We start from the raw sequence: 72,089 nt of genomic DNA on the forward strand, positions 1-72,089 counted from the left end.
AGCACTGTCCAAACCCTTGGGAGAGTCCACAGAACCATCCCCTGCCCACAACGAGCCGACAGTCTAGAAGGGGAGATGGACATGAACAGAAATAAAGAAATGACAGAGATGGACATCAGTGGTGTGGGCCTGGAAGCGGGGATGAAGAAAGGGAGATAATAATAATAATGGCATTTATTAAGCACTTACTACGTGCAAAGCACTTTTCTAAATGCTGGGGAGGTTACAAGGTAATTAGGTTGTCCCATGGGGGGCTCACAGTCCTAATCCCCATTTTACAGATGAGGCAACAGATGCACAGAGAAGTAAAGTGACTTGCCCACAGTCACAGAGCTGACGATTGGCGGAGCCGGGATTTGAACCCATGGCCTCTGACTCCAAAGCCCCTGCTCTTTCGACTGAGCCACGCTGCTTTAAGAAATCAAGTGGCCTTGAACTTGTCTAAGGGGGAGAGAGGAGGTAGGAGGGGGAGAAGAAGATGAGGACTGGGTGGAAAGTGAGATCCGAAAGCAGAAAGAGCTGGAAAGAAACAAAATGTTCCTCCCCCAGCCTGCCAGATGTCTCCTTTACACCATCTCTTCCAAGTCCTTCTGTTCCCCCCATCCCTCTTTCCCACCCCCAAGGACTCTCCTGCAGCTCAAATCCCCCCACATCCATGCGGAGATGAGGGAAGAGGCTTCAGATCATCATCATCATCAATCGTATTTAGTGAGCGCTTACTGTGTGCAGAGCACTGGACTAAGCGCTTGGGAAGTCCAAGTTGGCAACATATAGAGACGGTCCCTACCCGACAGTGGGCTCACAGTTTAAAAGGGGGAGACAGAGAACAAAACCAAACATACTAACAAAATAAAATAAATAGAATAGGTATGTACAAGTAAAATAAATAAATAAATAGAGTAATAAATATGTACATACATATATACATATATACAGGTGCTGTGGGGAAGGGAAGGAGGTAAGATGGGGGGGATGGAGAGGGGGGCGAGGGGGAGAGGAAGGAAGGGGCTTAAAGATCCCCCTTTAATAGTAATAATAATAATGGTGGTATTTGTTAAGCACTTACTATGTGCCAAGCACTGTTCTAAGCCCTGGGGTAGATATAAAGTAATCAGGTTGCCCCACATGGGGCTCACAGTCTTAATCCCCATTTTACAGATGAGGGAACTGAGGCACAGAGAAGTGAAGTGACTTGCCCACGGTCACAAAGCAGACAAGTGGCAGAGCCGGGATTAGAACCCACGACCTCTGACTCCCAAGCCCGGGCTCTTTCCACTGAGCCACGCTGCTTCTCTAATCTGTAACCTCCCTTTTCTAGTCTGTAAACTCCCCCTATAAGCAGCGTGGCTCAGTGGAAAGAGCCCGGGCTTCGGAGTCAGAGGTCAGGGGTTCGAATCCTGGCTCTGCCACATGTCTGCTGTGTGACCTTGGGCAAGTCACTTAAGTTCTCTGAGACTCAGTTGCCTCATCTGTAAAATGGGGATTGACTGTGAGCCCCACGTGGGACAACTTAATCAGCTTGTATCCTCCCCAGCGCTTAGAACAGTGCTTTGCACATAGTAAGCACTTAACAAATGCCATCATCATTATTATTATTATAAAAAATCTAGTCTGTAGAGAAGCAGCGTGGCTTAGCAGAAAGACCACGAGCTTGGGAGTCGGAGGACGTGGGTTCTAATCCTGGCTCTGCCGCTTGTCTGCTGTGTGATCGTGGGGAAATCACTTCCCTCTTTCATTTATTCCACTGTATTTGTTGAGTGTTTACTCTGCAGATCACTCCTCTGGGCCTCAGTTCATTCATTCATTCATTCAATCATTTATTGAGCGTTTACTGTGTGCAGAGCACTGTACTAAGCGCTTGGGAAGTACAAGTTTGCAACATATAGAGACGCTCCCTACCCAACAGCGGGCTCACAGTCTACAAGTTACCTCATCTGGAAAATGGGGATTAAGATTGTGAGCCCCACGTGAGACACAATCTACCCCAGCGCTTAGAACAGTGCTCGGCACATAGTGAATGCTTAACAAATACCATTATTATTATTATTATTAATTAACTCCCCTCTATAGTCTGTAAATTTCACCTTCTGGTCTATAAATTCTCCCTCTAGTCTGTAAACTTCCCCTCTGGTCTGTAAACTCCTCTATTAATCTGTAAACTCTCCCTTTATTCATTTTTATTAATGATGTGTATATATCCATAATTCTTTTTTATTTATAATGATGCTACTGATGCCTGTTTAATTCTTTTGATGCCTCTCTTCCCCCTTCTAGACTGTGAGCCCGTTGTGGGCAGGGATTGTCTCTATTCTCTGCTGAATTGTACTTCCCAAGCGCTTAGTACATTGCTCGGCACACAGTAAGAGTTCAATAAATATCATTGAATGAATAAATCAATAAATACGACTGAATAAAGAAATTAAGGAATGATGAATGGCGGAGTTGGGATTAGAACGCAGGTCCTTCTGATTCCCAGGTCCGGGCTCTATTCATTCATTCATTCAATCGTATTTATTGAGCGCTTCTTGTGTGCAGAGCACTGTACTAAGCACTTGGGACGTACAAGTTGGCAACATATAGAGACGGTCCCTACCCAACAGTGGACTCACAGTCTAGAAGGGGGAGACAGAGAACAAAACAAAACATATTAACAAAATAAAATAAATAGAATAAATATGTACAAATAAAATAGAGTAATAAATACATACAAACATATATACATATATGGGGAAGCAGCATGGCTCCGTGGAAAGAGCCCGGGCTTTGGAGTCAGAGGTCATGGGTTCAAATCCCGGCCCCGCCACATGTCTGCTGTGTGACCTTGGGCAAGTCACTTACCTTCTCTGAGCCTCAGTTCCCTCATCTGTAAAATGGGGATTAAGACCGTGAGCCCCACGTGGGACAACCTGATCACCTTGTATCCACCCCAGCGCTTAGGACAGTGCTTTGCACATAGTAAGCGCTTAATAAATGCCATTATTATTATTATTATTATTATTATTATACAAGCGCTGTGGGGAGGGGAAGGAGGTAAGGCGGGGAGGATGGAGAGGGGGAGGCTACCCACTAAGCCACGCCACTGTCCACGCCGCTATATATAAGCCCGTTGTTGGGTAGGGATTGTCTCTATCTGTGGCCGAACTGTACTTTCCAAGCGTTTAGTACAGTGCTCTGCACACAGTCAGCACTTAATAAATACGAATGAATGTGGCCATTATTATACTGAACATAATAACAGCGAACGCCAACTCCAAACTAGGACCAGTCGCCAAAGCAGAAAGGCCTAGAAAATCAATGGACCGATGACACCGTCCCCAACTGTAGAGAATTGTTCGCCGCCCACGCTAAGCTGAACCCCGGGGGATTCGCTTTTTCTTTTTTTCTTCCACATTTCCTGACACAAAGACTTGTTGTTCCCACACGGGAGGACAAAATGTCTTTTCCGCCAGTGAGGTTTTCCAGACAGCTAATTCCTCGGCAAACAGACGTTTTGTGGAGCGCAAGCAGAGAAAAAGGGAGAGAAAGCAAACTACGGCGTATATCATCAATCGTATTTATTGAGCGCTTACTAGGTGCAGAGCACTGTACTAAGCGCTTTGAATTCAATATGAATTCATGAATATGAATTGGAAATGTTCTCTGATGTCCTGAGAGACACAGGAGACCAAACAACAGCCTGCAACAAACCAAATGGAAGATAATAATCTCCACCAATATCAGTCTGTGACCTTAAACAAGCCACTTCACTTCTCTGTGCCTCAGTTACCTCATCTGTCAAATGGGGATTAAGACTGTGAGCCTCACGTGGGACAATCTGATTATGCTGCATCTACCGCCGCGCTTAGAACAGTCCTAGGCACATAGTAAGCGCTTAAGAAAAGCGATGTGGCTTAGTGGAAAAGCCCAGGTTCGGAGTCAGAGGTTGTGGGTTCCAATTCCGACTCCGCCACTTATCAGCTGCGTGACTTTGGACTCTGCGCCTCAGTTACCTCATCTGGAAAATGGGAATTAAGATTGTGAGCCCCAATGTGGGACAACCTACTTATCTTGTATCTCCCCCCGTGCTTAGAACAGTGCTTGGCACATAATAAGCACTCAACAAATTCATTCATTCATTCAATCGTATTTATTCATTCATTCCTTCATTCAATCGTATTTATTGAATTTTTATTCACCTCCTCCAGGAGGCCTTCCCAGACTGAGCCCCTTCCTTCCTCTCCCCCTTGTCTCCCTCTCCATCCCCCCCATCTTACCTCCTTCCCTTCCCCACAGCACCTGTATATATGTATATATGTCGTACATATTTATTACTCTATTTATTTATTTATTTTACTTGTACATATCTATTTTATTTATTTTATTTTGTTAGTATGTTTGGTTTTGTTCTCTGTCTCCCCCTTTTAGACTGTGAGCCCACTGTTGTGTAGGGACTGTCTCTATGTGTTGCCAATTTGTACTTCCCAAGTGCTTAGTACAGTGCTCTGCACATAGTAAGCGCTCAATAAATGCAATTGATGATGATGATTTATTGAGCACTTACTATGTGCAGAGCACTGAACTAAGCGCTTGGGAAGTACAAGTCGGCAACACATAGAGACGGTCCCTACCCAACAACGGGCTCACAGTCTAGAAGGGGGAGACAGACGACAAAACAAAACATGTGGACAAGTGTCAAGTCGTCAGAACAAATAGACTTAAAGCTAAATGCACATTATTAACAAAATAAATAGAATAGTAAATATGTACCAGTAAAATAAATTTATTGAGCGCTTACTGTGTGCAGAGCACTGTTGGAAAGTACAACTGGGCAACCAACAGAAACAATCCCTACCCATCATCATCATCATCATCAATCCCAACTTTAAAAAGAGGCGCAAAGAAGTGAAGTGACTTCCCCAAGGTCACACAGCAGGCTAGTGACGGAGCCAGGATAAGAATTCATGATTTTGTGACTCCCGAGCCTGTGCTCTATCCATTATGCCATGCTGCTTCTCAATTGCTGTTCTCATAGTAAAGCACTTAACAAGTATCATTAAAAAAGAAAAAAAAAAACTAAAGAAACTTGTTCCAAATCCCCCAGGAAGCCAGAAGCAGAGCTGGGACAGTGCTTGGCACATAATAAGTGCTAAACAAATACCATTATTATCATCATTATTATTATTATATTATAATAATCCTTCCTCTCCCCCTCGTCCCCCCTCCATCCCCCCGTCTTATCTCCTTCCCTTCCCCACAGCACCTGTATATATGTATATATGATTGTACATATTTATTACTCTATTTATTTATTCATTTATTTTACTTGTACATATCTATTCTATTTATTTTATTTTGTTAATATGTTTGGTTTTGTTCTCTGTCTCCCCCTTCTAGACTGTGAGCCCACTGTTGGGTAGGGACCGTCTCTATATGTTGCCAACTTGGACTTCCCAAGCGCTTAGTACAGTGCTATGAACACAGTAAGCACTCAATAAATACGATTGATTGATTGATATTATTATATTATAATAATCCTTCCTCTCCCCCTCGTTCCCCTCTCCATCCCCCCATCTTACCTTCTTCCCTTCCCCACAGCACCTGTATAAATGTATATATGATTGTACATATTTATTACTCTATTTATTTATTTTACTTGTACGTATCTATTCTATTTATTTCATTTTGTTAATATGTTTGGTTTTGTTCTCTGTCTCCCCCTTCTAGACTGTGAGCCCACTGTTGGGTAGGGACTGTCTCTATATGTTGCAAGCTTGTACTTCCCAAGCGCTTAGTACAGTGCTCTGCACACAGTAAGCGCTCAATAAATATGATTGATTGATTGATTATTATTAGACCCAGCTCCCCTAACTTCCATTCTGGAGCTCCTTCCTAACAGGCCGTGCTGCCTCTCATGGGAAGAATTATTTTATTCCCTTTCGGCTAAAAGAAGCAAGAGACAAAGCACTTCTACAGAATCAATCGAGATGGGCCTAGTGGAAATAATAATAATAATAATAATAATGGAATTTATTATGTACTTACTACGTGCAAAGCACTGTTCTAAGCACTGGGAGTCGGAGGACGTGGGTTCTAATCCTGGCTCGGCCATATGTCTGCTGCGTGACCTTGGACAAGTCACTTGGCTTCTCTGGGCTTCAGTTGCCTCATCTGGAAAATGGGGATGAAGACTGTGAGCACCATGTGGAAACAGGGACTGGGTTCCACCTGATTACCTCGTATAAACCCCAGCGCTTACAGCAGTGTTTGGCACATAGTAAGCGCTTAACAAATCCCATCTGCTGCGTATAGTGGATAGAGCACAGGCCTGAGAGTCCGAAGGTCATGGGTTCTAATTCCCACTCCACCACTTATCTGCTGAGTGACCTTGGGCAAGTCACTTCACTTCCCTGGGCCTCGGTTATCTCACCTGTGAAATGGGGGTTGAGACTGTGAGCCCCATATGGGACAGGGACTGTGTCCAACCCAATATGCTTGTATCCACCCCAGCGTTTAGTACAGTGCCTGATATGTTGCAAGAGCTTAACAAATACCATCATCATTTTTATGAAGTACCACAATTATTATTACAGGTATAAAAAACGATTGCCAGCCCTTTGCCAGTTCTTCGACAGTGTTCTTCAACAGTTCTTCAACAGTCAGAGAAGCAGCGTGGCTCAGTGGAAAGAACACGGGCTTTGGAGTCAGAAGTCATGGGTTCAAATCCCGGCTCCGCCAATTGTTAGCTTTGTGACTTTGGGCAAGTCACTTCACTTCTCTGTGCCTCAGTTAACTCATCTGTAAAAGGGGGATTAAGACTGTGAGCCCCCCATGGGACAACCTGATCACCTTGTAACCTCCCCAGCGCTCAGAACAGTGCTTTGCACATAGTAAGTGCTTAATAAATGCCATCATCATTATTATTATTAGTGTTTTGCACACAGTTCAGGGCTCAATAAATACGACGGAATGAACACTGCCTCAGTAGATCTGTCAGGTGATTTCTCCGCATTTTCATCTCCCTGCTAAAATAACCCACTGGATAAAACCCCAGGGATCTTTAAGCTGGTTTTAAGAGAAGCAGCGTGGCTCAGTGGAAAGAGCCCAGGCTTTGGAGTCAGAGGTCATAGGTTCAAATCCCGGCTCTGCCAATTGTCAGCTGTGTGACTTTGGGCAATTTTACTTGCACAAATTTACCATTCTATTATTTTGTCAATGATGTGCATCTAGCTTTAATTCTATTTGTTCTGACTTGACACCTGTCCACGTGTTTTGTTTTGTCGTCTGTCTCCCCCTTCTAGACTGTGAGCCCGTTGTTGGGTAGGGACCATCTCTATACGTTGCCAACTTGTATTTCCCAAGCGCTTAGTACAGTGCTCTGCACACAGTAAGCGCTCAATAAATCTGATTGAATGAATGAATGAAAGTCACTTAACTTCTCTGTGCCTCAGTTACCTCATCTGTAAAATGGGGATTAAGACTGTAAGCCCCCCATGGGGCAACCTGCTTGTAATCTCACCAGTGCTTAGAACAGTGCTTTGCACATAGTAAGCGCTTAATAAATGCCATCATTATTATTATTATTATTATTATGGCTTTGAAACCACAAGGAGAATTTCATCAGGAACTATTAAATCTCCTGATGTTGCGTTTAAAAAAAAAAAGAAAAAAAAAGGATTTATCTTGGCTGAAAGAAAATTCCCTGGATCCACTACCAGAACTGTTGTCCACTAGCGGACTTGACATGACTGACTCCATTTTGTGTATGCTGACAGTAACCCTCCATTTTGTGCAGGCCGAGAGAACAACTCCTTTTTGTATTTTATGCAAGGCTCAGCAACAGATGTCTTCAAGGCCAGAAACAAGTAACAAAAGTATCTATGCAAGGCCATAGGGCAGATAACAACCTGCACAAGGCAGTGAGAACAGAGAATAATGAGAATTTGTAACATCTTGTCGGTCCTAATTGGATTCCTGAAATTCCCAGTTGCTCCGCTCCCATGTTGCTGTAACTGAATAAAAGACACAGTGAGAATGGGATCGGGGCTGCTTGTCACTCGTCCCTCTCCCGGGAGGTGAACGGGCAGGTAGCCACTTTCCTTCTTTACTACAAGAACCCTGCGGCCGATTTACACCGATTAACCTATTTTGCACCCTACTTGTCGATAACAGAACGATCGCAGGTGGAGAGCGGGGCGTTCTGGGAGAGATTTGCTCCGCGCATGGATCTCAAAAACTTATTTGTTTTGTTTTGTTGGGTAAGGATTGTCTCTATCTGTCACCGAATTGTAGTTTCCAAGCGCTTAGTATAGTGCTCTGCACACAGAAAGCGCTCAATAAATACGATTGAATGAATGAAAAACAATGCCAAGAAGCGCAAACAACACAAGGTGCGGATGTTTTGCGTGCCTTATGTAGCTGGAAATCTGGGTCCTTTTCAATCGTGCACACATTCATAGGTAACGACTTAATAGATCGAACCTGGGCCCTGGGAGTCAGAAGGTCATGGGTTCTAATCCCGGCTCCCCCGCTTGTCCTCTGGGTGACTTTGGGTAAGTCACTTCACTTCTCTGGGCCTCGGTTCCCTCATCTGGAAAATGGGAGTTGAGACTGTGAGCCCCTTGTGGGACAGGAACCGTGTCCAACCTGATTTTCTCAGATCCACCCCAGCTCACCGTCTCTCACAATCTTAATCCCCATTTTCCAGATGAGGGGACCGAGGCCCAGAGAAGTGAAGTGACCTCCTCCAGGAGGCCTTCCGAGACTGAGCCCCTTCCTTCCTCTCCCCCTCGTCCCCCTCTCCAACCCCTCCATTTTACCTCCTTCCCTTCCCCACAGCACCTGTATATATGGATATATGTTTGTACATATTTATTACTCTATTTATTTATTTATTTATCTTGTACATATCTATTCTATTTATCTTATTTTGCTAGTGTGTTTGGTTTTGTTCTCTGTCTCCCCCTTCTAGACTGTGAGCCCGCTGTTGGGTAGGGACTGTCTCTATGTGTTGCCGACTTGTACTTCCCAAGCGCTTAGTACAGTGCTCTGCACACAGTAAGCGCTCAATAAATACGATTGATTGATTGATTGATTGAAGTGACTCGCCCAAAGTCACGCATCGGGCAGGTGGCGGAGCCGGGATTCGAACCCTAATCCCTTCCCAGGCTTAAACTCTCTTGATGAGGCTATTCTGTTTTTCCTTCGAACAGTCCCAAAAGAGTTACTTCAAGATTAGCTGTCTCCTTTCAGACATCCTCCTAACCACAAATATTAAAAACCCGAGTTGTTCTTTCTGTCGCCTAAAAAAAGAAACCCTATTTTTATTGGGGGATTTTTGTGAGAATTTATAAATAATTCCGTACAATTGGGCCTTCATAACTGTGTGCCCCTGCCTTACCTCCTTCCCTTCCCTACAGCACCTGTATATATGTATAGATGTTTGTACATATTTAGTACTCTATTTATTTTACTTGTACATATCTATTCTATGTATTTTATTTTGTTAATCAATCAATCAATCAATCAATCGTATTTATTGAGCGCTTACTATGTGCAGAGCACTGTACTAAGCGCTTGGGAAGTACAAATTGGCAACACATAGAGACAGTCCCTACCCAACAGTGGGCTCACAGTCTAAAAGGGGGAGACAGAGAACAGAACCAAACATACCAACAAAATAAAATAAATAGGATAGAAATGTACAAGTAAAATAAATAAATAAATAAATAGATAGAGTAATAAATATGTACAACCATAAATGTTAGTATGTTAATATGTTAATAAATGTTAAATGTTAGCCATAAATTGTTAATATGTTTGGTTTTGTTCTCTGTCTCCCCCTTCTAGACTGTGAGCCCACTCTTGGGTAGGGACCGTCTCTATGTGTTGCCAACTTGTGCTTCCCAAGTGCTTAGTACAGTGCTCTGCATAAAGCGCTCAATAAATATGATTGATTGATTGATTGCCATGTGACCAGTCGAAACTGTGGATAAATACTCACTATCTTGTCTAATCTTATACCGTCAAGTTGTATCCGACCCATAGCGACTCCATGGACGCATCTCTCCCAGAAGGCCCCACTTCCCATCTGCAATCGTTTCAGTAGTGGATCCATGGAGTTTTCTTGGGAAAAATCGGGAAGCGGTTTACTACTGCCTCCTTCCACGCGGCAAACTCGAGTCGTCGCCCTCGACTCTCTCCCGGGCCGCTGCCGCCCAGCACGGGGGAGTTTTGACTTGTAGCCCATGGCCTGCACCTCGCTAGCCACTGGCCAAACTGGGAATGGACTGGACAGGCCCCTGCTTCACACTCCCTCCCATAGCCGAGACTGGTAGAGGACTGGAAACTCTTCAGCTGCCACGCTGAAAGGTGAAATTATCACTATAACCCGCCTAAATTGTCAATAAACAGACTGTGAGCCCGTTGTTGGGTAGGGACCGTCTCTATATGTTGCCCACTTGTACTTCCCAAGCGCTCAGTACAGTGCTCTGCACACAGTAAGCGCTCAATACGATTGAATGAATGAATAATGACCAGCCTAAACCATCGTCGATCCCTTTGGCCATCCTGAAAGCAGCGTGGCGTAGTGGATAGAGCCCGGCCTGAGAGTCAGGAGGGCCTGGGTTCTAATCCCAGCTCTGCCGCTTGTCTGCTGTGTGACCCTGGGCAAGTCACTTCACTTCTCTGTGTCTCAGTTCCCTCATCCGTAAAATGGGAATTGGGACTGTGAGCCCCATTGTTGGGTAGGGACCATCTCTATATGTTGCCAACTTGTACTTCCCAAGCACTTAGTACAGTGCTCTGCACACAGTTAGCGCTCAATAAATACGATTGAATGAATGAATTAATTAATGAATGACAGGGACTGTGTCCATCTGTATTTGCTTGTATCCATTTCAGCACTTAGTACAGTGCCTGGCATATAGTAAGTGCTAACAAATACCATCACTATCCCTTCTAGATAAGGGAAGATAAGAGAATAAGATAAGAGAAGATAAGAGAAGCAGCGCGGCTCAGTGGAAAGAGCCCAGGCTTTGGAGTCAGAGGTCATGGGTTCAAATCCCGGCTCCGCCACTTGTCAGCTGTGTGACTTTGGGCAAGTCACTTAACTTCTCTGTGCCTCAGTGACCTCATCTGTAATATGGGGATTAAAACTGTGAGCCCCCCTTGGGACTACAAGATCGCTTGTAACCTCCCCAGCGCTTAGAACAGTGCTTTGCACATAGTAAGCACTTAATAAATGCCATTATTATTATTATTATTCTAGGCCGTGGGCCTATTGTCGGGTAGGGATTGTCTCTATTTGTTGCCGAATTGTACTTTCCAAGCGCTTAGTACAGTGTTCTAAACACAGTAAACGCTCAATAAATACAACTGAATGAATGAATGAAAGAATGAATAAAAATGACATTTTGGCCGGCCTAAACTGTCTGTAATTAGTCACTATAACCAGGCTAAGCTGTCAATCAACAGACACTATGACCAGCCGAAACTGTACATAAACAGATACTTTGATCAGTGATAAGCTACCACCGTTCACCACCACCAGCCTAAACTGTCGATAATAATTCTGGTATTTAATAATAATAATGGCATTTATTAAGCACTTACTATGTGCAAGCACTGTTCTAAGCGCTGGGGAGGCTACAAGGTGATCAGGTTGTCCCACGGGGGGCTCACAGTCTTCATTCCCATTTTACAGACGAGTTAACTGAGGCCCAGAGAAGTTAAGTGACTAGCCCAAAGTCACACAGCTGACAATTGGCGGAGCCGGGATTTGAACTCATGACCTCTGACTCCAAAGCCCGGGCTCTTTCCACTGAGCCACGCGGCTTCTCTATTTGTTAAGCACTTACTTTGTGCCAGGCACTAAGCGCTGGGGTGGATGCAAGCAAATCAGGTTGGATGCAGTCCCTGTCCCACGTGGGGCTCAAAGTCTCAATCCCCATTTTCATGATGCAGGAACTGAGGCCCAGAGAAGTGAAGTGACTTGCCTAAGGTCACACAACAGAGAAACGGCAGAGCCAGGACTAGAACCCATGACCTGCTTACTCCTAGGCCCGGGCTCTTCCCAGTAAGCCGTGCTGCTTCCCTTAGATAACTAATCAATCAATCAATCAATCGTATTTATTGAGCGCTTACTGTGTGCAGAGCACTGTACTAAGCGCTTGGGAAGTACAAGTTGGCAACCAGCCTAAAGTGTCAACTCTCTGATAATAATAATAATAATAATGGCATTTATTAAGCGCTTACTTTGTGCAAAGCACTGTTCTAAGCACTGGGGAGGTTACAAGGTGATCAGATTGTCCCATGGTGGGGCTCACAGTCTTAATCCCCATTTTATAGATGAGGTAACTGAGACACAGAGAAGTGAAGTGACTCGCCCAAAGTCACCCAGCTGATAATTGGCGGAGCCAGGATTTGAACCCATGACCTCTGACTCCAAAGCCCGTGCTCTTTCCGCTGAGCCGTGCTGCTTCTCCGATGAAACCGTGACCAGCCTAAACCGACCATAAATAATCACCACAACCAGTCTAAGCTGCCAATTAACGAACACCATTCATTCAATCATATTTATTGAGCACTTGCTGTGTGCAGAGCACTGTACTAAGCACTTGGGAGAGGACAATCCAACAGTGAGCAGACACATCGCCGACCGGAACTGTCGCCAATCACTATGACCAACCAAAACATTCACCAATCGATATGATCAGCCTAAATTAACAAACAGGCACTATGACCAGCCTAAACTGGTACTAATCATTATAAAAATAATAATAATAATGGCATTTATTCAGTGCTTACTATGTGCAAACCACTGTTCTAAGCACTGGGGAGGTTATAAGGTGATCAGATTGTTCCACGGTGGGGCTCACAGTCTTAATCCCCATTTTACAGATGAGGGAACTGAGACACAGAGAAGTGAAGTGACTCACCCAAAGTCACCCAGCTGATAATTGGCGGAGCCAGGATTTGAACCCATGACCTCTGACTCCAAAGCCCGTGCTCTTTCCGCTGAGCCGTGCTGTTTCTCCGATGAAACCGTGACCAGCCTAAACCGACCATAAATAATCACCACAACCAGTCTAAGCTGCCAATTAACGAACACCATTCCTTCAATCATATTTATTGAGCACTTGCTGTGTGCAGAGCACTGTACTAAGCGCTTGGGAGAGGACAATCCAACAGTGAGCAGACACATTGCCCGCCGGAACTGTCGCCAATCACTATGACCAACCAAAACTCTCACCAATCGATATGATCAGCCTAAATTAACAAACGGACACTATGACCAGCCTAAACTGGCACTAATCATAATAAAAATAATAATAATAATGGCATTTATTCAGCGCTTACTATGTGCAAAGCACTGTTCTAAGCGCTGGGGAGGTTACAAGGTTGTCCCATGGGGTTTTTGCACATAGTAAGCGCTTAATAAATGCCATTATTATTATTATTATTATTATTATTATTATTATTAAGTGCCTTGCTCAAGGTATCTACTCCAGAGCTTAGAACAGTGACACAGCTCACTGTGTGTCACACAGCAGACATCATAATAATAATAATAATGATAATAATAATAATACATTGTCTGGCACATAGTAAGTGCTTAACAAATAATAATAATAATGGCATTTGTTAAGCGCTTACTACGTGCAAAGCACTGTTCTAAGGGCTGGGGTAGATACAAGGTGATCAGATTGTCCCATGGTGGGGCTCACAGTCTTAATCCCCATTTTACAGATGAGGTAATTGAGGCCCAGAGAAGTTAAGTGACTTGCCCAAAGTCACATAGCTGACAATTGGCAGAGGCAGGATTTGAACCCATGACCTCTGACTCCAAAGTCCGTGCTCTTTCCACTGAGCCACGCTGCTTCTCTATTATAAACTGCATTGCATGTCTAAACACTATGACCAACCTAAATTGTGACCAATCCTCATGAACGGCCTAAAGCATCCGTAAATAAATACTATGAGCAACCTAAATTGTCGCCAATCCTTATGACCCGCCTAAATTCCCAGCTCCATCACTTGTCTGCTGTGTGGCCTTGGGCAAGCCGCTTAACTTCCCTGTGCCTCAGTTCCCTCATCTGGAAAATGAGGATTAAGACTGTGAGCCCCACGTGGGACAGCCCGATTGCCTTGTATCTACCCCAGAGCTTAGAACAGTGCTTGGCACATAGTAAGCACTTAACAAATACCATAATTATTACTATCATTATTATTAAATAACATCATCAGCATTATTATTATATACAAACAACATGACTAGCCTAAACTGTCACCAGTCATGATGAGAAACTGCGTGGCTTTGTGGCAAGAGTCTAGGCTTGGGAGTCAGAGGTTGTGGGTTCTAATCCCAGCTTCACCATTTGTCAACTGGATGACTTTGGGCAAGTCACTTAGCTTCTCTGTGCCTCAGTTACCTCATCTGGAAAATGGGGATTTATACTGTGAGCCCCATGTGGGACAACCTGATGATCTTGTATCTACCCCAGTGCTTAGAACAGTGCCTGGCACATAGTAAGAGCTTAACAAATATCCGCATTATTATTACTATCATTATTACTAACAAATGTCATTATTATTAAACTCTCACCAGACGCTATGACCAGCCAAAACTTTCCATAAACAGAAACTATGACCAGTCTCAGCTTACTCATCCTTGACTCCTACTCATCCTCGACTCCGCTCTCTCCTTCACCCCTCACATCCAATCCGTCACCAAAACCTGCCGGTCTCACCTCCGCAACATCGCCAAGATCCGCCCTTTCCTCTCCATCCAAATCAATCAATCAATCAATCGTATTTATTGAGCGCTTACTATGTGCAGAGCACTGTACTAAGCGCTTGGGAAGTACAAATTGGCAACACATAGAGACAGTCCCTACCCAACAGTGGGCTCACAGTCTAAAAACCTCTACCTTGCTGGTTCGATCTCTCATCCTATCCCGACTGGATTACTGCATCAGCCTCTTTTCCGATCTCATTCATTCAGTCGTATTTATTGAGCGCTTACTGTGTGCAGAGCACTGGACTAAGCGCTTGGGAAGTACAAGTCGGCAACATATAGAGACGGTCCCTACCCAACAACAGGGTCGCAGTCTAGAAGGGGGAGATGGACAACAAAACAAAACAAATAGAGGGGTGTCAAAACCGTCAGAATAAATAGAATTATAGCTAGATGCACATCATTAAGAAAATAAATTGAGTAGTAAATATGTACAAGTAAAATAAATAGAGTGGTAAATATGTACAAATATATACAAGTGCTGTGGGGAGGGGAAGGAGGTAGCGCAGAGGGAGGGAGGGGGACGATGGGGAGGGGAGGAGGAGAGGAAAAAGGGGGCTCAGTGTGGGAAGGCCTCCTGATCTCCCATCCTCCTGTCTTTCCCTGCTTTAGTCTGTACTTCACTCTGCTGCCCTGATTATCTTTGATGCTCTGGGCACGTCACTCCCCTCCTCAAAAATCTCCAGTGGTTGCCTATCAGCCTTTTCATGAAGCAAATCTCCTCACCCTTGGCTTCAAAACCGTCCATCCCTTCGACCCCTCCTACCTCACCTCCTTTCTCTCCTTCTCCATCCCAGCCCGCACACTCCGCTCCTCTGCTGCCGCTAACCTTCTCCCTGGGCCTCGTTCTCGCCTGTCCCACCATCAACCCCTGGCCCGCGTCCTACCTTCGGCCTGGAATGCCCTCCCTCCTCAAATCCGCCAAAATAGCTCTCTTCCTCTCTTCAAAGTCCTACTGCGAGCTCACCTCCTCCAGGAGGCCTTCCCACACTGAGCCCCCCCTTTTCCTTTCCTCCTCCTCCTCCCCTCCCCATCACCCCTCCTCCCTCCCTCTGCCCTACCCCCTTCCCCTCCCCACAGCACTTGTGTATATTTGTACATATTTATTACTCTATTTATTTTATTAATGATGTGTACATATCTATAATTCTATTTATCTATGTTGATGGTCTTGACAACTGTCTTGACATATGTCTTGACATATGTTGCCAATTTGTACTTCCCAAGCGCTTAGTACAGTGCTCTGCACATAGTAAGCGCTCAATAAATACGATGGATGATGATGATGATGTCTACTTGCTTTGTTTTTTTAATAGCATTTATTAAGCACTTACTATGTGCTATGTAATATGTGCAAAGCACTGTTCTAAGCTCTGGGGAGGTTACTAGGTTATCAGGTTGTCCCGCATGGGGCTCACAGTCTTAATCCCCATTTTACAGATGAGGTAACTGAGGCGCAGAGAAGTTAAGTGACTTGCCCAAAGTCACCCAGCTGACAAGTGGGGGAGCCGGGATTTGAACCCACGACCTCTGACTCCAAAGCCCAGGCTCTTTCCACTGAGCCCCGCTGCTCGTTCTGTTGTCTGTCTCCCCCTTCTTGACCGTGAGCCCACTGTTGGATAGGAATTGTCTCTATCTGTTGCCGAATTGTACTTTCCAAGTGCTTAGTCCAGTGCTCTGCACCCAGTAAGCGCTCAATATATACGATTGAATGAATGAATATCCACTTAGAACAGTGTTTGATGCATCAAAAGCGCTAAACAAGCACCATGAAACAAAGGATAACCAGGCTAAACTGGCAATAAACCTAAGACCAGCCTAAGCTGTTCCCAGTCACTAAAACAAAGAGAAATGGTCACCAATTATTCTGAACCAGCTTGTCTGAAAAGGGGACAGGAGGGGGAAGAGACTGGGGAGAGGCAGTGGAGATTTTAGGGAGATCAAACCAGATAGTGTCCATTTTCTTAATTGAGAAGGTGGCCAGCTCACTGGAAACAAAATCTGGCAGAGGAGAGGAGACAGGGAATATGAGGAGGGAATTAATCCCTCTGACCAGCCTAAACTGTCCATAAACAGTTATTCATAAACATTCAGTTTGAGGAGCCTAAAATGGCCATAAACAACCGCTTTCACCAAGCTAAACCATCCGTAGTCAGTCAATCATATTTATTGAGCGACTATTGAGCACTTATGGCCTAGTGGATAGAGCACGGCCTTGGGAGGCAGAAGGACCTGGGTTCTAATCCCGGCTCTGCCACATGTCTGCTGGGTGACCTTGGGCTAGTCACTTCACTTTTCTGGGCCTCAGTTCCCTCATCTGTCAAATGGGGGTGGAGACTGTGAGCCCCACGTGGGACAGGGACTGTGTCCAACCTGATTTGCTTGTATCTACCCGGCGCTTAGTATAGTGCCTGGCATGTAGTAAGTGCTTAACAAATACCATCATTATTATTATCATCATTCACATTTCTGGGCCTCAGTTCCCTCATCTATCAAAAGGGGATGGAGACTGTGAGCCCCACGTGGGACAGGGACTGTGTCCAACCCGATTTGCCTGTATCCACCCCAGCGCTTAGTACAGCGTTGGGCACATAGTAAGCGCTTAGCAAGTACCACAATTATCATTATTACTGCTTGGGTGTCAGAGGTCGTGGGTTCTAATCCCAGCTCCGCCACTTCACTCATTCATTCATTCAATCGTATTTATTGAGCGCCTACTGTGTGCAGAGCACTGTACTAAGTGCTTGGGAAGTCCAAGCTGGCAACATATAGAGATGGTCCCTACCCAACAGCGGGTTCACAGTCTAGAAGGGGGAGACAGACAGCAAAACAAAACATATTAACAAAATAAAATAAAATAAAATAAAACAAAATAAAATAGACGCTTGTCAGCTGTGTGCTTTCGGCAAGTCACTTGACTTCTCTGGGCCTCAGTTCCCTCATCTGTAAAATGGGGATGAAGACTGTGAGCCCCAAGTGGGACAACCTGGTCACCTTGCATCCTCCCCAGTGCTTAGAACAGTGCTTTGCACATAGTAAGCGCTCAATAAGCACAATATGTTTTGTTTTGTTGTCTGTCTCCCCCTTCTAGACTGCGAGCCTGCTGTTGGGTAGGGACCATCTCTAGATGTTGCCGACTTGTACTTCCCAAGTGCTTAGGACAGTACTCTGCACACAGTAAGCGCTCAATAAATACGATTGAACTGAATGAATGAATGAATGATAGAGCCTTGGGGTCAGAAGGACCTGGGTTCTAATCCTGGCTCCACCGCTTGTCTGCTGTGTGACCTTGGGAAAGTCACTTTATTCTCTGTGCATCTGTAAAATGGGGATTAATGTATGAGTTAGACTGTGTCCAGCCTGATTAGCTTGTATCTACCCCAGTGCTTAGTACAGTGTCTGGCACATAATAAGCATTTAAGCGCTTAGTACAGTGCTCTGGATGGCCCCATGGTGTAATGGTTAGCACTATGGACTCTGAATCCAGAGATCTGAGTTCAAATCTCTGTGGGACCTTAAGTTTTTCTTCTCCATAAAGCTCTCCCCCTTCTAGACTGTGAGCCCGCTGTTGAGTAGGGACCATCTGTATATGTTGCCAACGTGTACTTCCCAAGCGCTTAGTACAGTGCTCTGCACACAGTAAGCGCTCAATAAATACGATTGAATGAATGAATGAATGAATGAATAAGAAGGAAGGAAGGAAGGAAGGAAGGAACGAAGGAACGAAGGAACGAAGGAACAAAGGAACAAATGCCATCATTATTATTACTGTGAGCTTATTGTGGACAGGGATTGTCACTCTTTATTGCTGCATTGTACCTTCTCCAAGCACTTCCTCTATGTATTTATTTATTTTATTTGTACATATTTGTACAAATTTGTATATTTGTGCATATTTGTACATAAATGTACATACATATTTGTACATATTGAGAAGCAGCGTGGCTCAGTGGAAAGAGCTCGGGCTTTGGAGTCAGAGGTCAGGGGTTCAAATCCCGGCTCCGCCACTTGTCAGCTGTGTGACTTTGGGCACGTCACTTCACTTCTCTGGGCCTCAGTTCCCTCATGTGTAAAATGGGGATTAAGACTGTGAGCCCCACGTGGGGCAACCTGATCACCTTGTGAACTCCCCAGCGCTTAGAACAGTGCTTTGCACATAGTAATCGCTTAATAAATGCCATCATCATATTTATTCTATTTATTTTATTTTGTTAATATGTTTTGTTTTGTTCTCTGTCTCCCCCTTCTAGACTGTGAGCCCACTGTTGGGTAGGGACCGTCTCTAGATGTTGCCAACTTGTACTTCGCGAGTGCTTAGTCCAGTGCTCTGCACACAGTAAGCGCTCAATAAATACGATTGAGTGAATGAATGAACTTAGCAATAATAATAATGATGGTGACATCATTTGGCAATAATAATGATGATGATGGGCTCACAGTCTAATCTTCTAGACTGTGAGCCCACTGTTGGGTAGGGACCGTCTCTACATGTGGCCAACTTGTACTTCCCAAGTGCTTAGTACAGCACTCTGCACACAGTAAGCGCTCAATAAATACGATTGATTGATTGATTGATGAGGGCATTTGTTAAGCGCTTACTACATGCCAAGCACTGTTCTAAACGCTGGGGTAGATACAAGGTGATCAGCTTGTCCCCCATGGGGTGCAGAGTCTTCATCCCCATTGGACCGTCTCTATATGTTGCCAACTTGGACTTCCCAAGCGCTTAGTACAGTACTCTGCACACAGTAAGCGCTCAATAAATATGATTGATTGATTGACTGATTGATTGACAGATGAGGGAACTGAGGCCCAGAGGAGTGAGGTGGCCACACAGCTGATAAGTGGAAGAGCCAGGATTAGAACCCACGACCTCTGACTCCCAAGCCCGGGCTCTTTCCACTGAACCACACTGCTTCTCTGCACAGCGTTGTGCACACAGTGGGCGCTTAAAAAATCCCATTAATTGAATGGATTCTAGATCCGGCTCTATAGGCCCGAATCCCTCCGCGTCTCGCCTCAGAGACGCATCACCTCAGAGACGCATCACCTCAGAGACGCATCCTTCCGCCCCCCGCTTTGCGCACGCGCACCCGCACCGCCCCCGTTTCTCCACATAAGTCCCAAGCCCTCGATCACGTGACCCGGCTCCTCCGCACACACACACACCCCTCCCGGAGGGGCGGTGATGTCAAAATCTATTTGCATAACATATGCAAATGAATCGGGCGGCCGGCCAATCCCGCGAGGCGGCCGGGCCGCGCTGCCCTCTGATTGGAGAAGACGCGGAGGCCAAGCCCCGCCCCTCTGCAGCAGCTTCTCCCTCCTCCCTCCTCCTTCCCCCTCCCTCCTCCTCCTACGCATTTAGGAGCTGCAAGGAGCTGGGAAGGACTGGATAATTCCTCCCTTTTCCCGAAGGAATCACCGCCCTGATTCCCAGGTAAACATCATTTTTCCTCTTTGGGAAGACCTCTGCGGGGGGGGTTGGGGACTAGAAACTGACAGCTGATTGGGGGGAATGACTCAGGAAAGTCACTGGAGCTAACCAAGGCCTGAAAAACAGGATGGGGAGAAAGGAAAAATCACAGGGATGGAGCCCTGTGTTAATGATGTGTAGAGATCGATAATCCTATTTATTTATATTGACGTTTGGGTATCTATAATCCTATTTATAATCCCTTCAAAGCCCTACTGAGAGCTCACCTCCTCCAGGAGGCCTTCCCAGTCTGAGCCCCCTCTTCCTTTTCCCCTCCTCCCCCTCCCCACAGCACCTGTATATATGTATAAATGTTTGTACATATTTATTACTCTATTTTATTTGTACATATTTATTCTATTTATTTTATTTTGTTAATATGTTTTGTTTTGTTGTCTGTGTCCCCCTTCTAGACTGTGAGCCCACCGTTGGGTAGGAACCATCCCTATATGTTGCCAACTTGTAGTTCCCAAGCGCTTAGTACAGTGCTCTGCACACAGTAAGCGCTCAATAAATACGATTGAGTGAATGAATGAATGAATGAATGAATGAATGAATGACAGCTGACTGGGGGGAATTACTTAGGAAAGGCATTGGAGCTAACCAAGCCCGGAAAAACAGGATGGGGAGAAAGGAAAAATCACAGGGGTGGAGCCCTGTGTTAATGATGTGTAGAGATCGATAATCCTATTTATTTATATTGACGTTTGGTTATCTATATTCCTATTTATAATCCCTTCAAAGCTCTACTGAGAGCTCACCTCCTCCAGGAGGCCTTCCCAGACTGAACCCCCTCCTTCCTCTTCCCCTCCTCCCCCTCCCCACAGCACCTGTATATATGTATAAATGTTTGTACATATTTATTACTCTATTTTATTTGTACATATTTATTCTATTTATTTTATTTTGTTAATATGTTTTGTTTTGTTGTCTGTGTCCCCCTTCTAGACTGTGAGCCCACCGTTGGGTAGGAACCATCCCTATATGTTGCCAACTTGTAGTTCCCAAGCGCTTAGTACAGTGCTCTGCACACAGTAAGCGCTCAATAAATACGATTGAGTGAATGAATGAATGAATAAATGAATGAATGAATGAATGAATGACAGCTGACTGGGGGGAATTACTTAGGAAAGGCATTGGAGCTAACCAAGCCCGGAAAAACAGGATGGGGAGAAAGGAAAAATCACAGGGGTGGAGCCCTGTGTTAATGATGTGTAGAGATCGATAATCCTATTTATTTATATTGACGTTTGGTTATCTATATTCCTATTTATAATCCCTTCAAAGCCCTACTGAGAGCTCACCTCCTCCAGGAGGCCTTCCCAGACTGAGCCCCCTCCTTCCTCTTCCCCTCCTCCCCCTCCCCACAGCACCTGTATATATGTATAAATGTTTGTACATATTTATTACTCTATTTTATTTGTACATATTTATTCTATTTATTTTATTTTGTTAATATGTTTTGTTTTGTTGTCTGTGTCCCCCTTCTAGACTGTGAGCCCGCTGTTGGGTAGGGACCGTCTCTATATGTTGCCAACTTGGACTTCCCAAGCGCTTAGTACAGTGCTCTGCACACAGTAAGCGCTCAATAAATACGATTGAATGAATGAATGAATGAATGAATGACAGCTGACTCGGGGGAATTACTCAGGAAAGGCATTGGAGCTAGCCAAGGCCTGAAAAACAGGATGGGGAGAAAGGAAAAATCACAGGGATGGAGCCCTGTGTTAATGATGTGTAGAGATCGATAATTCTATTTATTTATATTGACGTTTGGATATCTATAATCCTATTTATAATCCCTTCAAAGGCCTCCTGAGAGCTCACCTCCTCCAGGAGGCCTTCCCAGACTGAGCCCCCTCCTTCCTCTTCCCTCCTCCCCCTCCCCACAGCACCTATATATATGTATATATGTTTGTACATATTTATTGCTCTATTTGTTTTACATGTACATATTTATTCTATTTATTTTATTTTGTTAATATGTTTCATTTTGTCATCTGTCTCCCCCTTCTAGACCGTGAGCCCACTATTAGGTAGGGACCATCTCTATATGTTGCCAACTTGTAGTTCCCAAGCGCTTAGTACGGTGCTCTGCACACAATAAGCGCTCAGTAAATACGATTGAATGAATGAATGATATTTATATTGATTGATTCATTCAGTCATATTTATTGAGCGCTCACTGTGTGCAGAGCACTGGACTATGCTCTTGGAAAGTCCAACTGGGCCACAGAGAGAGACATTCCCTACCCAACAGCAGGCTTGTTTTGTTGTCTATCTCCCCCCTTCTAGACTGTGAGCCCACTGTTGGGTAGGGACTGTCTCTAGATGTTGCCAACTTGGATTTCCCAAGCGCTTAGTACAGTGCTCTGCACATAGTAAGCGCTCAATAAATACGATTGAATGAATGACCGAGTGAGAGCCTCCTATTTTATGTCAACAGGCCCGGGAAAGACTGCAATAGGGGGGAATCAGTGGAGCCAGGGGGATGTCAGCTGGATTTTTGTAATAATAATCATGGATAAGCCCTTATCATCATCATCATCATCAATCGTATTTATTGAGCGCTTACTATGTGCAGAGCACTGTACTAAGCGCTTGGGAAGTACAAATTGGCAACACATAGAGACAGTCCCTACCCAACAGTGGGCTCACAGTCTAAACGGGGGAGACAGAGAACGAAACCAAACATACTAACGAAATAAAATAAATTTTATTCATTCAGTCATATTTATTGAGTGCTTACAGTATGCAGAGCACTTGACTGAGCGCTTGGAAAGGACAGTTCAGCAACAGAGACAGTCCCTACCCAACAACGGGCTCATAGTCTAGAAGGGGGGAGACAGGCAACAAAACAAGCAGACAGGCATCAATGGCATCAAAATAAATAGAATTATAGATAAATGCACATCATTAATAAAATAGAGTGATAGATATGTACAAATATACACAAGTGCTGTGGGGGGGACGGGGGTAGAGCAGCGGGAAGGAGTCGGGGCGATGGGGAGGGGAGGAGGAGGAGCAGAGGAAAAGGGGGGCTCAGTCTGGGAAGGCCTCCTGGAAGAGGTGACCTCTACAAGCCCTTATTATGGGCCTAGTGCTTGGGGGAAAGTGGAAGATCTGAGCAGATAATAATAATAATAATGGTATTTGTTAAGCGCTTACTATGTGCAAACCTCTTTTCTAAGCACTGGGGGCTAGCTGAATGAGGAACAACGGAAAGCAGGTTTACAGATGGGGAAACCGAGGCACAGAACAGTTAAGTGACGTAACCTCCTCCCTCGGCAGCCAGGAGTTGCATGACACAGCCAGGAGTAGAATCCAGGATTTCGAAAACCCCCGAGTCCTGTTCTCTTCCCACTCGGCCGTGCTGAGTCTTTAATAATGATAATAATAATAATTGTGGCATCTGTTAAGCACTTAATTATGTGCCAAGCACTGTACTAAGCACTCTGGGTGGATACATAGCAATCAGATTGCACATTCTTAATCCCCGTTTTCCAGATGAGGCGATTGAGGCATAGAGAAGTGAATTAGGCAAGTGGAGGAATGGGGATTAGAACCCAGGTCCGCTTAAGCCCAGGCCCGTGCGCTTTTCACTAGGCCACACTTCTTCCCTTTTTTACTTAATAAGAATAATAATGACAACTGTGGTATTTGTTAAGCGCTTACTGTGTGTACTAAGCACTGGGTTGAATACGAGCGAATTGGGTTGGACACAATCTCTTTTATTAATAATAATAATAATGACAACTGTGGTATTTGTTAAGCGCTTACTGTGTGTACTAAGCACTGGGGTGGATACGAGCAAATTGGGTTGGACACAATCTCTTTTATTATTAATAATAATAAGGACAACTGTGGTATTTGTTAAGCGCTGACTGTGTGTACTAAGCACTGGGGTGGATACGAGCGAATTGGGTTGGACACAATCTCTTTTATTAATAATAATAATAATGACAACTGTGGTATTTGTTAAGCGCTTACTGTGTGTACTAAGCACTGGGGTGGATACGAGCGAATTGAGTTGGACACAATCTCTTTTATTAATAATAATAATAATGACAACTGTGGTATTTGTTAAGCACTGACTGTGTGTACTAAGCACTGGGGTGGATACGAGCGAATTGGGTTGGACACAATCTCTTTTATTAATAATAATAATAATGACAACTGTGGTATTTGTTAAGCGCTTAGTGTGTGTACTAAGCACTGGGATGGATACGAGCGAATTGGGTTGGACGCAATCTCTTTTATTAATAATAATAATAATGACAATTATGGTATTTGTTAAGCACTTACTGTGTGTACTAAGCACTGGGGTGGATACGAGCGAATTGGGTTGGACACAATCTCTTTTATTCATAATAATAATAATGACAACTGTGGTATTTGTTAAGCGCTGACTGTGTGTACTAAGCACTGGGGTGGATACGAGCGAATTGGGTTGGACACAATCTCTTTTATTAATAATAATAATAATGACAACTATGGTATTTGTTAAGCGCTTACTGTGTGTACTAAGCACTGGGGTGGATACGAGCGAATTGGGTTGGACACAATCTCTTTTATTAATAATGATAATAATGACAACTGTGGTATTTGTTAAGCGCTTACTGTGTGTACTAAGCACTGGGTTGGATACGAGCGAATTGGGTTGGACACAATCTTTTTTATTAATAATAATAATAATGACAACTGTGGTATTTGTTAAGCGCTGACTGTGTGTACTAAGCACTGGGGTGGATACGAGCGAATTGGGTTGGACACAATCTCTTTTATTAATAATGATAATAATGACAACTGTGGTATTTGTTAAGCGCTGACTGTGTGTACTAAGCACTGGGGTGGATACGAGCGAATTGGGTTGGACACAATCTCTTTTATTAATAATAATAATAATGACAACTATGGTATTTGTTAAGCGCTTACTGTGTGTACTAAGCACGGGGTGGATACGAGCGAATTGGGTTGGACACAATCTCTTTTATTAATAATAATAATAATGACAACTGTGGTATTTGTTAAGCGCTGACTGTGTGTACTAAGCACTGGGGTGGATACGAGCGAATTGGGTTGGACACAATCTCTTTTATTAATAATAATAATAATGACAACTATGGTATTTGTTAAGCGCTTACTGTGTGTACTAAGCACTGGGGTGGATACGAGCGAATTGGGTTGGACACAATCTCTTTTATGAATAATAATAATAATGACAACTGTGGTATTTGTTAAGCGCTTACTGTGTGTACTAAGCACTGGGTTGGATACGAGCGAATTGGGTTGGACACAATCTTTTTTATTAATAATAATAATGACAACTGTGGTATTTGTTAAGCGCTTACTGTGTGTACTAAGCACTGGGGTGGATACGAGCGAATTGGGTTGGACACAATCTCTTTTATTAATAATAATAATAATGACAACTGTGGTATTTGTTACGCGCTCACTGTGTGTACTAAGCACTGGGGTGGATACGAGCGAATTGGGTTGGACACAATCTCTTTTATTAATAATAATAATAATGACAACTGTGGTATTTGTTAAGCGCTGACTGTGTGTACTAAGCACTGGGGTGGATACGAGCGAATTGGGTTGGACACAATCTCTTTTATTAATAATAATAATAATGACAACTGTGGTATTTGTTAAGCGCTGACTGTGTGTACTAAGCACTGGGGTGGATACGAGCGAATTGGGTTGGACACAATCTCTTTTATTAATAATAATAATAATGACAACTATGGTATTTGTTAAGCTCTTACTGTGTGTACTAAGCACTGGGGTGGATACGAGCGAATTGGGTTGGACACAATCTCTTTTATTAATAATAATAATAATAATGACAGCTGTGGTATTTGTTAAGCGCTGACTGTGTGTACTAAGCACTGGGGTGGATACGAGCGAATTGGGTTGGACACAATCTCTTTTATTAATAATAATAATGATGACAACTATGGTATTTGTTAAGCGCTTACTGTGTGTACTAAGCACTGGGGTGGATACGAGCGAATTGGGTTGGACACAATCTCTTTTATTAATAATGGTAATAATGACAACTGTGGTATTTGTTAAGCGCTTACTGTGTGTACTAAGCACTGGGTTGGATACGAGCGAATTGGGTTGGACACAATCTCTTTTATTAATAATAATAATAATGACAACTATGGTATTTGTTATGTGCTTACTGTGTGTACTAAGCACTGGGGTGGATACGAGCGAATTGGGTTGGACACAATCTCTTTTATTAATAATGATAATAATGACAACTGTGGTATTTGTTAAGCGCTTACTGTGTGTACTAAGCACTGGGTTGGATACGAGCGAATTGGGTTGGACACAATCTTTTTTATTAATAATAATAATAATGACAACTGTGGTATTTGTTAAGCGCTGACTGTGTGTACTAAGCACTGGGGTGGATACGAGCGAATTGGGTTGGACACAATCTCTTTTATTAATAATAATAATAATAATGACAACTGTGGTATTTGTTACGCGCTGACTGTGTGTACTAAGCACTGGGGTGGATACGAGCGAATTGGGTTGGACACAATCTCTTTTATTATTAATAATAATAATAATTGTGGTATTGGTTAAGCGCTTAACTAGGTTCCAGGCACTGTGCTAAGCACTGGGGTGGATACAAGTAAATGGGGTTGTGCATAGTCCCTGTCCCATGTGGGGCTCACGCTCTTAATCCTCATTTTACAGATGAGGGAAATGAGGCCCAGAGAAATGAAGTGACAAAATAAAAATGGTATTTGTTAAGCGCTTACTATGCGCCGAGCACTGTTCAAAGTGCTGAATAATAGTGATATTTGTTAAGCGCTTACGATGTGCCAGGCACTGCACTAAGCGCTGGGGTGGGTACAAGCAAATCAGGTAGGACACAGTCCCTGTCCCCCATGGGCCTCGCAGTCTCCATCCCCATTTTCCAGATGAGGGAACTGAGGCCCAGAGAAGCAAAGAGACTTGCCCCAGGTCACCCAGCAGACGAGTGGCAGAGGCAGGATTTGAACTCAGGTCCTCTGACACGCAAGCCCGGGCTCTTTCCACTAGGCCATGGATGTCTAGTTGTTTTATTTTGTTGTCTGTCTCCCCCCTTCTAGACTGTGACCCCGTTGTTGGGCAGGGACCGTTTCTGTTGCCAAATTGTGCTTTCCAGTCGCTTAGTACAGTGCTCTGCACACACTGGGCGCTCAATAAGTACGACGGAATGAACGAATGGCTTGTCCAAGTTCACCCGACGAGGCCTGAGAGGAAGGAGGAGGAGGGTGAGGTGTTGCTGGTGTCTTTCCCCTGGTTTTTCTGAAGTAAGGTTGGGTTGAGTCATTCATTCATTCAGTCGTACTTATTGAGCGCTTACTGGGTGCTGTAGTGGACGTGGAGTGGGTGGTTTTTTTTTTATTGCACCACAGCAGCGAGACTCATCCGTGCGGGCAGTCGCTAGAGAGAAGATTGTTGACGTAGGTAAGGCAGGGCTGGGATGGAACATTGATTCATTAAATCATATTTAATAATAACAATGACGGTATTTGTTAAGCGCTTACTATGTGCCGAGCACTGTTCTAAGCGCTGGGGAGGTTACAAGGTGATCAGGTTGTCCCACGTGGGGCTCACGGTCTTCATCCCCAGTTTACAGATGAGGTCACTGAGGCCCAGAGAAGTGACTTAATAATAATAAAAATAATAATAATAATGGTATTTGTTAAGCGCTTACTATGTGCCGAGCACTGTTCTAAGCGCTGGGGAGGTTACAAGGTGATCAGGTTGTCCCACGTGGGGCTCACGGTCTTCATTCCCAGTTTACAGATGAGGTCACTGAGGCCCAGAGAAGTGACTTAATAATAATAAAAATAATAATAATAATGGTATTTGTTAAGCGCTTACTATGTGCCGAGCACTGTTCTAAGCGCTGGGGAGGTTACAGGGTGATCAGGTGTCCCACGTGGGGCTCACGGTCTTCATCCCCAGTTTACAGATGAGGTCACTGAGGCCCAGAGAAGTGAAGTGACTTAATAATAATAAAAATAATAATAATAATGGTATTTGTTAAGCGCTTACTATGTGCAGAGCACTGTTCTAAGCGCTGGGGAGGTTACAGGGTGATCAGGTGTCCCACGTGGGGCTCACAGTCTTCATCCCCAGTTTACAGATGAGGTCACTGAGGCCCAGAGAAGTGAAGTGACTTAATAATAATAAAAATAATAATAATAATGGTATTTGTTAAGCGCTTACTATGTGCCGAGCACTGTTCTAAGTGCTGGGAAGGTTACAAGGTGATCAGGTTGTCCCACGGGGGGCTTACGGTCTTCATCCCCAGTTTACAGATGAGGTCACTGAGGCCCAGAGAAGTGAAGTGACTTAATAATAATAAAAATAATAGTAATAATGGTATTTGTTAAGCGCTTACTATGTGCAAAGCACTGTTCTAAGCGCTGGGGAGGTTACAAGGTGATCAGGTTGTCCCACGTGGGGCTCACAGTCTTCATCCCCAGTTTACAGATGAGGTCACTGAGGCCCAGAGAAGTGAAGTGACTTAATAATAATAAAAATAATAATAATAATGGTATTTGTTAAGTGCTTACTATGTGCAGAGCACTGTTCTAAGCGCTGGGGAGGTTACAGGGTGATCAGGTGTCCCACGTGGGGCTCACAGTCTTCATCCCCAGTTTACAGATGAGGTCACTGAGGCCCAGAGAAGTGAAGTGACAATAATAATAATAATAATAATAATAATAATAATGGTATTTGTTAAGCGCTTACTATGTGCAAAGCACTGTTCTAAGTGCTGAGGGGGAATACAAGGTGATCAGGTGTCCCACGGGGGGCTTACAGTTTTAATCCCCATTTTTACAGGTGAGGTAACCAAGGCCCAAAGAATAATAATAATAATGATGGTATTTGTTATAATAATGGCATTTGTTAAGCGCTTACTATGTGCAGAGCACTGTTCTAAGCGCTGAGGGGGAATACGAGGTGATCAAGTTGTCCCACGTGGGGCTCACAGTCTTAATCCCCATTTTACAGATGAGGGAACTGAGGCTCAGAGAAGTTAAGTGACTTGCCCAAGGTCACACGCGGCAGACACATGGCCGAGTCGGGATTCGAACCCACGACCTCTGACTCCAAAGCCCGGGCTCTTTCCGCTGAGCCACGCTGCTTCTCAGAAGGTTGTGGGTTCTAATTCCAGCTCCGCCATTTGTCTGCTTCATGACCTTGGCCAAGTCCCTTCACTTCTCTAATAATGATGGTGTTTGTTAAGCACTTATTATGTGCCGAGCACTGTTCTAAGCGCTGGGGGAGATACAAGGTTATCAGGTTGTCCCACGTGGGGTTCACAGTCTTAATCATGAGCTTGTCCCACATGGGGCTCACGGTCTTCATCCCCATTTGACAGATGAGGTAACTGAGGCCCAGCGAATAATAATAATGATGATGGCGTTTATTAAGCACTTACTATGTGCCAAGCACTGTTCTAAGCACTGGGGAGGTTACAAGGTGATCAGGTTGTCCCACGGGGGGCTCACAGTCTTCATCCCCATTTGACAGATGAGGGAACTGAGGCCCCGAGAAGTGAAGTGACTTGCCCAAAGTCACACAGCTGACAAGTGGCGGAGTCGGGATTTGAACCCACGACCTCTGACTCCCAAGCGCGGGCTCTTTCCACGGAGCCACACTGCTTCTCTTGTCTGCTGTGTGGCCTGGGGAAAGTCGCTTTACTTCTCTGGGCCTCAGTTCCCTCCTCTGGAAAATGGGGATGAAGACTGTGAGCCCCATGTGGGACAGGGACTGAGGCCAACCCGATTTGGTTGTATCCACCCCAGCGCTTAGTACAGTGTCTGGCACATAGTAAGCACTTAACGGAAACCGCAATTATTATTTCTATTAGTGTCTGTCTCCCCCTGTAGACTGTGAGCTCGTTGTGGGCAGGGAATGTGTCTGATGATCTATTGTAATAATAATAATGATGATGATGATGGGATTTGTTAAGCGCTTACTATGTGCCAAGCACTGTTCTAAGCGCTGGGGGAGATACAAGGTGATCAGGTTGTCCCCGGGGGGGCTCACAGTCTTCGTCCCCATTTTCCAGATGAGGTCACTGAGGCCCAGAGAAGTGAAGTGGCTTGCCCCAGGTCACACAGCAGACAAGTGGCGGAGCCGGGATTAGAACCCACGTCCTCTGACTCCCAAGCCCCTGTTCTTTGATGATGATGATGATGATGATGGCATTTATTAAGCGCTTACTGTGTGCAAAGCACTGTTCTAAGCGCTGGGGAGATTACAAGGTGATCAGGTTGTCCCAGGGAGGGGCTCAGTCTTCATCCCCATTTTACAGATGAGGAAACTGAGGCCCAGAGAAGTTGTGACTTGCCCAAAGTCAGTACAGCGCTGTGCACACAGTAAGCGCTCAATAAATACGATTGATTGACAGTTGGCGGAGCCGGGATTTGAACCCATGACCTCTGACGCCAAAGCCCAGGCTCTTTCCATTAAGCCACGCTGATTCTCTTCTCTCCCAAGCACTTAGAAGAGTGAGAAGCCCAGGCTTGGGAGTCACAGGTTGTGGGTTCTAATCCCGCCTCCGCCGCTTGTCAGCTGTGTGACTTTGGGCAAGTCGCTTCACTTCTCTGGGCCTCGGTTCCCTCATCTGGAAAATGGGAATGAAGACTGTGAACCCCACGTGGGACAACCTGATGACCTTGGATCTCCCCGAGTGCTTAGAGCAGTGCTTGGCACATAGTAAGCTCTCTATACACGTATATAATAAATCCAGTGGAACAAATGAATATGTCAGAAATATTTCCTCACTATTGGCATTTTTAGACTGTGAGCCCACTGTTGGGTAGGGACTGTCTCTATGTGTTGCCAATTTGTACTTCCCAAGCGCTTAGTACAGTGCTCTGCACATAGTAAGCGCTCAATAAATACGATTGATGATGATGATTTCCTGCCTACAACAAGCGTTGCTGGGAGAGAGGTTTATAAGACGTGGTGAGCGAATAAAGGGGCGCTGGGTCTTTTAGGGGGTACGTTCTGCAAACCGTTGTGGTTAGGGGGGCTTGGGGGAGAGTGGTTGGTAGTACAGTGCTCTGCACACAGTAAGAGCTCAATAAATACGATTGATTGATTCATCAATCATCAATCGTATTTATTGAGCACTTACTGTGTGCAGAGCACTGTACTAAGCGCTTGGGAAGTACAAGTTGGCAACATATAGAGACGGTCCCTACCCAACAGCGGGCTCACAGTCTAGAAGGGGGAGACAGAGAACAAAACCAACATACTAACAAAATAAAATAAATAGAATAGATATGTACAAGATAAATAAATAAATAGAGTAATAAATATGTACAAACATATATACATATATTGATTGGTTGGTATAGTTTGAGAAGCAGCATGTTGTCATGGCTAGACCCCAAGCCTGGGAGCCCAAAGGTCGTGGGTTCTAATCCCGGTTCCACTTAATAATAATAATAATGGCATTTATTAAGCACTTACTATGTGCAAAGCACTGTTCTAAGTGCCGGGGAGGCTACAAGGTGATCAGGTTGTCCCACGGGGGGCTCACAGTCTTAATCCTCATTTTCCAGATGAGGAAACTGAGGCCCGGAGAAGCGAAGTTTCTAGACTGTGAGCCCACTGTTGGGTAGGGACCGTCTCTATATGTTGCCAACTTGTACTTCCCAAGCGCTTAGTACAGTGCTCCGCACTCAGTAAGCGCTCAATAAATATGGTTGAATGAATGAATGAAGTGACTTGCCCCAAGTCACACAGCTGACAATTGGTAGAGTTGGGATTTGAACCCATGACCTCTGATTCCAAAGCCCGGGCTCTTTCCACTGAGCCACACTGTTTCTTGATTAAGCGCTTGTCCCACGGGGGGCTCACAGTCTTCATCCCCATTTTACAGATGAGGGAACTGAGGCCCAGTGAAGTGACTTGCCCAAAGGCACACAACTGACAATTGGCAAAGTCAAGATTTGAACCCATGACCCCTGACTCCAAAGCTTGGGCTCTTTCCACTGAGCCACACTGCTTCTTTATTAAGCGCTTACTATGTGCAAAGCACTGTTTTAAGCACTGGGGAAGTTACAGGGTGATCACGTTGTCCCACAGGGGGCTCACAGTCTTCATCCCCATTTTAGAGATGAGGTAACTGAGGCCCAGAGAAGTGAAGTGACTTGCCCAGAGGCACACAACTGACAATTGGCAAAGTCAAGATTTGAACCCATGACCCCTGACTCCAAAGCTTGGGCTCTTTCCACTGAGCCACACTGCTTCTTGATTAAGCGCTTACTATGTGCAAAGCACTGTCTTAAGCGCTGGGGAAGTTACAGGGTGATCAGGTTGTCCCACAGGGGGCTCACAGTCTTCATCCCCATTTTACAGATGAGGAAACTGAGGCCCAGAGAAGTGAAGTGACTTGCCCAAAGTCACACAGCTGACAATTGGCAGAGTCAGGATTTGAACCCATGACTTCTGACTCCAAAGCCCGGGCTCTTTTCCACTGAGCCACGCTGCTTATCTGCTGCGTGACCTTGGACAAGTCACTTCCCTTCTCTGTGCCTCAGTTCCCTCATCTGTAAAATGTGGATGGAGACTGTGAGCCCCACGGGGGACGGTGTCCGACCTGAATTGCTTGTATCCACCCCAGCGCTCAGTACAGTGCCTGGCCCATAGTAAGCGCTTAACAAATGCCACAATTTATTATTATTATTATTATTTGGGGGGCCGGGGGCTTCTGCTCTTTGAGCAGCCCAACAATATTCAAGTCTTAGACGCTCCGAATTCAGGTGGATGGATCCGACTTTACATACTGCACACAGGGTCTGCCCAAGTTCACTCATTCAGTCGTATTTATTGAGCGCTTACTGTGTGCAGAGCACTGTACTAAGCGCTTGGTAAGTACAATACAGAGACATCACAAGAAACAGAGAGACAGATACAGAGACACAGCAAGAGACCGACAGAGACATGGCAAGAAACAGACTGACAGATACAGAGACATAGCAAGAGACGGACAGAGATGCATCAAGAGATAACAGACAGAGACACAGCAAGAGACAGAGAGACAGATACAGAGACACAGCAAGAGACAGAGATAGATACAGAGACACAGCTAGAGACAAATACAGAGACACAGCGAGAGACAGAGACAGATACAGAGACACAGCAGGAGACAGATACAGAGACACAGCAAGAGACAGAGACACAGCGAGAGACAGATACAGAGACACAGCAAGAGACAGACAGATACAGAGAGACAGATCCAGAGACAGAGACAGATCCAGAGACACACCAAGAGACAGATCCAGAGACACAGCAAGAGACAGAGATAGATCCAGAGACACAGCAAGAGACAGATACAGAGACACAGCAAGAGACAGAGACACAGCGAGAGACAGATACAGAGACACAGCAAGAGACAGACAGATACAGAGAGACAGATCCAGAGACAGAGACAGATCCAGAGACACACCAAGAGACAGATCCAGAGACACAGCAAGAGACAGAGATAGATACAGAGACACAGCAAGAGACAGAGACAGATACAGAGACACAGCAAGAGACAGATACAGAGACACAGCAAGAGACAGAGACAGAGACACAGCGAGAGACAGAGGCAGATACAGAGACACAGCAAGAGACAGATACAGAGACACAGCGAGAGACAGAGACAGATGCAGAGACACAGCAAGAAACAGACAGATCCAGAGAGACAGATCCAGAGACAGAGACAGATACAGAGACACACCAAGAGACAGATACAGAGACACAGCAAGAGACAGAGACAGATCCAGAGAGATCCAGAGACACAACAAGAGACAGAGACAGATCCAGAGACACAGCGAGACAGAGACAGAGACACAGCAAGAGGCAGAGAGACAGATACAGAGACACAGCAAGAGACAGAGACAGATACAGAGACACAGCAAGAGACAGATACAGAGATACAAGAGACAGAGACAGATACAGAGACACAGCAAGAGACAGACAGAAAGACAGATACAGAGACACAGCAAGAGGCTGAGAGACAGATACAGAGACACAGCAAGAGACAGAGACAGATACAGAGACACAGCAAGAGGCAGAGAGACAGATACAGAGACACAGCAAGAGACAGAGACAGATACAGAGATACAGCAAGAGGCAGATACAGAGACACAACAAGAGACAGAGACAGATACAGAGACAAAGCAAGAGACAGACAGAAAGACAGATACAGAGACACAGCAAGAGGCAGAAAGAGACAGATACAGAGACACAAGAGACAGAGACAGATACAGAGACACAGCAAGAGACAGACAGAAAGACAGATACAGAGACACAGCAAGAGGCAGACAGATACAGAGACACAGCAAGAGACAGAGACAGATACAGACACACAGCAAGAGACAGAGACAGATACAGAGACACAGCAAGAGACAGAGACAGATACAGAGATACAGCAAGAGACAGATACAGAGAGACAGATCCAGAGACACAACAAGAGACAGAGACTGATACAGAGACACAGCAAGAGACAGACAGAAAGACAGATACAGAGACACAGCAAGAGGCAGACAGGCAGAGACAGAGACATGGCAAGAGATAGATGGAGACAGATACAGAGACATGGCAAGAGACAGAGACAGAGGCACAGCAAGAGATAACACAGATACAGAGACACGGCAAGAGGCAGACAGAGAGACAGACAGAGACACAGCAGGAGACAGATACAGAGACACAGTAAGAGGCAGACAGAGACGCAGCAAGAGACAGAGAGGCAGATACAGAAACAGGGCGAGAGACAGAGAAACAGATACAGAGACACAGTAAGAGTCAGAGAGACAGAAACAGGGCAAGAGACAGAGAAACAGATCCAGAGATGTGGCGTGAGACAGAGATAGAGAAACAGCAAGAGGCAGAAAGACAGACACAGAGACACGGCCAGAGACAAACAGATCCAGAGACACAGCAAGAGGCAGACCAAGAGACAGATCCAGAGACACAGCAAGAGACAGACAGTGAGGCACATGCAGAGACATGGCAAGAGATGGACAGACAGAGATGCAGCAAGAGACAACAGACAGATCCAGAGACACAGCAAGAAACAGACAGAGAGACAGATCCAGAGACATGGCAGGAGACAGAGACAGATACAGAGACATGGCAAGAGACAGAGAGGCAGAGAAACAGCAAGAGGCAGAGAGACAGATACAGAGACACAGCAAGAGACAGAAAGACAGATCCAGAGACAGAGAGATAGATACAGAGGCATAGCAAGAGACAGAGACAGATCCAGAGACACAGCAAGAGACAGACACAGAGATGCAGATCCAGAGACACCGCAAGATACAGAGAGACAGATACAGAGACAGAGCAAGAGACAGACAGACAGATCCAGAGACACAGCAAGACACAGCAGAGAGGCAGATACAGAGACATGGCAGGAGACAGAGACAGATACAGAGACATGGCAAGAGACAGAGAGACAGAGAAACAGCAAGAGGCAGAGAGACAAATACAGAGACACAGCAAGAGATAGAGAAACAGGTACAGAGACATGGCAAGAGACAGATACAGAGATGCAGCAAGAGATAACACAGATACAGAGACACAGCAAGAGACAAATACAGAGACATGGCAATCAATCAATCGTATTTATTGAGCGCTTACTGTGTGCAGAGCACTGTACGAAGCGCTTGGGAAGTACAAGTTGGCAACATATAGAGACAGTCCCTACCCAACAGTGGGCTCACAGTCTAAAAACAGTGGGCTCACAGTCTAAGGCAAGAGACAGACAGATACAGAGACGTGGCAAGAGAGATAGAGACAGATCCAGAGACACAGCAAGGGGCAGACAGAGAGACAGAGACAGAGACACAGCAAGAGACAGACAGAGAGGCAGATACAGAAACATGGCAAGAGACAGAGAAACAGATCCAGAGACACAGTAAGAGGCAGACAGAGAGGAAGAAACAGAGCAAGAGATGGAGAGACAGATCCAGAGATGTGGTGAGAGACAGACAGAGAGACAGATACAGAGACATGGCAAGAGACAGATACAGAGATGTGGCGAGAGTCAGAGACACAGCAAGAGGTAGACAGAGAGACAGATACAGAGACAAAGCAAGAGAGAGACAGAGATGCAGTAAGAGGCAGACAGAGAAACAGATCCAGAGACATACAGAGACAGAGCAAGAGACAGATACAGAAACATGGTGAGAGACAGGTAGAGACAGATGAGGCAGTCAGACAGGTACAGAGACACAGCAAGAGGCAGATACGGAGACATAGCAAGAGACAGAAAGAGAGACAGATCCAGAGACACAGCAAGAGGCAGACAGAGAGACAGACACAGAGACACAGAAAGAGACAGACAGACATGCAGCAAGAGACAGAGGCAGATATAGAGACACAGTAAGTGCTCAATAAATACAATTGAATGAATGAATACAGAGACATGAGTCAGAGACACACAGCAAGAGGCACACAGAGACAGAGACAAAGCAAGAGAGAGACAGAGACACAGAGACACAGTATGAGGTGGAGAGACAGACACAGAGACACAGCGAGAGAGACAGAGATACAGTAAGAGGCAGAGAGAGACACAGAGACAGTAAGAGAGAGACAGAGAGAGACACAGTAAGAGGCAGAGAGACAGACACAGAGACACAGCAAGAGAGAGACAGAGAGACAGAGAAAGTAAGAGGCAGACAGACACAGAGACACAGCGAGAGACAGAGAGACAGAGACACAGTAAGAGGTAGAGAGACAGGCACAGAGACACAGCAAAAGAGAGACAGAGACACAGCAAGAGAGACAGAGAGGCAGCAAGAGACAGAGAGACAGACACAGAGACACAGCAAGAGAGAGACAGAGAGACAGAGATACAGTAAGAGGCAGAGAGACAGACACAGAGACACAGGAAGAGAGACAAAGAGGCAGAGACACAGTAAGAGGCAGAGAGACAGACACAGAGACACAGCAAAAGAGAGACAGAGACACAGCAAGAGAGACAGAGAGACAGTAAGAGACAGAGAGACAGACACAGAGACACAGCAAGAGAGAGACAGAGAGACAGAGATACAGTAAGAGGCAGAGAGACAGACACAGAGACACAGGAAGAGAGACAAAGAGGCAGAGACACAGTAAGAGGCAGAGAGACAGACACAGACACAGCAAGAGAGAGACAGAGATACAGTAAGAGACAGAGAGACAGACACAGAGACACAGCAAGAGAGAGACAGAGAGACAGAGATACAGTAAGAGGCAGAGAGACAGACACAGAGACACAGGAAGAGAGACAAAGAGGCAGAGACACAGTAAGAGGCAGAGAGACAGACACAGACACAGCAAGAGAGAGACAGAGATACAGTAAGAGACAGAGAGACAGACAGAGACACAGCAAGAGAGAGACAGAGATACAGTAAGAGGCAGAGAGACAGACACAGAGACACAGGAAGAGAGACAAAGAGACAGAGACAGTAAGAGGCAGAGAGACAGACAGACACAGCAAGAGAGAGACAGAGATACAGTAAGAGACAGAGACAGAGACACAGCAAGAGAGAGACAGAGATACAGTAAGAGGCAGAGAGACAGACACAGAGACACAGCAAGAGACCGAGAAACAGATCCAGAGACACAGTAAGAGGCAGACAGAGAGACAGATCCAGAGACACCACAAGAGACAGATCCAGAGACACAGCAAGAGGCAGAGACAGAGTAAGAGACAAAGAGAGAGACTGATGCAGAGACACAAGAAGAGACAGAAGCGGAGCCAGAGGCAAATCAGCTAGCTAGAGAGCGGGGTGGGTAGGGAGAGAGGAGAATAATAATAATAATGATGGCCTTTATTAAGCGCTTACTATGTGCAAAGCACTGTTCTAAGCACTGGAGGTGGGCCCTTCTTCCTTCAGCCCCTGTCTTGGGGGCGGCCGGCTGAAATCCCCCCTACGCTCCATCAGCCCCTCTGCCCAGACGCTCTTTAAATAGCAGGATTGCAACAGGCAGGAAAAATCCACACGTCGCCTCCTCCCTTCTGAGCCATCTAGATAATAATAAATAATGGCATTTGTTAAGCGCTTCCTATGTGCCCAGCACTGTTCTAAACACTGGGGAAGATACAACCTGATCACCTTGTTACCTCCCTAGCGCTTAGAACAGTGCTTTGCACATAGTAAGCGCTTAATAAACGCCATCATCATTATTATTATTATTATTACAAGGTGATCAGGTCCCCCTTTTAGACTGTGAGCCCACTATTGGGTAGGGACTGTCTCTATATGTTGCCAATCTGTACTTCCCAAGCGCTTAGTACAGTGCTCTGCACATAGTAAGCGCTCAATAAATACGATTGATGATGATGATGATGATCAGGTTGTCCCACATGGGGCTCACAGTCTTCATCCCCATTTTACAGATGAGGGAGCTGAGGCCCTGAGAAGTGAAGTGACTTGCCCAAGGTCGCACAGCTGACAATTGGCGGAGCCGGGATTTGAACCCATGACCTCTGACTCCCAAGCCTGGGCTCTTTCCATTAAGCCACGCACTCTCTAAGGAGAAACCCTAGAACAGTGCCTGGCACATAGTAAGCGCTTAACAAATGCCATCATTATTATCATTCAACTTTTCTTTTTACAGGAGGGTTAGTTTGTTCCAGCACTTAGTACAGTGCCTGGCACATAGTAAGCGCTTAACAAATGCCATCATTATTATTATTCAACTTTCCTTTTCTCTGGAGGGTTAGTTTGTTCCGGCGCTTATGGCACATAGTAAGCGCTTAACAAATACCATAATTATTATTCAGCTTCTCATTTTTCAGGAGGATTCGTTTGTTCCAGCTCTTAGTACAGTGCCTGGCATATAGTAAGTGCCTAACAAATACCATGATTATTATTATTCAACTTGTTTTTCTGGAGGGTTAATTTGTTCCAGCGCTTAGTACAGTGCCTGGCACATAGTAAGCGCTTAACAAATACCATCATTATTATTATTCAGCTTCTCTTTTTTTGGGAGGGTTAGTTTTTTCCAGCACTTAGTACAGTGCCTGGCACATAGTAAGCGCTTAACAAATACCATCATTATTATTATTCAACTTCTCTTTTTTTGGGAGGGTTAGTTTTTTCCAGCGCTTAGTACAGTGCCTGGCACATAGTAAGCGCTTAACAAATACCATCATTATTATTATTCAACTTCTCTTTTTGTGGGAGGGTTAGTTTTTTCCAGTGCCAAGTACAGTGCCTGGCACATAGTAAGCGCTTAACAAAAACCATGGTTATTATTATTCAACTTCTCTTTTTTTGGGAGGGTTAGTTTTTTCCAGCGCTTAGTACAGTGCCTGGCACATAGTAAGCGCTTAACAAATACCATCATTATTATTATTCAACTTCTCTTTTTGTGGGAGGGTTAGTTTTTTCCAGTGCCTAGTACAGTGCCTGGCACATAGTAAGCGCTTAACAAAAACCATGATTATTATTATTCAACTTCTCTTTTTTCGGGAGGGTTAGTTTTTTCCAGTGCCTAGTACAGTGCCTGGCACATAGTAAGCGCTTAACAAAAACCATGCTTATTATTATTCAACTTCTCTTTTTTCGGGAGGGTTTGTTTTTTCCAGTGCCTAGTACAGTGCCTGGCACATACTAAGCGCTTAACAAATACCATGATTATTACTATACACCTTTTTTTTTTCAGGAGGGTTAGTTTGTTCCCTTCATTCATTCATTCAGTCGTATTTATTGAGCGCTTACTGTGTGCAGAGCACTGTACTAAGCGCTTGGGAAGTACAAGTTGGCAACATATAAGTTCCAGCACTTAGTACAATGCCTGGCACATAATAAGCACTTAACAAGTGCCCTAATTGTTGTTATTCTGACATTTATTGTTTCCTGTGGACGGTGGGGAAGTCAATCAATCAATCAATCAATCAATCGTATTTATTGAGCGCTTACTATGTGCAGAGCACTGTACTAAGCGCTTGGGAAGTACAAATTGGCATCACAGTAGGGAAGTAGGGGTTGAAGGGAGAGTGATGGTGTGTGGGATTTGAGGAGGGAAAGAATTCCAGGCCAAAGGCAGGATGTGGGGCAGGGATCGGCGGCGAGATAATAATGGCATTTATTAAGCGCTTACTATGTGCAAAGCACTGTTCTAAGCGCTGGGGAGGTTACAAGGTGATCTTTTGGACTGTGAGCCCACTGTTGGGTAGGGACTGTCTCTAGATGTTGCCAATTTGTACTTCCCAAGCGCTTAGTACAGTGCTCTGCACATAGTAAGCGCTCAGTAAATACGATTGATGATGATGAAGGTGATCAGGTTGTCCCACGGGGGGCTCCCAGTCTTAATCCCCATTTTACAGTGAGCTCGCAGCCTAGAGAGGGAGACAGACGTTAGTAGTACAGATTTATTTCTCTATTTATTTTACTTGTACATATTTACTATTCTATTTATTTTATTTTGTTAATATGTTTTGTTGTCTGTCTCCCCCTTCTAGACTGTGAGCCCGCTGTTGGGTAGGGACCGTCTCTAGATGTTGCCAACTTGGACTTCCCAAGTGCTTAGTACAGTGCTCTGCACGCAGTAAGCGCTCAATAAATATGATTGACTGAATGACTATATATATATAAATCAATCAATCAATCGTATTTATTGAGCGCATACGTATATATGTTGGTTTCTATTTTACTTGTACATATTTATTCTATTTATTTTATTTTGTTAATATGTTTTGTTTTGTTGTCTGTCTCCCCCTTCTAGACTGTGAGCCCGTTGTTGGGTAGGGACCGTCTCTATATGTTGCCAACTTGGACTTCCCAAGCGCTTAGTACAGTGCTCTGCACACAGTAAGCGCTCAATAAATATGATTGACTGAATGACTATATATATATAAATCAATCAATCAATCGTATTTATTTAGCGCATACGTATATATGTTGTTTTCTATTTTACTTGCACATATTTATTCTATTTATTTTATTTTGTTAATACGTTTTGTTTTGTTGTCTGTCTCCCCCTTCTAGACTGTGAGCCCGTTGTTGGGTAGGGACCGTCTCTCTATGCTGCCAACTTGGACTTCCCAAGTGCTTAGTACAGTGCTCTGCATGCAGTAAGCGCTCAATAAATATGATTGACTGAATGACTATATATATATATCAATCAATCGTATTTATTGAGCGTATATGTATATATGTTGGTCTCTATTTTGCTTGTACATTTTTATTCTATTTATTTTATTTTGTTAATACGTTTTGTTTTGTTGTCCGTCTCCCCCTTCTAGACTGTGAGCCCGTTGTTGGGTAGGGTCCGTCTCTATGTGTTGCCAACTTGGACTTCCCAAGCGCTTAGTACAGTGCTCTGCACACAGTAAGCGCTCAATAAATATGATTGACTGAATGACTCTATATATATATATCAATCAATCAATCGTATTTATTGAGCGCATATGTATATATGTTGGTCTCTATTTTACTTGTACATATTTATTCTATTTATTTTATTTTGTTAATACGTTTTGTTTTGTTGTCTGTCTCCCCCTTCTAGACTGTGAGCCCGTTGTTGGGTAGGGACCGTCTCTATATGTTGCCAACTTGGACTTCCCAAGCGCTTAGTACAGTGCTCTGCACACAGTAAGCGCTCAATAAATATGATTGACTGAATGACTATATATATATCAATCAATCAATCGTATTTATTGAGCGCATATGTATATATGTTGGTCTCTATTTTACTTGTACATATTTATTCTATTTATTATATTTTGTTAATACATTTTGTTTTGTTGTCTGTCTCCCCCTTCTAGACTGTGAGCCCGTTGTTGGGTAGGGTCCATCTCTATATGTTGCCAACTTGTACTTCCCAAGCGCTTAGTACAGTGCTCTGCACACAGTAAGCGCTCAATAAATACGATTGAATGAATGAATGAATGAGATAGACGATCAACAACGTGGCCTAATGGAAAGAGCCCGGGCTTGGGAGCCAGAGGACCTGGGTTCTCACCCCAGCTCCACCAGTTTATAATAATAAAAATAATAATGATGGCATTTGTTAAGCGCTTACTATGTGCCAAGCACTGTTCTAAGTGCAGGGGTAGATACAAAGTAATCAGGTTGTCCCACATGGGGCTCACAGTCTTCATCCCCATTTCACAGATGAGGTAATTGAGGCACAGAGAATAATAATAGTAATAATAATGGCATTTGTTAAGCGCTTAATATATGCCAAACACTGTTCTAAGCACTGGGATAGATACAGAGTGATCAGGATGTCCCACATGGGGCTCACAGTCTTCATCCCCATTTTACAGATGAGGGAACTGAGGCCCAGAGAAGTTAAGTGACTTGCCCAGCGTCACACAGCAGGCAAGCAGCAGAGCCAGGATTAGAACCCATGACCTTCCGACTCCCAAGCCCCGGCTCTTTAATAATAATAATAATGTTGGTATTTGTTAAACGCTTACTATGTGCCAAGCACTGTTCTAAGCACTGCGGAGGGCGGGTGGGGGGGAATACAGGGTGATCAGGTTGTCCCACGTGGGGCTCCCAGTCTTCATCCCCATTTTCCAGATGAGGGAACTAAGGCCCAGAGAAGTGAAGTGACTCACCCAAGGTCACACAGTAGACAAGCGGCGGAGCCGGGATTAGAACCCAAGAACTTCCGACTCCCAAGCCCGGGCTCTTTCCACTCAGCCACGCTGCAGTTGCTTGCCGTGTGACCTTGGGCAAATCGCTTCACTTCTCTGGGCCTCAGTTTCCTCAGCCGTAAAAGGGGGATTACATTCTCCTCCCTCCTACTTATTCATTCAATCAATCGTATTTATTGAGCGCTTACTGTGTGCAGAGCACTGTACTAAGGGCTTTAGACCGCGAGCCCCATATGAGAAGCAGCGTGCCTCAGTGGAAAGAGCCCAGGCTCGGGAGCCAGAGGTTATGGGTTCTAATCCTGGCTCCACCACTGGTCGGCTGTGTGACTTTGGGTAGGTCACTTCACTTCTCTGGGCCTCAGTTACCTCATCTGTAAAATGGGGATTAAAAAACTGTGAGCCCCACGTGGGACAACCTGATCACCTTGTATCTCCCCCCAGCACTTAGAACAGTGCTTCGCACATAGTAATAATAATAATAATAATGGCATTTATTAAGCGCTTACTATGTGCAAAGCACTGTTCTAAGCGCTGGGGAGGTTACAAAGTGATCAGGTTGTCCCACCAGGAGGCTCACAGTCTTAATCCCCATTTTACAGATGAGGTAACTGAAGCCCAGAGAATAATAATAATAATAATGGCACTTGTTAAGCACTTACTATGTGCAAAGCACTGTTTTAAGCGCTGGGGGGATAGAAGGTGATCAGGTTGTCCCACATGGGGCTCACAGTCATAATCCCCATTTTCCAGATGAGGTAACTGAGGCTCGGAGAAGTTAAGTGACTTGCCCAAGGTCACACAGCTGACAAGTGGTGGAGCTGGGCTTTGGACCCATGACCTCTGACTCCAAAGTCCGGGCTCTTTCCATTGAGCCACAAATGCTATTATTATTATTATTATTATTATTATTATTATTATTATTATTTTATGGCACAGGGACTCTGCCCTGATTATCTTCTCTCTATCCCAGTGTTTAGAACAGCAGTTGGCACCTAGTAAGCGCTTAACAGATGGCATCAGACAAACAAACGCTAGGCCCTGCCTGGAAATCACCGGTTTTCTCCCAAACGGGAAGACATTCCATGGAGAAAGGGCGGATGCTCTTCTAGGCCGCAGGTCCCGACATGCCTGTCACGTCATTCCTTATCCTGCCCTTCTTAGGCAGCTGGAATTCGCATTTTCTCCTGGAATGATTATGGGTTATATAAGTTTAGAGCGGCGGTTATTAAAAAAAAAAAACCAACACCCTCGTGCATTCAATTGTATTTATTCATTCATTCATACAAGTTGTTGCCAACTTGGACTTCCCAAGCGCTTAGTACAGTGCTCTGCACACAGTAAGCACTCAATAAATACGATTGATGATGATTGATGATTCATTCATTCACTCCTCTGGGCCTCAGTTTCCTCAGCCGTAAAAGGGGGGTTACATTCTCCTCCCTCCTACTTATTCATTCATTCAATCGTATTTATTGAGCACTTACTGGGCTTTTATCATCATCAATCGTATTTATTGAGTGCTTACTATGTGCAGAGCACTGTACTAAGTGCTTGGGAAGTACAGATTGGCAACATAGAGAGACAGTCCCTACCCAACAGTGGGCTCACAGTCTAAAAGACTGTCTCTATATGTTGCCAACTTGTACTTCCCAAGCGCTTAGTACAGTGTTCTGCACACAGTAAGCACTCAATAAATACGATTGATTGATTGATTGATTGACTAAGCGCTTGGGAAGTACTAATTGGTAACAGAGAGAGACAGTCCCTACCCAACAGGAAGACAATGGGCTCACAGTCTAGAAGTCAGTCGTATTTTATGAGCGCTTACTGTGTGCAGAGCACTGTACTAAGCGCTTGGAAAGTCCGATTTGGCCACAGATAGAGACAATCCCTACCCAACAACAGGCTCACATTCATTCATTCATTCAATCGTATTTATTGAGCGCCTAGTGAGTGCAGAGCACTGTACTAAGCGCTTGGAAAGTCCAATTTGGCAACAGAGACAGTCCCTACCCAACAACAGGCTCACGTTCATTCATTCATTCAATCGTATTTATTGAGCGCTTAGTGAGTGCAGAGCACTGTATTAAGCGCTTGGAAAGTCCAATTTGGCAACAGATAGAGACAGTCCCTACCCAACAACGGGCTCACTGTCTAGAGGGGGGAGTCAGACAACAAAATAAGTAGACAGTTGTCAATACCATCAAAATTAATAAATAGAATTATAGATTATACTACTTTATTCAGAGCACTGTACTAAACGCTTGGAAAGTACAAATCGGCAACAAATAGAGACAGTCCCTGCCCAACAGCAGACACTCCCGTAACAGAAAGGTTTATACCTTTTTTAAGAGGTTCAGAAAAGCAGTGTGGCTCAGTGGAAAGAGCCTAGGCTCCCTTCCCCACAACACACATATACATATATATATATATATATATATATATATATGTATATACATTTGTACATATTTGTTACTCTATATATATATAGAGAGAGAGAAACAAATATGTACAAATATATATATATATACATTTGTACATATTTGTTACTCTATTTATTTATTTATTTATTTTACTTGTACATATCTATTCTATTTATTTTATTTTGTTAATATGTTTGGTTTTGTTCTCTGTCTCCCCCTTTTAGACTGTGAGCCCACTGTTGGGTAGGGACCGTCTCTAGATGTTGCCACCTTGTACTTCCCAAGCGCTTAGTACAGTGCTCTGCACACAGTAAGTGCTCAATAAATATGATTGATGGTGATGATGATGATGGGAGTCAGAGGTCATAGGGTCGAATCCCAGCTCCATCGCTTGTCAACTGTGTGACTTCGGGCAAGTCACTCCACTTCTCTGGGCCTCAGTTCCCTCATCTGTCAAATGGGGATGAAGACTGTGAGCCCCACGTGAGACCACCTGATCACCTTGTATCTCCCAAGCGCTTACTAAAACTAATGCCATCATTATTAGTATTATTATTAGTCTCTGTGCCTCAGTTACCTCATCTGGAAAATGGGGATGAAGACTGTGAGCCCCATGTGGGGCAACATGATCATCTTGTATCGTCCCAAGTGCTTAGAGCAGTGCTTGGCACATAGTAAATGCCTAACAAATACCATCATCATCATTATTATTATTATTGAGAAGCAGCGTGGCTCAGTGGAAAGAGCCTGGGCTTTGGAGTCAGAGGTCATGGGTTCAAATCCCAACTCGGCCACTTGTCAGCTGTGTGACTTTGGGCAAGTCACTTAACTTCTCTGGGCCTCAGTTCCCTCATCTGGAAAATGGGGATTAAGACTGTGAGCCCCCCCATGGGACAACCTGATCACCTTGTAACCTCCCCAGCACTTAGAATAGTGCTTTGCACATAGTAAGTGCTTAATAAATGCTATTATTATTATTATTATTATTATTATTATTATTATTATTCCCCTGACCCATGAAAATCCTCTAGGCCCAATGCACACTTCACTTCTCCCCTCTCTTCTCTGTACTGAGCGCTTGGGAGAGGACAGTATTCCCTAGTGGGCAGGCACATTCCCTCCCAACTCCATTGCAGAATTCCATGGATCTCTTCAAACGTCATTCATTCATTCAGTTCATTCAGTCATATTTATTGAGCCCTTACTGTGTGCAGAGCAATGTACTAAGCACTCAGAAAGTACAATTCAGCAACAGAGACAATCCCTACCCTTCTAAACTAATAAACTCATTATTAACCCCATGATCATCTTGTATCGTCCCAAGTGCTTAGAACAGTGCTTGGCACATAGTAAATGCCTAACAAATACCATTATCATTATTATTATTATTATTATTATTATTATTACCCTGACCCGTGAAAATCCTCTAGGCCCAATGCAAACTTCGCTTCTCCCCTCTCTTCTCTGTACTGAGCGCTCGGGAGAGGACAGTATTCCCTAGTGGGCAGGCACATTCCCTCCCAACTCCATTGCAGAATTCCATGGATCTCCTCAAACGTCATTCATTCATTCAGTTCATTCAATCATTTATTGAGCCCTTACTGTGTGCAGAGCACTGTACTAAGCACTCAGAAAGTACAATTCAGCAACAAAGAGAGACAATACCTACCCCTCTAAACTGATAAACTCATTATTAATGAGAATAATTGTGATATTTGTTAGGCGCTTAGTATGTGCCAAGCACCATAATAATAATAACGATAATGACGGCATTTGTTAAGCGCTTACTATTTACCAAGCACTGTTCTAAGCGCTGGCGTAAAAGCAGGGTTGTCCCACGGGGGGCTCGCAGTCTTAATCCGCATTTTGCAGATGAGGGAACTGACGCACAGAGAAGTGAAGTGACTTGGCCAAAGTCACACAGCTGACAAGCGGCAGTACCAGGATTAGAACCCACGTCCTCTGACGCCCAAGCCCGGGCTCTTTCCACTAAGCCAAACTGTTCCTCTCTCATCTAGCAGGGATGATCACCAGTTACATTTATAATTCATTGGTTCGTTGTCGTATTTATTGAGCGCTTTCCGCGTGCAGAGCACTGTACTGAGCGGTTGAGAGAGCCCAGTATAGCAGAGTCGGTAGACACTTTCCCTGCCTGCCATGAGCATACAGTCTAAAGGCGGAGAATCTCCCAAGCGTTCAGTACAGACGAGAAGCAGCGTGGCTCAGTGGGAAGAGCCCGGGCTTGGGAGTCAGAGGTCATGGGTTCTAATCCCGGCTCCGCCACTTGTCAGCTGTGTGACCTTGGACAAGTCACTTCACTTCTCCTTGCTTCAGTTCCCTCATCTGTAAAATGGGGATGAAGACTGTGAGCCCCAAGTGGGACAACCCGATTACCTTGTATCTATCCCAGTGCATAGAACAGTGCTTGGCACATAGTAAGCGCTTAACAAATACCAATATTATTGTTCATTCACTCATTCAATCGTGTTTATTGAGCACTTACTGTGTGCAGAGCACTGTACTAAGCGCTTGGGAAGTCCAAGTCTCAGTGGCTTTGGAGTCAGAGGTCGTGGGTTCCCATCCTAGCTCCGCCACTTGTCAGCTGTGTGACCTTGGGCAAGTCACTTCACTCCTCTGGGCCTCAGTTCCCTCATCTGTAAAATGGGGATGAAGACTGTGAGCCCCAAGTGGGACAACCCGATTACCTTGTATCTATCCCAGTGCATAGAACAGTGCTTGGCACATAGTAAGCGCTTAACAAATACCAATATTATTGTTCATTCACTCATTCAATCGTGTTTATTGAGCGCTTACTGTGTGCAGGACACTGTACTAAGCGCTTGGGAAGTCCAAGTCTCAGTGGCTTTGGAGTCAGAGGTCATGGGTTCTCATCCTAGCTCCGCCACCTGTCAGCTGTGTGACCTTGGGCAAGTCACTTCACTTCTCTGGGCCTCAGTTCCCTCATCTGTAAAATGAGGATGAAGACCGTGAGCCCCAAGTGGGACAACCCGATTACCTTGTATCTATCCCAGTGCATAGAACAGTGCTTGGCACATAGTAAGCGCTTCACTGTTTTAGAGAAGCAGTGTGGCTCAGTGGAAAGAGCCCGGGCTTTGGAGTCACAGGTCACGGGTTCGAATTCTGACTCCGCCACGTCTGCTTTGTGACCTTGGGCAAGTCACTTAACTTCTCTGAGCCTCAGTTCCCTCATCTGTAAAATGGGGATTAAGACTGTGAGCCCCACGGGGGACAACTTGATCACCTTGTATCCCCCCCCCACCAGCGCTTAGAACAGTGCTCTGCTCATAGTAAGCGCTTAACAAATGCCAGCATTATTATTATTATTATTAACAAATACCAATATTATTATTCATTCATTCATTCAATCGTGTTTATTGAGCGCTTACTGTGTGCAGAACACTGTACTAAGCGCTTGGGAAGTCCAAGTTGGCAACATCTAGAGACGGTCCCTACCCAACAACAGGTTCACGGTCTAGAAGGGGGAGATAGACAACAAAACAAAACACGTGGACGGGTGTCAAGTCGTCAGAACAAATAGAATTAAAGCTAGATGCACATCATTAACCAAATAAATAGAATAATAAATATTATTATTATTATTACAATGCTCTGCACTTAGTAGGCGTTCATTTGATAATAATAACGATGGTACTTGTTAAGCGCTTACTCTGTGCCAAGCACTGTTCTAAGCGCTGATACTATTGATTGATTCCTTTTTCCCCTTCTGTGGTAACGGAAAAAGCGTTTGATATATGAGCCGCTCTACATTAATGATTCCGTGTCTGTGGATATGTCCAAATCACCGGCAGCAAAAGAGCAGTGATAATTCTCATCTCATTCATTCAGTCGTATTTATTGAGCGCTTGCTGTGTGCAGAGCACTGTACTAAGCGCTTGGGAAGTACAATTTGGCAACAAGCAGAGACAATCCCTGCACAATCACGCACTCACTACCAGTCCTTGCATTTAATATGTGTGGTATTTAAGCGCTTCCTGTAATAATAATAATAATAATGGTATTTGTTAAGTGCTTACTATGTGCAAAGCACTGTTCTAAGCGCTGGGGAGGTTACAAGGTGATCAGGTTGTCCCACGGGGGGCTCACAATTTTAATTCCCATTTTCCAGATGAGGGAACTGAGGCCCAGAGAAGTGAAGCGACTTGCCCAAAGTCACACAGCTGACAGTTGGCGGAGCCAGGATTAGAACCCATGACCTCTGACTCCAAAGCCCGGGCTCTTTCCACTGAGCCACGCTGCTTCTCCTGTGTGTCAAGCACTGTACTAAGCGTCGGGTTGGATACAAGCAAATTGAATTAAACCTGATCCCAGGCCCATGTGTGGCTCACAGTCTCAATCCCCGTTCATTCATTCATTCAGTCGTATTTATTGAGCGCTTACTATGTGCAGAGCACTGGACTAAGCGCTTGGGAAGTACAAGTCGGCAAGATATAGAGACGGTCCCTACTCAACATTCATTCATTCGTATTTATTGAGCACTGACTGTGTGCAGAGCACTGTACTAAGCGCCTGGAAGAGGACAATACAAGAAGTAGTGTGGCTTAGTGGAAAGAGCCCAGGCTTCGGAGTCAGAGGTCATGGATTCTAATCTCAGTTCCACCACTTGTCTGCTGAATGATCTTGGGCTAGTCACTTCATTTGTCTGTGCCTCAGTTCCCTCATCTGTAAAATGGGGATGAAGACTATGAGCCCCACGTGGGGCAACCTGGTTACCTTGTATCTACCCCAGCGCTTAGAACAGGGCTTGGCACATAGTAAGTGCATAACAAATACTATTATTATTATTATTATTATTATTATTATTATTATTATTATTATTACCACCTTTTATCTTCCCCAGCACTTAGAACAGGGCTTGGCACATAGTAAGTGCATAACAAATACCACTCCTTCCCATCCCCACAGCATCTGTATATATGTATATATGTTTGTACATATTTATTACTCTATTTATTTATCTTGTACATATCAATTCTATTTATTTTATTTTGTTAGTGTTTGGTTTTGTTCTGTCTCCCCCTTCTAGACTGTGAGCCCACTGTTGGGTAGGGACTGTCTCTATATGTTGCCAACTTGTACTTCCCAAGCGCTTAGTACAGTGCTCTGCACACAGTAAGTGCTCAATAAATACGATTGATTGATTATTATTATTATTATTCATTCAATCGTATTTATTGAGCACTTACTGTGTGCAGAGCACTGTACTAAGCGCTTGGGAAGTACAAGTTGGCAACATATAGAGATGGTCTCTACCCAACAGTGGACCCCAGCACTTAGAACAGGGTTTGGCACATAGTAAGCGCATAACAAATACCATCATTATTATTATTATTACCTTGTATCTACCCCAGCGCTTAGAACAGGGCTTGGCACATAGTAAGCGCATAACAAATACCATCATTATTATTAGTATTACCTTGTATCTACCCCGGCGCTTAGAACAGGGCTTGGCACATAGTGAGCACATAACAAATACCATTATTATTATTGTTATTATTATTATCATTATTACCTTGTATCTACCCCAGCGCTTAGAACAGGGCTTGGCACATAGTAAGGACATAACAAATACCATTATTATTATTGTTATTATTATTATCATTATTATTATTACCTTGTATCTACCCCAGCGCTTAGAACAGGGCTTGGCACATAGTAAGCGGTTAACAAATCCCATCATTATTATTATCATTATCATTATAATAAACAGACACATTTCCTGCCCACAAGGAGCTTACAGTCTAGATGGGGGGAGGCAGACATGAATACACATAAATTAATAATAATAATGGTATTTGTTAAACGCTTACTATGTGCAAAGCACTAAGCGCTGATAAAATGACAGCTGTGGACATAAGTGGTGTGGGGCTGAGAGGGGGGAAGAGTAAAGTGAGCCAGTCGGGGTGACGCAGAAGGGAGTGGGAGAAGAGGAAAAGTAAACTGAGGCCCAGAGAATAATAATAATAATAATAATAATAATAATAATAATAATAATAACAACAATAATAATACTAATGGCATTTATTAAGCGCTTACTATGTGCAAAGCCCTGTTCTAAGCACTGGGGAGGTTACAAGCTGTCAAGTTGTCCCATGGGGGGCTCACAGTCCTCATCCCCATTTTACAGATGAGGGAACTGAGGCCCAGAGAAGTGAAGCGACTTGCCCGAAGTCACACAGCTGACAGTTGGCGGAGCTGGGATTTGAACCCATGACCTCTGGCTCCAAAGCCCGGGCTCTTTCCACTGGGCCACGCTGAGAAGTGAAGTGACTGGCTCAAGGTCACCCAGCGGACGCGTCGTGGAGCCGGGTGCAGGGGGATTTGGGGTAATGAGCCTTGCTGGCTGATGAAGTCATCTCAATTCCCCGGCGGGAAACAGCGGGAGGATAAGAATAATAATTCTGACACCGGTAACGTGGCTTAGTAGCAAGAGCCCGGGCTTGGGACTCAGTCATTCATTCATTCAATCGTATTTATTGAGCGCTTACTGTGTGCAGAGCACTGTACTAAGCACTTGGGAAGCACAAGGTGGCAACGTATAGAGGGTGGTCCCTACCCAACAATGGGCTCACGATCTAGAAGGGGGAGACAGACAACAAAACAAAACACGTGGACAGGTGTCAAGTCGTCAGAATAAATAGAAATAAAGCTAGATGCACATCATTAACAAAATAAATAGAATAGTAAATATGTACAAGTAAAATAAATAGAGCGCATCTACCCCCGTGCTTAGAACAGGCACAGAGTAAGTGCTTAATAAATGCCATTATTATTATTATATTATTATATATTATGTTATATTATGATATATAATTCTCCTTAAGCGCTTAGTATGGTGCTTACTGTGTGCAGGGCACTGTAGTAAGCGCTTCGGAAGTACAAGTTGGCAACATCTAGAGACGGTCCCTACCCAACAACGGGCTCACGGTCTAGAAGGGGGAGACAGACAACAAAACAAAACCCGTGGACAGGTGTCAAGTCGTCAGAATAAATAGAAATCAAGCTAGATGCACATCATTAGCAAAATAAATAGAGTAGTAAATATGTACAAGTAAAATAAATAGAGCGCATCTACCCCCTGTGCTTAGAACAGGCACATAGTAAATGCTTAATAAATGCCATTATTATTATTATCATTATTATATATTATATATTATGTTGTATTATGATATATAATTCTCCTTAAGCGCTTAGTATGGTGCTTACTGTGTGCAGGGCACTGTAGTAAGCACTTCGGAAGTACAAGTTGGCAACATCTAGAGACGGTCCCTACCCAACAGCGGGCTCACGGTCTAGAAGGGGGAGACAGATAACAAAACAAAACACGTGGACAGGTGTCAAGTCGTCAGAATAAATAGAAATAAAGCTAGATGCACATCATTAACAAGATAAATAGAATAGTAAATATGTACAAGTAAAATAAATAGAGCGCATCTACCCTCGTGCTTAGAACAGGCACATAGTAAGCGCTTAATAAATGCCATTATTATTATTATATTATTATTATATATTATATATTATGTTTTGATATATAATTCTCCTTAAGCGCTTAGTATGGTGCTTACTGTGTGCAGGGCACTATAGTAAGCGCTTCGGAAGTCCAAGTTGGCAACATCTAGAGACGGTCCCTACCCAACAACGGGCTCACGGTCTAGAAGGGGGAGACAGACAACAAAACAAAACCCGTGGAGAGGTGTCAAGTCGTCAGAATAAATAGAAATAAAGCTAGATGCTTTATTAACATTTATTAACAAGATAAATAGAATAGTAAATATGTACAAGTAAAATGAATAGAGCGCATCTACCCCCGTACTTAGAACAGGCACAGAGTAAGTGCTTAATAAATGCCATTATTATTATCATTATTATTATTATTATTATATTATTATATTATTATTATATTATTATTATATATTATATATTATGTTATATTATGATATGTAATTCTCCTTAGGCGCTTAGTATGGTGCTTACTGTGTGCAGGGCACTGTAGTAAGCGCTTGGGAAGTACAAGTTGGCAACATCTAGAGACGGTCCCTACCCAACAGCGGGCTCACGGTCTAGAAGGGGGAGATAGATAACAAAACAAAACCCGTGGACAGGTGTCAAGTCGTCAGAATAAATAGAAATAAAGCTAGATGCACATCATTAACAAAATAAATAGAATAGTAAATATGTACAAGTAAAATAAATAGAGCGCATCTACCCCAGTGCTTAGAACAGGCACAGAGTAAGTGCTTAATAAATGCCATTATTATTATTATTATTATATATTATATATTATGTTGTATTATGATAAATAATTCTCCTTAAGCACTTAGTATGGTGCTTACTGTGTGCAGGGCACTGTAGTAAGCACTTCGGAAGTACAAGTTGGCAACATCTAGAGACGGTCCCTACCCAACAACTGGCTCACGGTCTAGAAGGGGGAGACAGACAACAAAACAAAACCCGTGGACAGGTGTCAAGTCGTCAGAATAAATAGAAATAAAGCTAGATGCACATCATTAGCAAAATAAATAGAATAGTAAATATGTACAAGTAAAATAAATAGAGCGCATCTACCCCCGTGCTTAGAACAGGCACAGAGTAAGTGCTTAATAAATGCCATTATTATTATTATATTATTATATATTATATATTATGTTATATTATGATATATAATTCTCCTTAAGCGCTTAGTATGGTGCTTACTGTGTGCAGGGCACTGTAGTAAGCGCTTGGGAAGTACAAGTTGGCAACATCTAGAGACGGTCCCTACCCAACAACGGGCTCACGGTCTAGAAGGGGGAGACAGACAACAAAACAAAACCCGTGGACAGGTGTCAAGTCATCAGAATAAATAGAAATAAAGCTAGATGCACATCATTAACAAAATAAATAGAATAGTAAATATGTACAAGTAAAATAAATAGAGCGCATCTACCCCCGTGCTTAGAACAGGCACAGAGTAAGTGCTTAATAAATGCCATTATTATTATTATTATTATATTATTATATATTATATATCATGTTATATTATTATATGTAATTCTCCTTAAGCGCTTAGTATGGTACTTACTGTGTGCAGGGCACTGTAGTAAGCGCTTGGGAAGTACAAGTTGGCAACATATAAAGACAGACCCTACCCAACAACGGGCTCACGGTCTAGAAGGGGGAGACAGACAACAAAACAAAACCCGTGGACAGGTGTCAAGTTGTCAGAATAAATAGAAATAAAGCTAGATGCTTTATTAACACTTATTAACAAGATAAATAGAATAGTAAATATGTACAAGTAAAATAAATAGAGCGCATCTACCCCAGTGCTTAGAACAGGCACAGAGTAAGTGCTTAATAAATGCCATTATTATTATTATTATTATTATTATATTATTATTATATATTATATATTATGTTGTATTATGATATATAATTCTCCTTAAGCGCTTAGTATGGTGCTTACTGTGTGCAGGGCACTGTAGTAAGCGCTTCGGAAGTACAAGTTGGCAACATCTAGAGACGGTCCCTACCCAACAACGGGCTCACGGTCTAGAAGGGGGAGACAGACAACAAAACAAAACCCATGGACAGGTGTCAAGTCGTCAGAATAAATAGAAATAAAGCTAGATGCACATCATTAGCAAAATAAATAGAATAATAAATATGTACAAGTAAAATAAATAGAGCGCATCTACCCCCGTGCTTAGAACAGGCACAGAGTAAGTGCTTAATAAATGCCATCATCATCATCATTATTATTATTATTATTATTATTATTATTATACTATAATATTATATTATATTGTTATATAATATGATAATGGTGTTTATTATTGTATAATAATAATGGCATTTATTAAGTGCTTACTATGTGCAAAGCACTGTTCTGGGGAGGTTACAAGGTGATCAGGTTGTCCCACGGGGCTCGCCGTCTTAATCCCCGTTTTCCAGATGAGGGAACTGAGGCCCAGAGAAGTGAAGTGTCTTGCCCAAAGTCACCCAGCTGACAGTTGGCGGAACCGGGATTTGAACCCACGACCTCTGACTCCAAAGCCCGGGCTCTTTCCCACCGAGCCACGCTGCTTCTCATTACTGGTATGAGCGTGACGTTCCCCGCCCGCAAGGAGCTCACAGGGTCTGACGATTGAAACGCGGCCAGCGCAGGCGGGAACCTGTGCTTGTCTTATATGTATATATGTATTTATATATGTATATATGTTTGTACATATTTATTACTCTATGTATATATGTAGATTATGTTTGTACCTATTTATTAGTCTGTTTATCTCGTACATATCTATTCTATTTACCATCTTCATAGTAAGCGCCGCACAAATACCATAATTATTATTATGGCGTTATTTCCTCTCCCCCTCGTCCCCCTCTCCATCTCCCCCATCTTACCTCCTTCCCTTCCCCACAGCACCTGTATATATGTATAGATGTTTGTACATATTTATTACTCTATTTATTTTACTTGTACATATCTATTCTATTTATTTTATTTTGTTAGTATGTTTGCTTTTGTTCTCCGTCTCCCCTTTCTAGACCGTGAGCCCACTGTTGGGTAGGGACTGTCTCTAGATGTTGCCAATTTGGACTTCCCAAGCGCTTAGTCCAGTGCTCTGCACACTGTAAGCGCTCGATAAATACGATTGATGATGATGATTAAATACGATTGATTGTCTTTTCAGATCGGCCGCGATGGGGAAGATCCCCCTGAGCTACTGGATCCTGGCCGTCTCCGTGGTCACCTGGAGCGCCGGAGCCCTGGCCAAGAAGCCCAAACCCCGGCCCGGAGGAGGCTGGAACACCGGTGGCAGCCGCTACCCGGGCCAGCCGGCCAACCCCGGGGGTTGGGGTCACCCCCAGGGTGGGGGGGCCGGCTGGGGTCACCCCCAAGGTGGGGGGGCCGGCTGGGGTCACCCCCAGGGCGGGGGGGCCGGCTGGGGTCACCCCCAGGGCGGCGGCTATAATAAATACAAGCCGGACAAGCCCAAGACCAGCATGAAGCACGTGGCCGGGGCCGCAGCGGCCGGGGCGGTGGTGGGCGGCCTGGGGGGCTACATGCTCGGCAGCGCTATGAGCCGGCCCCCCATGCACTTCGGCAACGACTACGAGGATCGCTACTACCGGGAGAACCAGTACCGCTACCCCAACCAGGTCTACTACCGGCCCGTCGACCAGTACGGCAGCCAGGACGGCTTCGTCCGCGACTGCGTGAACATCACCGTCACCCAGCACACCGTCACCACCACCGAGGGGAAGAACTTCAACGAGACCGACGTCAAGATCATGACCCGCGTCGTGGAGCAGATGTGCGTCAACCAGTACCAGGCCGAGTACCGGGCCCGCTCCGGCGTGACGCTCCTGTCCTCCCCGTCGGCCATCGGCCTCCTCTCCTTCCTGCTCTTCCTGGTGGTGGGCTAGGGCCGGAAAGGCCGGGGGCGGGGGGTCTCCCGGACCTTCCCGCGGAGAGGGAAGACTCCTCGGCGGCCCTTTCCCGTTCTCCTCTCCATCGCCTCTAGGTTAAGCGCTTAGTACGGTGCTCCGAGCATGGTGAACGCCCCCCCCCCCCTTCTCGCTTCAAGCCACGTCCGCTCGGCCCCTGTAACGGGGAGACCTCCCCTCACGCGGCCCCCGTTTGCTCCTCGGGTGGAGTTTCGAGGAGAACGTTGACCGATTATTGGGGGAAAAAAAAAAAGGATCCGTCAGTAGGTCGGCCGTATTTATTGAGCGCTTACCGTGAGCGGGGCACTGTACTAAGCGCGTGGGAGAATCCCAGAAAACAACGTAACAGGCTCTACAGTCCCTCTAGGCCGCTGGGTCGTTGTGGACAGAGAACGTGTCTGTTTGCTGTTGTCTTGTGCTCTCCCGAGCGCTCAGCGCGGTGCTTTGCACCCGGTAAGCGCCCAGTAAATACGATGGAATGAATGGGGAAACTGGCTCCCGCCTCGGTATGGCGGATTTGGCCGAACTGCTCTTGGAACGGCCCCGGCCCTAATTAGGGGGTCTTACGGGGATGAAGCGGGAGGCGGGGAATGGTTTCCGTTTCCTCCGGCCCGTGATTTCCGAGCAGGCCGGTCCATCGTAGGGGATCCCGGCCCCTTCGCCTTTCAGAACCACCTGCCCCGTGCTTAGGGGTGTTTCTGCCCAGCCCGGAGGGAGCCTGTGGGACCCCCACATTGACCAACCCACCTTACTCCTTGGACCCCGTGGAGGGAGGATACCACCACCCCAGAAATCTGCACCCCTTCCCCAAATAGCACCTGAGTACGGATGCTACCAGAAGCCCATCCACTTCCAGGATTAGCTAAACGCCCCCTCTGCCACAGGGGTTTGGGGTGCGCGGCGGGGTACCCCATATCGGATTCGACGGCGGGGTGGCTGTCTTCAGCGATCCTAGACCACCTCGGGTTTGGGAAGGCGCGATTTCCGAAAGGATTCCCCGATAGGGTCGCCGCCCGTTTCGGAATCGAAAAATTCGCCCCCCAGATCCGACGTCACTCCCTCCGCCACAAACGTTATTCTCCAAGGGTTATGGCCACCGAGTGGGCCAGGGCTGGTCTTGGGTGGCCGAAGGAGGCGAATGGATACTGGATTTGCAAAGATGGTGGTCACCTTGTCCCTGACTGTCCCAAGAAAATTTAGGAGAACGTAGAAGACCGGGGCTTTCTCCCTGTCCGTCCAAGACCAGCGAGGGGACCCGGTAAACATCTTAAGATGGATTAGAAGACTGGTACTTTCTCCGTATCCAGCCTGAGACCAGCCAGGGGGCCCGACAAACATCTTAAGATCCATTAGAAGACTGGTACTTTCTCCATATCCAGCCTGAAACCAGCCAGGGGACCCAACAAGCATTTTAAGATCCATTAGAATGGTACTTTCTCCGTATCCAGCCCGAGACCAGCCAGGGGCCCGACAAACATCTTAAGATCCATTAGAAGACCGGTACTTTCTCCGTATCCAGCCTGAGACCACCCAGGGGACCCAATAAACATCTTAAGATCCATTAGAAGAACGGTACTTTCTCCGTATCCAGCCCGAGACCAGCCAGGGGACCCTACAAATATCTTAAGATCCATTAGAAGACCAGTACTTTCTCCGTATCCAGTCTGAAAGCAGCCAGGGGACCCAATAAATATTTTAAGATCCATTAGAAGAATGGTACTTTCTCCATATCCAGCCCGAGACCAGCCAGGGGCCCGACAAACATCTTAAGACCCATTAGAAGACCGGTACTTTCTCCGTATCCAGCCTTAAAGCAGCCAGGGGACCCAACAAACATCTTAAGATCCATTAGAAGAACGGTACTTTCTCCGTATCCAGCCCGAGACCAGCCAGGGGCCCGACAAACATCTTAAGATCCATTAGAAGACCGGTACTTTCTCCGTATCCAGTCTGAAAGCAGCCAGGGGACCCAATAAATACCTTAAGATCCATTAGAAGAATGGTACTTTCTCCATATCCAGCCCGAGACCAGCCAGGGGACCCGCCAAAATCTTAAAATCAATTAGAAGACCGGTACTTTCTCCGTATCCATCCCGAGACCAGCCAGGGGACCCGACAAACATCTTAAAATCAATTAGAAGACCTGTACTTTCTCCATATCCATCCCGAGACCAACCAGGGGGACCCGTTAATCATCTAAAATTCCATTAGAAGACCAGGGCTTTGGGCAGGATGGGAAAAACCAGGAAATTTGATTTAATGCCAACACTAAATCATCCTTAAAGCACTCCAGGAAAATTCAACTCCAAGGGGCGTCGTCTCTCAAAAAGTCAAAAGAGCGTAATTTTGAAAAAGAGGGATTATCGCAGGGTAACGCTTTCCCCTAAATTATTAAGGATCGTAGTTCCTATCTTTTTCGTCGTCACCTGACTTTCAAGGTTCTGTGTACGTAAATATCAGTAGAAAAAAGTCACACGTTTGATCAGAGCAGTTGTCATTACGTGATAAACTGTGCGCGTAACAACAGAATAACTAAAACCCAGGCAGGGAAAGCTAATCTGTTCCGTTCGTGGCCAGGCAACGCCGAAGCAACCCAAACTGCGCTCGTAGGAGGCGGCCTCTGAAAGTGCATGAATTTTGTGCTGTGAGAACATTTTCTATATTTGTAACTTTGCATGTAATATGTTTTGATGTGCAGAAAGTTTTATAAATGTTCACTCTAACGAAAATTAAAGAGAAATAACCGGATGCTAAAGTGCGCGTGCCATTTTTTTTTTTTGTTGGTGGGTAGGGACTGTATATGTTGCAAACTTGTACTTCCCAAGCGCTTAGTACAGTGCTCTGCACACAGTAAGCGCTCAATAAATACGATTGATGATGATGATTTAAACTTGTACTTCCCAAGCGCTTAGTACAGTGCTCTGCACACAGTAAGCGCTCAATAAATACGATTAATGATGATGATTTAAACTTGTACTTCCCAAGTGCTTAGTACAGTGCTCTGCACACAGTAAGCGCTCAATAAATACGATTAATGATGATGATTTAAACTTGTACTTCCCAAGCGCTTAGTACAGTGCTCTGCGCACAGTAAGCGCTCAATAAATACGATTGATTGATTGATTGAGCGCTTACTTTGTGCAGAGCACTGTGCTGAGCGCTTGGGAGAGGACAGTACAATGGTAAACAACAGTAAATGCTGCTTAGAGAAGCAGCGTGGCTCAGTGGAAAGATCACAGGCTGTGGAGTCAGAGGTCCTGGGTTCAAATCCCGACTCCGCCAATTGTCAGCTGTGTGACTTTGGGCAAGTCACTTCACTTCTCTGGGCCTCAGTTACCTCATCTGGAAAATGGGGATTAAGACTGTGAGCCACCCGTGGAACAACCTGATCACCTAGTAACCTCCCTAGCGCTTAGAACAGTGCTTTGCACATAGTAAGCGCTTAATAAATGCCACCATTATTATTAACAGACATATTCCCCAAAAAGGGCTTACATTTTCTGTGAGTCCGTATTTCGTATGGGCCCCCGGGGGGGACACGCCAGGCGGGATCCAAATCAATCAATCAATCAATCATATTTATTGAGCACTTACTGTGTGCAGAGCACTGTACTAAGCGCTTGGGAAGTCCAAGTTGGCAACATATAGAGACAGTCCCTACACAACAGTTGGCTCACAGTCTAGAAGGGGGAGACAGAGAACAAAACCAAACATATTAACAAAATAAAATAAATAGAATAGATATGTACAAGTAAAATAAATAGAGTAATAAATATGTACAAACATATATACATCATCATCAATCGTATTTATTGAGCGCTTACTGTATGCAGAGCACTGTACTAAGCGCTTGGGAAGTCCAAGTTGGCAACATATAGAGACAGTCCCTACACAACAGTTGGCTCACGGTCTAGAAGGGGGAGACAGAGAACAAAACCAAACATATTAACAAAATAAAATAAATAGAATAGATATGTACAAGTAAAATAAATAAATAAATAAATAAATAGAGTAATAAATATGTATAAACATATATACATCATCATCAATCGTATTTATTGAGTGCTTACTGTGTGCAGAGCACTGTACTAAGCGCTTGGGAAGTACAAGTTGGCAACATATAGAGACGGTCCCTACCCAACAGTGGGCTCACAGTCTAGAAGGGGGAGACAGAGAACAAAACCAAACATATTAACAAAATAAAATAAATAGAATAGCTATGTACAAGTAAAATAAATAGAGTAATAAATATGTAGAAACATATATACATCATCATCAATCGTATTTATTGAGCGCTTACTGTGTGCAGAGCACTGTACTAAGCGCTTGGGAAGTACAAGTTGGCAACATCTAGGGACAGTCCCTACCCAACAGTGGGTTCACAGTCTAGAAGGGGGAGACAGAGAACAAAACCAAACATATTAACAAAATATAATAAATAGAATAGATATGTACAAGTAAAATAAATAAATAGAGTAATAAATACGTACAAACATATATACATATATACAGGGGCTGTGGGGAAGGGAAGGAGGTCGCTTGGTACAGTGCTCTGCGCCCAGTGGGCTCTCAATAAATACGATTGATGGACTGATGGGTTGCAATGGGCAAGCCACCAGTACTGGTATGGTTGCAAACTTGGACTTCCCGAGCGCTTAGTACAGTGCTCTGCACACAGTAAGCGCTCAATAAATACGATTGAATGAATCAACTCCTCCGCGCGGCGGGTCTCCGTCCTGGACCCTCAGCGTCTTGAGTTTCCTCCTTCAGTAGTGAAGGGAGATTATACCAGCCTCTCTCAAATATTAATTGGCTAGAGAAGCAGCGTGGCTCAGTGGAAAGAGCCCGGGCATGGGACTCAGAGGTCCTGGGTTCTAATCCCGACTCCTCCACTTAACAGCCGTGTGATCTTGGGCAAGCCACTTCACTTCTCTGGGCCTCAGTGACCTCATCTGTCAAATGGAGATGAAGACCGTCAGCCCTACGTGGGACAACCTGATTACCTTGTATCTCCCCCAGCGCTTAGAACAGTGCTTGGCACATAGTAAGTGCTTAACAACTACCATTATTATTATCATTCTCTGTGCCTCAGTTACCTCAGCTGTAACATAGGCTCAGCACATAGTAAGTGCTTAATAAGTACCGTAATTATTATTACTATAATTATTATTTCGTACCTGCCCCAGGGCTTAGAACAGTGCTTGGCACATAGTAGGCGCTTAATAAGTAACGTCATTATTATTACTATAATTATTATTTCGTGTCTACCACGGCTTAGAACAGTGCTTGGCACATACTAGGAGCTTAATAAGTACCGTAAATACTATTACTATGATTATTATTTCATATCCACCCCAGGGCTTAGAACAGTGCTTGACACATAGTAGGCGCTTAATAAGTACTGTAATTATTATTACTATAATTATTATTTCGCATCTACCCCAGGGCTTAGAACAATGCTTGGCACATAGTAGGTGCTTAATAAGTACTGTAATTATTATTACTATAATTTTTATTTCGTATCTACCCCAGGGCTTAGAACAGTGCTTGGCACATAGTAGAAGCTTAATAAGTACCGTAAATATCATTACTATGATTCTTATTTCGTATCTACCTCAGGGCTTAGACCAGTGCTTGGCACATAGTAGGTGCTTAATAAGCACCGTAATTATTATTAGTATAATTATTATCTTGTATCTACCCAAGGGCTTAGAACAGTGCTTGGCACATAGTAGGTGCTTAATAAGTACCGTAATTATTATTACTATAATTATTATCTTGTATCTACCCCAGGGCTTAGAACAGTGCTTGGCACGTAGTAGGAGCTTAATAAGTAGCGTAAATATTATTACTATGATTGTTATTTCGTATCTACCCCAGGGCTTAGAACAGTGCTTGGCACATAGTAGGAGCTTAATAAGTACCGTAAATATTATTACTATAATTATTATTTCGCATCTACCCCAGGGCTTAGAACAGTGCTTGGCACATAGTAGGAGCTTAATAAGTACCGTAAATATTATTACTATAATTATTATTTCGTATCTACCCCAGGCCTTAGAACAGTGCTTGCCACATAGTAGGCGCTTAATAAGTACCGTAAATATTATTGCTATGATTAGTATTTCATATCTACCCCAGGGCTGAGACCAGTGCTTGGCACAGAGTAGGAGCTTAATAAGCACCGTAAATATTATTACTATGACTATTATTTCGTATCTACCCCTGGGCTTAGAACAGTGCTTGACACATAGTAGGCGCTTAATAAGTACCGTAATTATTATTACTATAATTATTATCTTGTTTCTACCCCAGGGCTTAGAACAGTACTTGGCACATAGTAGGTGCTTAATAAGTACCATAATTTTTATTACTATAATTATTATTTCGTATCTACCCCAGGGCTTAGAACAGTGCTTGGCACATAGTAGGTGCTTAATAAGTACCGTAATTATTATTACTATGATTATTATTTCGTATCTACCCAAGGACTTAGAACAGTGCTTGGCACATAGTAGGTGCTTAATAAGTACTGTAATTATTATTACTATGATTATTATTTCGTATCTACCCCAGAGCTTAGAACAGTGCTTGGCACATAGTAGGTGCTTAATAAGTACCGTAAATATCATTACTATGATTATTATTTCATATCTACCCCAGGGCTTAGAACAGTGCTTGGCACATAGTAGGTGCTTAATAAGTACCGTAAATATCATTACTATGATTATTATTTCATATCTACCCCATGGCTTAGAACAGTGCTTGACACATTGTAGGTGCTTAATAAGCACCGTAATTATTATTACTATAGGTATTATCTTGTATCTACCCCAGGGCTTAGAACAGTGCTTGACACATAGTAGGTGCTTAATAAGTACCGTAATTATTATTACTATAATTATTATCTTGTTTCTACCCCAGGGCTTAGAACAGTGCTTGACACATAGTAGGTGCTTAATAAGTACCGTAATTATTATTACTATAATTATTATTTCGTATCTACCCAAGGACTTGGAACAGTGCTTGACTCATAGTAGGAGCTTAATAAGTACCGTAAATATTATTACTATGATTATTATTTCGTATCTACCCCAGGGCTTTGAACAGTGCTTGGCACATAGTAGGAGCTTAATAAGTACCGTAATTATTATTACTATAATTATTATTTCGTATCTACCCCAGGGCTGAGACCAGTGCTTGGCACATAGTAGGAGCTTAATAAGTACCGTAAATATCATTACTATGATTATTATTTCGTATCTATCCCAGGGCTTAGAACAGTGCTTGACACATAGTAGGTGCTTAATAAGGACCGTGATTATTATTACTATAAGTATTATCTTGTATCTACCCAAGTGCTTAGAACAGTGCTTGACACATAGTAGGCGCTTAATAAGTACTGTAATTATTATTACTATAATTATTATCTTGTATCTACCCAAAGGCTTAGAACGGTGCTTGGCACATAGTAGGCACTTAATAAGTACCATAATTATTATTACTGTAATTATTATCTTGTATCTCCCAAGGGCTTAGAACAGTGCTTGACACATAGTAGGCGCTTAATAAGTACCGTAATTATTATTACCATAATTATTATTTCGTATCTACCTAAGGGCTTAGAACAGTGCTTGGCACATAGTAGGCACTTAATAAGTACCATAATTATTATTATAATTATTATCTTGTATCTACCCAAGGGCTTAGAACAGTGCTTGGCACATAGTAGGTGCTTAATAAGCACTGTAATTCTTATTACTATAATTATTATCTTGTATCTACCCAAGGGCTTAGAACAGTGCTTGACACATAGTAGGAGCTTCATAAGCACCGTAATTATTATTACTATAAGTATTATCTTGTATCTACCCAAGGGCTTAGAACAGTGCTTGACACATAGTAGGTGCTTAATAAGTACCGTAATTATTATTACTATAATTATTATTTCTTATCTACCCAAGGGCTTAGGACAGTCCTTGGCACATAGTAGGAGCTTAATAAGTACCGTAATTATTATTACTATAATTATTATTTCGTATCTACTCCAGGGCTTATAACGGTGCTTGACTCATAGTAGGTGCTTAATAAGCACCATAATTATTATTACTATGATTATTATTTCATATCTGTCCCAGGGCTTAGAACAGTGCTTGGCACATAGTAGGTCCTTAATAATACCGTAATTATTATTACTATAATTATTATCTTGTATCTATCCCAGGGCTTAGAACAGTGCTTGACACATAGTAGGTGCTTAATAAGTACCGTAATCATTATTACCCTAATTATTATTTCGTATCTACCCCAGGGCTTAGAACAGTGCTTGGCACATAGTAGGCACTTAATAAGTACCATAATTATTATTACTATAATTATTATCTTGTATCTACCCAAGGGCTTAGAACAGTGCTTGGAACATAGTAGGTGCTTAATAAGCACCGTAATTATTATTACTATAATTATTATCTTGTATCTCCCCAAGGGCTTAGAACAGTGCTTGGCACATAGTAGGAGCTTAATAAGTACCGTAAATATTATTACTATGATTATTATTTCGTATCTACCCCAGGGCTTTGAACAGTGCTTGGCACATAGTAGGAGCTTAATAAGTACCATAATTATTATTACTATAATTATTATTTCATATCTACCCCAGGGCTGAGACCAGTGCTTGGCACATAGTAGGAGCTTAATAAGTACCGTAAATATTATTACGATGATTATTATTTCGTATCTACCTTAGAACAGTGCTTAGAACAGGGCTTAGAACAGTGCTTGACACATAGTAGGTGCTTAATAAGCACCGTAATTATTATTACTATAAGCATTATCTTGTTACTATAATTATTATTATTATAATTATTACTAACAAATTGCGGAGGTCACTACATGATAACCAGGACAGTCGCGGTCCCGGTCCCACACGAGGCTCCCCGCCTAACTCGGAGGGAGAACGGGGATCGTGGCCCCATTTTACAGGTGAGGAAACCGAGGCACGTGCAGGTGAAAAGACTTGCCCGGGGTTGCTCAGCAGGCAAGGGGCAGAGTCAGAATTCGAACCCAGGTCCTCTGACGCCCAGGCCTGGGCTGTTTCCACTAGGCCATCAGGGACTATGTCCAACCCCGTTACCTTGTATCTACCCCGGCGCTTCGTACAGTGTCTGGACACAGTAAGCGCTTAACAAATACCATTATTATTATCATCATTGCTATTAATCAATCTATCAATCATATTTATTGAGCGCTTACTGTGTGCAGAGCACTGTACTAAGCGCTTGGGAAGTACAAGTTGGCAACATATAGAGGCAGTCCCTACCCAACAGTGGGCTCACAGTCTAAAAGACTTATTATTATTTTGTCCCCGAGATGCTATTTCAATCTATCAATTCATATTTTTTTTATTTCTTTCATAATATTTGTTGAACTCCTACTATGCGCCAAGCACCATTTTAAGATCTGGGGTAGATACAAGCTCGTTGTGGGCAGAGAATGTGTCCGTTTACTGTTATATTCTACTCTCTCCAGTGCTTAGTACAGGGTTTTGCACAAGGTAAGTGCTCAGTAAATCAATCAATCAATCAACCAATTGTATTTATTGAGCGCTTACTGTGTGCAGAGCATTGTACTAAGCGCTTGGGAAGCACAAGTTGGCAACATATAGAGACAGTCCCTACCCAACAGTGGGCTCACAGTCTAAAAAGGGGGAGACAGAGAACAAAATCAAAACATACTAACAAAATAAAATAAATACAATAGATATGTACAAGTAAAATAAAGTAAATATGATTGAATGAATGAATGAATGAAGCGGATTCAATCGTATCTATTGAGCGCTCATTGTGTGCAGAGTAAAATAGAGTTAAAAAAAAGTAAACTAAATTTTAAAAATAGAGTAAAATAGAGTAGTAAATATGTACAAGTAAAATAAAATATGTACAAGTAAAATAAATAATCAGATTGGACACAGTTCATGGCTCACAGTCTTATTCCCCATTTGACAATCAATCAATCAATCAATCGTATTTATTGAGCGCTTACTGTGTGCAGAGCACTGTACTAAGCGCTTGGGAAGTCCAAGTTGGCAACATATCGAGACAGTCCCTACCCAACAGTGGGCTCACAGTCTAGAAGGGGGAGATGGAGAACAAAACCAAAACATACTAACAAAATAAAATAAATAGAATAGATATGTACAAGTAAAATAAAGTCAATACGATTGAATGAATGAATGAATGAAGCGGATTCAATCATATCTATTGAGCGCTCACTGTGTGCAGAGTAAAATAGAGTAAAAAAGGTAAAATAAAATAAACTAAATTTTAAAAATAGAGTAAAATAGAGTAGTAAATATGTACAAGTAAAATAAAATATGTACAAGTAAAATAAATAATCGGATTGGACACAGTTCATGGCTCACAGTCTTATTCCCCATTTGACAATCAATCAATCAATCATATTTATTGAGCACTTACTGTGTGCAGAGCACTGTACTAAGCGCTTGGGAAGTACAAGTTGGCAACATATAGAGACAGTCCCTACACAACAGTGGGCTCACAGTCTAGAAGGGGGAGACAGAAAACAAAACCAAACATATTAACAAAATAAAATAAATAGAATAGATATGTACAAGTAAAATAAAGTCAATACAATTGAATGAATGAATGAATGAAGCGGATTCAATCGTATCTATTGAGCGCTCACTGTGTGCAGAGTAAAATAGAGTAAAAAAAAGTAAAATAAAGTAAACTAAATTTTAAAAATAGAGTAAAATAGAGTAGTAAATATGTACAAGTAAAATAAAATATGTACAAGTAAAATATATAATCAGATTGGACACAGTTCATGGCTCACAGTCTTATTCCCCATTTGACAATCAATCAACCAATCAATCGTATTTATTGAGCGCTTACTGTGTGCAGAGCACTGTACTAAGCGCTTGGGAAGTACAAGTTGGCAACATATAGAGACGGTCCCTACCCAACAGTGGGCTCACAGTCTAGAAGGGGGAGATGGAGAACAAAACCAAAACATACTAACAAAATAAAATAAATAGAATAGATATGTACAAGTAAAATAAAGTCAATACGATTGAATGAATGAATGAATGAAGCGGATTCAATCATATCTATTGAGCGCTCACTGTGTGCAGAGTAAAATAGAGTAAAAAAGGTAAAATAAAGTAAACTAAATTTTAAAAATAGAGTAAAATAGAGTAGTAAATATGTACAAGTAAAATAAAATATGTACAAGTAAAATAAATAATCTGATTGGACACAGTTCATGGCTCACAGTCTTATTCCCCATTTGACAATCAATCAATCAATCATATTTATTGAGCACTTACTGTGTGCAGAGCACTGTACTAAGCGCTTGGGAAGTACAAGTTGGCAACATATAGAGACAGTCCCTACCCAACAGTGGGCTCACAGTCTAGAAGGGGGAGACAGAAAACAAAACCAAACATATTAACAAAATAAAATAAATAGAATAGATATGTACAAGTAAAATAAAGTCAATACGATTGAATGAATGAATGAATGAATGAAGTGGATTCAATCGTATCTATTGAGCGCTCACTGTGTGCAGAGTAAAATAGAGTAAAAAAAAGTAAAATAAAGTAAACTAAATTTTAAAAATAGAGTAAAATAGAGTAGTAAATATGTACAAGTAAAATAAAATATGTACAAGTAAAATATATAATCGGATTGGACACAGTTCATGGCTCACAGTCTTATTCCCCATTTGACAATCAATCAATCAATCAATCGTATTTATTGAGCGCTTACTGTGTGCAGAGCACTGTACTAAGCGCTTGGGAAGTACAAGTTGGCAACATATAGAGACGGTCCCTACCCAACAGTGGGCTCACAGTCTAAAAAGGGGAAGACAGAGAACAAAACCAAAACATACTAACAAAATAAATAGAATAGATATGTACAAGTAAAATAAATAGAGTAATAAATATGTACAAACATATATACATATATACAATAATAACAATGACAATATTATTATTGACAATAATAATAATAATAATAATGGAATTTATTAAGCGCTTACTGTGTGCAAAGCACTGTTCTAAGCGCTGGGGGGATACAAGGTGATCAGGTTGTCCCACGTGGGGCTCACAATCTTAGTCCCCATTTTCCAGATGAGGTAACCAAGGCCCAGAGAAGTGAAGTGACTTGCCCAAAGTCACACAGCTGACAATTGGCGGAGCCGGGATTTGAACTCAGGACCACTGACTCCAAAGCGCGTGCTCTTTCCGCTGAGCCACGCTGCTTCTCTAAGCAGATGAGGGAACTGAGGCCCAGAGAAGTGAAGTGACTTGCTCAAGGTCACACAGCAGACCAGTGGCAGAGCCACTGACACCCAGAAGTCAGGTCCTTCTGATTCCCAGACCCAAGCTCTAACCATCGGGCCATGCCGCTTCTCTTATTAATCAATCAATCAATCAATCCTATTTATTGAGCGCTTACTGTGTGCAGAGCACTGGACTGAGCCCTTGGGAGAGAACAATTAGTACAATATAATGGAGTTGGTTGGTGTGTGACTTTGGGCAAGTCACTTCACTTCTCTGGGCCTCAGTTATTTCATCTGTAAAATGGGGATTAAGACAGAGCCCCACGTGGGACAACCTGATCACCTTGTATCCCCCCAGCGCTTAGAACAGTGCTTGGCACATAGTAAACGCTTAACAAATACCATAGTTCATTTGATCGTATTTATTGAGCACTAACTGTGTGCCGAGCACTGTACTAAGCGCTTGGAAAGTACAAGTTTTATGATTATTACATTCTCTGCCCAAAAGGAGTTTATAGTTTAGTGGAGTTTATGGTCTACTAGATCTGTGTACACATAATAATCATAATTATGGTATTAGTTAAGTGCTTACTATGTGTTAAGCACTGTTCTAAGCACGGGGGTGGATACGAGCTAATCACAGTCCCTGTCCCACATGGGGCTCACAAGCTTCATCCCCATTTTGCAGATGAGGGAACCGAGGCCCAGAATAATAATACTAATAATGGCATTTATTAAGCACTTACTATGTGCAAAACACAGTTCTAAGCGCTGGGGAGGTTACAAGGTGATCAGGTTGTCCCCTGGGGGGCTCACAGTCTTCATCCCCATTTTCCAGATGAGGGAACTGAGTCACAGAGAAGTGAAGTGACTTGCCCAAAGTCACACAACTGATAAGTGGTGGAGCCGGGATCTGAACTCATGACCTCTGACTCCAAAGCCCGGGCTCTTTCCACTGAGCCACTCTGCTTGCTGAGGCACAGAGTAGTGAAGTGACTTGCCTAAGGTCACCCAGCAGACAAGTGGCGGAGGCAGGATTAGAACTCACGTCCTTCCGACTCCCAGGATCGGGCGCTAGCCGCTTGGCCACGCCGTTCTCATCTCCCAGTCATCCAGACAGCAGTGGAGGTAGAAGGGGCAGGGATAATAATAATAATAATAATAATAATAATAATAATAATAATAATGGCATTTATTAAGCGCTTACTATGTGCAAAGCACCGTTCTAAGAGCTGGGGAGTTTACAAGGTGATGATGATGATGATGGTATTTATTAAGCGCTTTCTATGTGCAAAGCACTGTTCTAAGCACTGGGGAGGTTACAACGTGATCAAGTTGTCCCACCGGGGGTTCACAATTTTAATCCCCATTTTATAATAATAATAATAATAATAATAATGGCATTTGTTAAGCACGTACTATGTGCAAAGCACTGTTCTAAGCGCCGGGGGGGGATCCAACGTGATCAGGTTGTCCCACGTGGGGCTCGCAGTAAATCCCCATTTTCCAGATGAGGTAACTGAGGCTCAGAGAAGTGAAGTGACTTGCCCAAGGTCACACAGCAGACAGGCGGGGGAGCCGGGATTTGAACCCAGGACCTCTGACTCCAAAGCCCAGGCTCTTTCCACTGAGCCACACCGCTTCAGATTTTTTTCAGATTCATTTTCCAGATGAGTTAACTGAGGCCCAGAGAAGTGAAGTGACTTGCCCAAAGTCACACAGCTGACACGTGGCGGAGCCGGGATTTGAACCCAGGACCTCTGACTCCAAAGCCCAGGCTCTTTCCACTGAGCCACGCCGCTTCAGATTTTTTTCAGATTCATTTTACAGATGAGTTAACTGAGGCCCAGAGAAGTGAAGTGACTTGCCCAAAGTCACACAGCTGACACGTGGCGGAGCCGGGATTTGAACCCAGGACCTCTGACTCCAAAGCCCGGGCTCTTTCCACTGAGCCACGCTGGGTCTCCCGCCTTCCTCCCTTCGCCCTCTGATCTCCAAGGACTCCGAGAGGCGGCCTTCCCACACTGAGCCCCCTCCTTCCTCTCCATCCTTCCCTTCCCCACAGCCCCTGTATATATGTATATATGTTTGTACATATTTATTACTCTATTTATTGATTTATTTATTTTACTTGTACATATCTATTCTATTGATTTTATTTTGTTAGTATGTTTGGTTTTGTTCTCTGTCTCCCCCTTTTAGACTGTGAGCCCACTGGTGGGTAGGGACTGTCTCTATATGTTGCCAATTTGTACTTCCCAAGCGCTTAGTACAGTGCTCTGCACGTAGTATGCAGAGCATACTATGGTTGTACATATTTATTACTATGGTTGTACATATTTATTACTCTATTTATTTATTTATTTTACTTGTACATTTCTATCCTATTTATTTTATTCTGTTGGTATGTTTGGTTCTGTTCTCTGTCTCCCCCTTTTAGACTGTGAGCCCACCGTTGGGTAGGGACTGTCTCTATGTGTTGCCAATTTGTACTTCCCAAGCGCTTAGTACAGTGCTCTGCACATAGTAAGCGCTCAATAAATACGATTGATTGATTGATTGATTGATAGTAAGCGCTCAATAAATATGATTGATGATGATGATGATGGTGGCCTGATGAGCCCACTGTTGGGTCAGGACCGTCTCTATATGTTGCCAACTTGTACTTCCCAAGCGCTTAGTACAGTGCTCTGCACACAGTAAGCGCTCAATAAATACGATTGATGTTGATGATTTCCTCCAACGGATGTTGGCCCGTTGGCTAGAGAAATGTTTCTTCGGCCTTCACCCTGGAGACCCCATTGCATCACCTCGTTCCTGAGGGGCGAGAAACAGCCTGCGTAAACAACTCATAATTACAATTCTTTATTCAGGCCAAGGATTTCATTCATTCATTCATTCAATCGTATTTATTGAGCGCTTACTGTGTGCAGAGCACTGGACTAAGCGCTCGGGAAGTCCAAGTTGGCAACATCTAGAGATGGTCCCTACCCAACAGTGGGC

General features: G+C 43.7%; 1 protein-coding gene and 1 non-coding gene across 2 annotated transcripts; both read left to right on the top strand.

Annotated features, from left to right (window-relative positions):
- Positions 1-18,217: 18,217 nt before the first annotated feature.
- On the top strand, positions 18,218-18,289 carry TRNAQ-CUG. The gene has a single exon. It is a non-coding gene; the product is annotated as a tRNA-Gln (tRNA).
- Positions 18,290-20,128: 1,839 nt separating this feature from the next.
- On the top strand, positions 20,129-57,520 carry LOC119928425 (prion protein). Its single transcript, XM_038746666.1, has 2 exons — positions 20,129-20,213; positions 56,024-57,520. The coding sequence occupies exon 2, from the start codon at positions 56,034-56,036 to the stop codon at positions 56,757-56,759; it is 726 nt and encodes a 241-aa protein (XP_038602594.1). The 5' UTR covers positions 20,129-20,213; positions 56,024-56,033; the 3' UTR covers positions 56,760-57,520.
- The last annotated feature ends 14,569 nt before the right edge of the window (positions 57,521-72,089 follow it).

The sequence above is a fragment of the Tachyglossus aculeatus genome, chromosome 5 (genome assembly GCF_015852505.1).
Source record: "Tachyglossus aculeatus isolate mTacAcu1 chromosome 5, mTacAcu1.pri, whole genome shotgun sequence".
Taxonomy (NCBI): Eukaryota; Metazoa; Chordata; class Mammalia; order Monotremata; family Tachyglossidae; genus Tachyglossus; species Tachyglossus aculeatus.

Coding starts and splice junctions, on each gene's coding strand:
- LOC119928425 (XM_038746666.1), top strand. CDS start 56,034: ATGGGGAAGATCCCCCTGAGCTACTGGATCCTGGCCGTCTCCGTGGTC.